Source organism: Lupinus angustifolius, chromosome LG02, assembly GCF_001865875.1.
Source record: "Lupinus angustifolius cultivar Tanjil chromosome LG02, LupAngTanjil_v1.0, whole genome shotgun sequence".
Lineage (NCBI taxonomy): Eukaryota > Viridiplantae > Streptophyta > Magnoliopsida > Fabales > Fabaceae > Lupinus > Lupinus angustifolius.
In genome coordinates, this window is record NC_032010.1 from 6,489,951 (window position 1) to 6,555,784 (window position 65,834).

At 34.1% G+C, this 65,834-nt stretch overlaps 4 protein-coding genes across 9 annotated transcripts in view; 2 read left to right on the plus strand and 2 right to left on the minus strand.

The window, feature by feature from the left end:
• The window catches only part of LOC109326458 (V-type proton ATPase catalytic subunit A-like), a 5,037-nt gene extending 4,433 nt beyond the window's left edge, over window positions 1-604 (minus strand). Inside the window, exons 1-3 of the mRNA XM_019559154.1 lie at window positions 402-604; window positions 183-309; window positions 30-85 (exon numbers count right to left, since the gene is read on the minus strand). Of these exons, the coding sequence (XP_019414699.1) occupies window positions 30-85; window positions 183-309; window positions 402-479 (261 nt within the window). The 5' untranslated portion in view covers window positions 480-604. The remainder of the gene's footprint in view (window positions 1-29; window positions 86-182; window positions 310-401) is intronic.
• Window positions 23,151-28,329, minus strand: LOC109334646 (V-type proton ATPase catalytic subunit A-like). The gene is made up of 20 exons (XM_019570529.1): window positions 28,130-28,329; window positions 27,911-28,037; window positions 27,758-27,813; window positions 27,618-27,674; window positions 27,235-27,346; window positions 27,116-27,153; window positions 26,922-27,023; window positions 26,724-26,780; window positions 26,549-26,620; window positions 26,365-26,466; window positions 26,202-26,264; window positions 25,984-26,116; window positions 25,478-25,584; window positions 25,074-25,268; window positions 24,865-24,951; window positions 24,662-24,766; window positions 24,228-24,325; window positions 24,047-24,125; window positions 23,726-23,814; window positions 23,151-23,632 (listed from the first exon to the last, which is right to left on the minus strand). Exons 1-20 carry the CDS (start codon window positions 28,205-28,207, stop codon window positions 23,518-23,520), a joined length of 1,872 nt encoding a protein of 623 aa, XP_019426074.1. The 5' UTR covers window positions 28,208-28,329; the 3' UTR covers window positions 23,151-23,517.
• Window positions 31,427-36,206, plus strand: LOC109334657 (probable plastid-lipid-associated protein 10, chloroplastic). 2 transcript variants are annotated; one of them, XM_019570539.1, is made up of 8 exons: window positions 31,427-31,722; window positions 31,807-31,925; window positions 32,692-32,826; window positions 33,499-33,594; window positions 35,065-35,145; window positions 35,582-35,668; window positions 35,755-35,810; window positions 35,886-36,206. In XM_019570539.1, exons 1-8 carry the CDS (start codon window positions 31,527-31,529, stop codon window positions 35,998-36,000), a joined length of 885 nt encoding a protein of 294 aa, XP_019426084.1. In that variant the 5' UTR covers window positions 31,427-31,526; the 3' UTR covers window positions 36,001-36,206. The 2 variants fall into 2 exon arrangements, with proteins under 2 accessions (XP_019426084.1, XP_019426092.1); XM_019570547.1 differs by having other exon boundaries at window positions 31,430-31,718; window positions 31,809-31,925.
• Window positions 50,308-54,199, plus strand: LOC109334669. Of its 5 annotated transcripts, none has more exons than XM_019570565.1 (5): window positions 50,308-50,493; window positions 51,473-51,910; window positions 52,583-52,987; window positions 53,161-53,360; window positions 53,879-54,199. In XM_019570565.1, the coding sequence occupies exons 2-5, from the start codon at window positions 51,475-51,477 to the stop codon at window positions 54,122-54,124; spliced, it is 1,287 nt and encodes a 428-aa protein (XP_019426110.1). In that variant the 5' UTR covers window positions 50,308-50,493; window positions 51,473-51,474; the 3' UTR covers window positions 54,125-54,199. The 5 variants fall into 5 exon arrangements, with proteins under 5 accessions (XP_019426110.1, XP_019426135.1, XP_019426119.1 ...); XM_019570590.1 differs by having other exon boundaries at window positions 50,308-50,441; XM_019570574.1 differs by having other exon boundaries at window positions 50,427-50,493; window positions 51,469-51,910.

The window sequence follows — 65,834 nt, forward strand, 5'->3', positions numbered from 1 at the left end:
TGAAAAAATGGATATAAAATGATTGTAACCTTGTGTGTCCGCAATACAGGATCATTAACCATCAAACCAGCGGTTTCCTCATACACTAATAAAATTCAACATAAACAACAAAAGTGTTTTCTTGTGATTAATATGAAAGAAAAGGGAAAATCAAATATATTATATATAGAAATTAGTTTAACCTTGAATAGTAGCAGAATCTCCTTCTAGACGAATGATTTCACCAATGAGGTTATCACGACCGACACGAACCAGTTCATACATAGCAGCCCCGGCCATGCCATCAGCCACCACCACTGGTCCTGAAACCTGTTCAATTTTTTGAATTCATGAGATCGAAAGAGAATTAAAAGACTACGTGATTGGATTTAGATTGAAATGGAAGCGATGATGAAGAGTACCTTGCGAACGTAACCATATTCACTCTCCTTCTCTGAGTCTTCGAAGGTTGTTAATCGCGCTCCGTAAACAGATGGCATTTTTTGATTAATTGGATCGGATGAGATCCGAAAGTGAAATCAATCAAAGAGAGAAGGAAGAAACAAGGTTTAGTTTGATTTTGATTTTCAGTTTTAGATCTGATCTCAATTCTCAACTCATTGCCTTTTGTACCATTCAATCATCTCATTCATTGTTCTAAGGTTTTCATCACATGCGGTTACATATGCGCGTGCTCTACTTTATCCACCAATTGCTATTGCACACGTGTATGATCAAAATACGTGGTGAGCACCTGTGAGAGACAGGGCCATATATTACATAGTGAAATCATGAAAACTATTATGGAGGGTCCTTGACTTTGGATATCACTTTATGATGTCCTCTATTGGTTAGAAAAGTAAAATGTGATTAATATATATTAGTTTATATTTTTTTGATAAATGAAAATAAAATGTTACATGAAGTGGTACATATCTTAAAATAAAAAAATATATTCTCGAATACAAACTATTGAATGTAGTAAGTATTGATCTTTCCTCTCAATGTCATTCTTTCCCTTAATTAGATCGATTGTTTGGGTTTTATCTACAATTGTACAAGCCAAATGTTTTTCACTGGGACATGATCAACAAATATGTAAATCGGATCCTGTATGTCTCATAATTGACATATGATCCGTTATACTACTATGGTAAAACAGTTGCCCCCAATCTGATGGCATGATCGTTATTGGGCGTGCCAACAGACTTGAAGCTATAACACTTATATAAAGATCAATAACCATGTAGATTGGATCTTGTATGTCTAATAGTTAGCCTCTGACATGTTCTCATACTCTGGTGGAAAAGTTACCACAGTCAAGTGACATGGTCGTTGTAGGGTGACATGGTCGTTGTTTTAGGCCAGAACTATTTTTTTTAATATCAAACCAATTTTGTTAAATTGAGTAGTGTCATTTTATCTTTCACGAGTTCGGCACGTGGTTTGTTAGAAAGTGCTTCACTTTTTTGTGCGGCCTATACACGCAGGGTTCTTTTCGTCAATCATTGAGTGTTGCCTTCATCTTTGTGCCCACCATTAAAATCAAAATAGATGGAGGTTAAGTAATTGAGGTGCATTAATGATCTGGTTTTTGGAGTTAGTAGGTTGTTTTGGACTCATCTTCTCTCTCATTTGACCTTATAAATAGAGGTTCACCCTTTCTTCCTCACTTCTTTATTGCATTGAGTTATTTGCTTCTGAATTTGTAACATTGCCTCTACTTTCGTTGCTCCTTTATTTTCGCCATTGCAAAAAATTTAGGTACACCTTATTCTCCTCTTCTTTCTTTGATGTGAGATGGTGAGGATAAAGCCTCTAGATGAGGGCTACGGTTGTGATATTCATGTGGAGGTCTTTCCTAATACATTGAGGTATTGTGGAATTAGTTTAATTATACTCATCACTCCTCATTTTTAAAATAATACATTTGCTTTCCATACAAATATATTTATGTGTATAAGTCATAAATCATTTGTATATATGTAACAAAGACATACATAATGTATAAAGTTTCACTAAATTTTAAGCGTTGTATTCTAATTTAGTATTAATTTAATTAATTTGTTTTTATGATATTAGGAGTACAAATGTAAGAAAATGGTGATTTTTAAAAATTAAGAGAAGGAGAAAAATAAAGCTTAATTATTATTGGGTCAACATGTGACACTAGTCTCATAAATAATAAGAATTATTTTTCTTAAAGATAATTATGAAAATCTTCTTTGTACTTTTGTATTTATTTATACCAATGTGTAGATAAACATATTGTATTTGTCAATTCACATTTTTATTTTATGCAACTAAATATTCCATTTTTATATATTTTATTTTTATAATTAGAATGTCACCTTTTTATATTTGGTGTATTTTATATTATAATTTTTTATTGGACATACTTTAAATTATATTTTTTAGTTTTTATTAGAAAGTCCAATTTAATGTGATAGTCTCAACTTGTAATTATTATTTTAGTGGTGATTGCATATGATATATGGTTTATTGTAGAAATTAAAAAATGTTAAAATGAAAAATAAGAAATTAGAAATTATATGAAGACGGTAATTAATCATGTTTTGGCTTTATATAGTACTAGCATGTTGACAGACACTTTCATATTTGTCAACCCACTTTTCTATTGTTTGGAATGTAATTCTTTATTTAAATTATTGAATCACTTGCAATTAGTTTTTATAGATGAGTATATAATTGGGGCGTAATTATTCAGTTAAACTTACCATTTAACGAAACAACCCGAGAAAATGTCAATCCCAAAATATATATTGAGAAAATATTCTAAGGGGAAAAATTAATTAAATCTCATAATGATGATCCTAGGCATGGATGAATTTTCGGGATTGATGTTTGTTTATTAATTAATTTTATAATAAGGATCTTATTAGTAATGATTGCACAAAGTAGTAAATACTATAAATTGATTAATGATTTTTCTTTGGTATTATGAAATTGAGAAAAAAAAATCATATGTATAGAATGTTGTTATTGACTATTGAAGTTTTAAGACCACACATAAGAAACAAATATTATTACAAAATATTTTTGTTCCATAAGTAAAGAATTTTTTTTTGCAATTACAAAAATAAGAAGGAAGACACAATTAAGAAAATAATATGAGACATGTAATGGGGATATGTGCATTAGATTATATGTTTTTTTTGTAGAAAATAAGCAAGAGCAAAATATAGAATTATAAATTACTTGGTGGTGGATGGTTACACCATGTTTTGATTTTATAACAAGTATAGAAGTATAGATGAAATATTATGATCCTTTAGATTTAAAAAGAATGAATAGATGTAATTGTTTAAGTTGTTTGATTTAATTTGGGTGCAAACTGATGCTAATTAGAATCAGGTTAGTAACCTAACTCTTTTTCTCAACTTCTATAGTTCCCACCTCTATTTTTCATCTACAGTCAACCATTTCAGATTTATAGATCTAGGGCGTGTTTCATCTCCCATCAACTCTAAGTGTCTCTAACACCTTCATAACCTCTATCAGCTCGGCCTACAACCAGAGCCTTGTTGTGATTAGAGTTTCTAGCATACCCATTTTCTCGAATCAAAAAGTTTCATGAAGTCCAAAATGGGGACAATTTTACATAAGGGTGTTAAAAAAACAAAAAGAGTGCTAGGTTGAAAACCCGCAAGGGCGACCTAAGAAAAGAGAGCGGTACTAAGTCGAAAACCTGAAAAATCAATTTAGTATCATTACAAAAAAAAATCCTGGCAGATACCTACATTAGGTATTCTGGGCAAAAATTAGAAAAAGTTAAAGGGACACCCTTATGCAAATGTCCATTATAGTTTAAGCAAACTGAGGCAATCAAATTATTTCCTCTAAAGGAAAATAAGCAATCACACTTCCATCTCTCGAGGAGGAATTTCCAAACAACTTATATTGGGGCAGCATTATTGAGATTAATTGTTCTTATCAATACAACATTGGGACATCAAGCCATCAACAGATCATCCCAGTCCGCAGTAGTTAAAAATGGGTTCACACTTCAGTCAAGCTCAATAAAATGACACAAATTTATACATCAAAGAAAATTCATGAGCGTACTAGAACATTGGTGCATGATTTCTACCTCTCATTACATTCACAACTCATGCATAACATCATGACAAACATAACATATAACATACTCTCAAACACTCACTCATTACTTTGCAATAATCAAATTCAAACTTTTCGAGTCACGTACCTCGACGTGAAATATATGTTTTTCGGGTCCTGTACCTCGACGAACAACTTAAGCTTTCCGGGTCCTGTACCTCGACGAGCAACTTAAACTTTCCGGGTCATGTACCTCGATGTGAAAATCTTAAGCTTTCCAGGTCCTGTACCTCGACGAGCAACTTAAACTTTCCAGGTCATGTACCTCGATGTGAAAATTTAAGACTTTCCGGGTCCTGTACCTCGATGTGAAATTCAAACTTTCCGGGTCCTATACCTCGACGTGAATTTTAAGCTTTCCGGGTCCTGCACCTCAACGTGAAATATATGTTTTCCGGGTCCCGTACCTCAATGAGTATTCAAACTTAAGCTTTCCGGGTCCCGTACATCGACGAACAACTTAAGCTTTCCGGGTCCTGTACCTCGACGAGCAACTTAAACTTTCTGGGTCCTGTACCTCGATGTGAAAATTTAAGACTTTCCGGTTCTATACCTCGATGTGAAATTCAAACTTTTCGGGTCTTGTACCTCGACGTGAATTTTAAGCTTTTTGGGTCTTGTACCTCGACGATCATTCCAACTTAAACTTTCCGGGTCCTGTACCTCGACGAGCAACTTAAACTTTTCGGGTCCTGTACCTCGATGAGAAAATTTAAGACTTCTCGGGTTCTATACCTCGACGTGAATTTCAAGCTTTCTGCGTCCTGGACCTCAACAGGAATTTTAAGCTTTCCAAGTCATGTACCTCGATGAGCATTCAAAATCAAGCTTTTCAGGTCCTGTACCTCGACGTGAATTTAAAGCTTTCCGGGCCCTGTACCTCGATGAGTATTCAAAACCAAGCTTTTCGGGTCCTATACCTCGAAGTCTACCTTTCCAAGGCACCAACCTGCGTTCTTGGCTTTTACCCTTGTGTCTCCAAATTCAGGCAGCACACCAACCTGCGTCTTTGGTTTCACCTTTTCAACCCAAATTCTGGCAGTACACCAACCTGCGCTCTTGGCTTTGACCCTTATGTCTCCAAATTCTGGCAGTACACCAACCTGCATCTTTGGTTTCACCTTTTCAACCCAAATTTAGCAGTACACCAACCTGTGTATTTGGTTTTAACTTGTCACTCCAGGTTCTGAAAGTACACCAACCTGCGTTCTTGGCTTTGATCTTTATGTCTCTAAATTCTGGTAGTACACTAACCTGCATCTTTGGTTTCACCTTTTCAACCCAAATTTTGGCAGTACACCAACCTGCGTCTTTAGTTTCACCTTTTCAATCCAAATTCTAGCATTACACCGACATATGTCTTTGGTCCACATTCAACTTTGTCACACCTTCCAAGGGCAAACTTATATCATGTTTAAAATAACTTCGCTTTCAAGACGGTAAGCACTTTCAAGCAATGAGATATTGTCAAGGAAATTTCTACGGACCATGACAAAATTAGTATTCATTTATTTACTGGTTACTTACCATGATTTTCGCGACCCGATTTTCGGTTGGAAGACCGGCTCTACGACTTGGAAGGAGGCGAACTTGATTTCTACCTCTCCCGATTGATTTGGAGTCGCCACTACATTTTTGCGGTTAAAACGTAGAAAACTCTAATATGCCCAATTAGGATAATATGGTCTTTAAACAAAGATTCTAAGCTCGGGAGTCGATTACGGATCGGGGAAGGTATTAGCACCCCGCCCGCCCGTATTAAAACAGTACCCTCGCTAATCAAATGAACTTTTATACCTTTAAAAATTATTTATTTAGAAATTAAATTAGTAAAACATAATATTTTTTATTTTTTATTATTGAGCCTGACAATATTGACTTTGGTCCTACGTACCCCTATTAAGGGGATCAAGGTTTACGTAGTTCTAGTTCGAAAATTATTTAGATAATTTGGTTGATTGTTAGTGATTTAGAAAATACCGATAGGTTTAAAAATATTAATTTATTGAATTGGTTAATATATAATTGTTTTGGTTTAATGAGACTAATAATTCAGGAACGGCGTTGGTCGTAGACCTTCTCCTCATTTCCAGGGAGTTAGAGACGACTCGAACCATAACCTCACTATAAAAATCCCAATTTATTCGGTAAAATAATATTGGGTTATTTTTAGAATTAGGTAGCAAAATAGGCTGGGGAATTATTTTCTATATACAGGATTAATAGCTTAGAGACAGCATTGGTTGTAGACCTTCTTCTCGTTTTCGGAGAAGTTAGAGACAACTCGAACCGTAACCTTATTAAAAAATCCATAAAATTTATTTAGTATAATGCTTTCTAATTATTTATAGATATAGGATTTTAGTAATATAATAGTTTATTAATTATAAACATATCAGGAATTAATAGTTTAGAGACAACATTGGTTATAGACCTTCTTCTCGTTTTCGGAGAAGTTAGAGACAACTTGAAACATAACCTTACTATAAAAATTTCATAATTGGATGATGTAGTATCACATTATCTTATAATTATAGAATTAATTAATAAAATAGGTTTGGGAACTATTTAATATATGTGAAATTAAATGATAAGAATGTTTTGAATTATTTGCACCAGTGAAATTGATAGTTTAGAGACGGTGTTGGTCGTAGACCTCCTTCCCATTTTTAGAGAATTTAGATATGGCTCGAACCGCGACCTTACTATACGAATTTCTATATTAAATTATTGAGATGGATTATTTCCATAAAAAAGGTTTTAATTAATCAACTTTTATACACTTACGTAGGAGATAATAATAACATGATGATTTAAACCTTCCATTTTTAATTTGATAGCTTTGCCAAAAAATGCACGTGTAAGGACAGCAAATAAATTACAAAGAAACACATGATTTAAAATAAATTACAAAGAAACACATGATTTAAACAAATAGGCAAAATACTAAAACACTTTAAGGGAATCGGAATTAGGCACAAAAGGGGAATATGTTACTCTCCTTCATCACGGGTACAAAGGGGCTAAATCCCTAAATCAAAAATTCCAATCTCCTCTCCATCTCTTCTCCATCTCCAGCGGTGGTTTGATTCACGGTTCAGGGTGTTAGGAGGAGGTCGCAATTATTACCATATACATCAAGATGTGAGAACCTTCATCCTCGTCCTCTCTCACGAAATCTTCAAAGAATGAGAAAGACGAAATCCCTGAATCCCCTTTTCACTCTTCCTCTTTATTCATCTCGGTTTGAAGCATTGCGGGTTGCCCTTTCTTTCTATTTTTTACCTTCTCTTATCGATTTCAGTGGTGGGCAGTTGTGGTTAATGTAGGCTATTGGTTGGTATGGGATCTGGTATGTGTTTTGCGGGCTCGGTTGGTATGGTGTCTGGTTGTGTTGAGGGCGGTGTGTATATGAACGGGGATTGTTGTTTATCTTGTTCGAGGTCTTTTGGGGTTCTCCGACTATGTAGTGGGCTTCAGTTTCTTTTTCCTTCATGTAGTTGGGCCTTTTGGGTTCTCCAGCTATCTTCCCAGTTTTCATGTTTTGCTCAATTCTGTCTTCGACTCTAATCAATGAATTGAAATCACATGTATTATTCCTAATCATCTTGTCGAAGAAAGGGTTAGGGAGAGTATTGATGAAGATAGTGATCTGCTCTTCTTCCTCCAGACGAGGTAAGACTTGTGAGGCGACTCCTCTCCATCTGTGTGCATATTCCCTGAATGATTCACTTGTCGGTTTCGACATGCTTTGAAGCTTGTTGCGGTCCATCGCAGAGTCCTCATTAAATTTATACTGCCTTATGAAGGCATTAGAAAGATCCAGGAAGGTTTTGATGTTCTTGCTCTCAAGGCGGATATACCAAGAGGTGGCGATTCCCACTAGGCTGTCTTGAAAGCAATGAATCAGCAACTTATTATCATTATGGTATGCAAACATTTTCCGTGCATACATGTGAAGATGGCTCTTCGGGCATGTAGTCCCATCATACTTCTCGAATTCTGGAACCTTGAATTTAGGAGGAAGAATGACATCCGGGACTAAGCACATTTCAAAAGCATTCTTTAGATCGGGACACTTAGACCCTTCCACAACTTTGAGCCTTTCATTAATGACGTCCCACATTTCATCTTCCTTCCTCTTCCCCTTACCATTGCGTTGAGTGTCTTTACCAGCTTGATGGCATGTAGAGCTTTTGTCATTATGGGGAGGGTGGTAGTTAGGATCGTCATCAGAATCATGTTGGTATGTGTGTTGTGAGCCTTCCTTGTTTGACGAGGTGTGTCCATGTGGCGCACCCTGATGTTTCGAGGCAGACTCTTGGTCGGGCCCTTTTTCATTGGCATTGTGCGTGGATTGGGCTCGCTTATCTGATGCAGAAGAATTCCTGGATTCCATTTCTTGTTGCATGGCTACCATCATCCTCATCATTACTGTTATTTGCTCCTTCAGCTCAATCACCTCGGGATTCCCTCCCATAGAAGCTTCCTGGTCGGCCACGGTCTTTGTTTTTGATCGGGTATTATAAGGATGTTGGGGTGCAATGATTAGAGAACCTGTTTTATATTTGAAAAATAAAAAGTTGAAAAATAAATGATAGAAATGAAAGCAAAAAGATTTCTTTGTCTTCGAGGGGCTTGGTATAGTAAGACATCTTGACTCGTAGGCTTCTCTTACGTTGATGACAATACTCAGAGGAAACTCTAGGCTTCGGACCTTACTTGCATCTAGGCTTATTCTCTCATTGTGGATCACTATCATTAAACATCTTGTCATGTATTTGGTAATCTTGGGAGCGTAGCCTGCAAGACCGTTTACATTTGATACCAATCGTTAGAAGAAACTCTAGGCTTCAGACCAAGATTGTGTCTAATTACAAGATGTTTTTACTCTGTCACGAATTTTTTACTTGCATATTAGATAAGATGATGAGCCCTTATGATACTTGTATAGATAACAACTTGGATAAACTCTGAGAAAAGGAGAAATTTTTTATTCATATTCATAAGTAGGACTACAATTTTCCTTTATTCATTATCTCTTTCTTTTTATTTTTAACAAAGAAGAAGAAAAACATAAAATGCTCAATATTCTTTACATGCAGTAGTTCTCCACCTTCTGAGTTTCCAAGCCAACTTATCACATGCTTCATAGAAGGTTCTCATGGAAGGGCGTAGGCTTGTTTCAGGGTACATTTCCACCTCTTGGTGGGCATCATCAAAGGTTCTCAACCAATTGTCCGCAAACTCCCCAAGACCCTCGATGATTTGCCTACATCTTCCTTCCCACTTCTCCTTGTCCCATTTGCACTCCTGAAGCATGTTCTCCCAGTTGTGTGACCATTCATGATGTTTGGCATTCAACCCATTGTAGGCTTCCTCGAGGTCCTTCATTCGTCCAGAAAGATGGGTCTTATCGCGGTTCGCCTCAGCCAATGCCTGGAAATGAGCATCCAACGCAACATTCAATTGATCTTCTCTTTTCCGGGCTCGCATTAAGGCTTCCTGATATTCTTTTAAGATAGCCCCTGTTTGGCCCTCATCCTTTTGGTTAGCTTGCAGATTCTCTATTTTTGCTTTCAGAGTGTGGACATCCCTTTGGGCAGTATGTAGGGCTCGCCCTCGGGCCTTTAGTTGATCAGCTATGTCGGCTATCTGCTCATCTTTTTCCCTCTCCGACCTGATCAGTTCATTTATTTTTTCGTCTTTTTCTTTACCAGCTCGTCTTCAAACTGACTTCCTCCTTTTTCTGTGCAGCTATGGTTTTGTTAAGCCTTTCCACCGTCAGTTTATATTTCTCAATCTCATCTCAAGCTTCCCCCAACTTGGCTTCTAGAAGCTTGTTCTAACTAATGAGTAGTAGTTCATTCTGGGATGGCCCAACTGGTTCTTTCGGTGCTTCGGATGGTGGTAGTATAACATATTTCATTATTTCATTCCTCCATCCTTTATACTCTTCAGTGTAATAGGCTTGGTGTTCTCCTAGTTCATTCTTCCCACAGAGATGGATATTTCACAGAGCATTCCTCACAGAAATGAGAACTTCTCTGGTAGTCCCCTCGTCCTTATACTATACTGTAATTCCTCGCAACTTTTCTTGAGGTTTGGGATTCATACCCCATTTCAGTTATCCAAGTACCAAGGCTGGCGTGAAAGAGATGCATCCCCGAGGGCCCATCAACATCATGTTAGGATAGTCTCCAAATGAGTACATTACTGCCTGGTGTTTGTCATATAAGGAACACTTTGTTTCAAAATTCCTAGGGGTTACCTCTTTGAACAACTTCTTCCAATCCACCAGCTGCATAGGTTTGATTGCAATATTTCTGAACCGACACAGAGGGTACCTGTTCCAATCCGGATATTGGTGGTGCACCAACCGAGTAGTCATCCATACATAGAGTAATTGTACGCAAAACCGGACTTTGTGGTAGCCTTTTTCATGACACCTTTGGAATGATAGGAGAGTTTCTGCAACTACTGCTGGTACTGGGTTAACTCTGAACCTCCTGACTTTGGCGAAGACACCCATTGCTGCTTGGTCTACCATATCATATACTAAAGGAAATAGGACCATATCATATACTGCTAGAGCAAAAGCGGGTTTGAATAGCTCCCAATTTCCTTGTTCGACCATTTTGGCAACATGTTTCTTCAAAAAAGTAGTCTTTAGCCCATACACTTCTCCCTGTTTGATTATCTGGTTTGGACCGGGATGCACCCCGATCAGCCTCTCGATATATTCTTCTGTGACACTCTGAGTACCGCTATACTGATACAACTTTAACCTATTTGATAGCTCGATATCTGTGATGGAGGAACCGATGTCGAGGAGGACCTCATACTCCTCCACAGTTGGGGATGCATCAATATTTGGGAATTCGAAGACGTGTAGAGTAGTGTTCCAGTATTGGATCATATCCTTCATGGCCTTTAATGTTTCTATATCAACCGTGATGAGAAGTAGGTCGGACAATCTTCCATACTCTCTTGTCAACTGATCCTGAACCTCTTGAGGGATCTTAGGGACCATATCTGCTAGAAAACTCACATCCATAACTTGTAGCTCTACCCTTACTCTTTTCTTTACCGACAGAGTGCTGATAGAACCCACAACTTGAGAATCGGTTTCCATGTCTTACTATACCAGTTTCTCTTTGACAAAGTAATCTGCAAAAGGCGTGACAATCGTAAAGGTGTTAAATAAATGAGATAAAGAATGCATGGATGAATGCATGAATGAATGATGTGCATGATGTATACCCCCTAGGATGCTGGTCCTTATATGGGGGCAGTAAAATATTGATTTTATTATATTATCTTTTCATAACATGGTGATATAAACTTGTCCCTAGGGCCTTGAGCCCATTAATGGGACTAATTGCAGCATGGGATTAAATGAAATAACCCCGATTAGTCTGATATAACATAAATTACGTCTTTAGGGTGTTTGCACCCATCGACGAGTGTGTATGAAATGCATCCCGTAGGGCATCGGGCCCTCTAGTAGGGATGTTGAAGGAACTGGCCATTTACGGCTTACGCCCCACTTTTATGATTGTAAATAGTAAAGGATAGAAATTGTTTGCTTCTTGTGTCCTAAATAAGGTACGTCTTACAAGGAATGTTTAGAGGTTACATCCTGGGGTGAGGATACTAGATTTTGTCTAGAGTGGACTTGGTAAAGCTCTAGACTTCTAGGTCACCAGATCGCATCCAAAGATGTGAGAACCTTCATCCTCGTCCTCTCTCACGAAATCTTCAAAGAATGAGAAAGACGAAATCCCTGAATCCCCTTTTTCACTCTTCCTCTCTATTCGTCTCGGTTTGAAGCATTGCGGGTCGCCCTCTTTCTATTTTTTACCTTCTCTTCTCGATTTCAGTGGTGGTAGCGATGATTGAGAATCATCGGTGGCTTATGAAAAAAAGGTAATCACCCTTCCCGATCCCTTTAGTTCTTTATCACTCATCTCCTTTTAATTCTCTATTTGATTCTCTATTCTGGATTTTATAATTTTCATAACTTCTTATCCTCGCAGAGGTTTATTAAGGCCAAGGAATGTGCGGTTTTCACTCGGTGATGATGACATTAAGGTGGAGGTACTCACGATTAGCCTCACCAAGATTGGGTAACTTTCTGAGTGTTGGTTCTATATAAGGATGTGTGTATGTTTCAGATTGTGGTGTTATGCGTTAGCATGTATGATGCGTTTTTAACTGTTATACATTCTGATTTCTTATGGTGTGATGTATATTGTGTACCTTAGTATATGCCCTGTGAAATATAACTCTATCTCTCTTCTGTGACTTCTTATTGGGTCTCCTTCTGGTTTTTATGGTGTTGTATCCGTGTCTACCTGTGCCTGGACTTACGTGATGTGATTTCTGCCCGCCTTAATGTGTAGCGTATTCTCTGATGTGTTATGTGTATGGATAGGAATTGCTATCTGTTTATATGATATGAATATGTGCCCTGATTATTTCTGCCTTTTTCTAACTGCTCTCTATCTCTGATTTCTGTCGCAAAGTATGCTCTCTTTCTCTCTGTTTTTACTGAGTGTCTGTGTGTAGCAATGTTAATATATATACTAAAGTGTTTTCTCCCCCTTTCTATTGATAGTTGTACGCCTTTTACAGCTGTGTGTTTATGTTGTATTGCCCTTTTGTTTTCTGGTTATCCATTCTGAAACTGCTCAATAATTGTTCCCATTCATGCTGATTATGATTATATGTAACTACTGAGATATTTCTGAATTCTCACCTAAGAGATAGGAACATATACCCTGACTCTTGCTCTTTTCTGATTATCCCTCTCAGTTTTGAATAATGCTCAATGATTACTAATAAGTATTTTACCACTAATTACTCCATTTAATACGACCATGATTGCTGCCTAACCCTGCTGTTTTGGAATCCTTTTCTGAATATTTGGCTTTTATGCCTACTGGAATACATAACTGAAAAAGGAATATGCCAACTGGTGATGTCTTCTGGTTTGCATTTTTGAAATTCTTATATTGTCCCAGTTACTGCTGATTTATGTGCATACATAACTGTTGGAGAAGATTTTTATTTGCCAATGATGACCATAATTGGAGTAGAATGGTAACTAGCCTTTATCATGTAACTCACGGCTGATTAGTGTGATTGCTTTGGAATAATTATTATTTACTTAAGTGTATGTGTATGATTTGCATGTGTTACTAAAACCATCTCTTCAAGTTTCTTTGTTGCGTTATCTGTTCTGTTATAATTTCGTCTCTCTTGCAAATGTATGTAAATCTGTGTTGTGTTGCATTCTGCTTGTTCCATAAATTTTATTGCCTTTTTCCTCAAATGTAACATGTATAATCCATTTGTGTTATTGGTGTTGGTCTTCTGCATTTTGTTGGTGCGTTGCTCCATGTGGTATCTATTATGCATATAATCGCTACATGCCCTTATCATCAATATCAAATCAACCTACTCCATCACAACAAGGAAATTAGATTTAGATGCTGCATTTTCTTGGAAATTCTAACTCATTCTCCAATTTTGGATCTTTTTGTTTCATATTTCTAGATTTGTTTGGTCTGTTAAAATATGGTGGGGTAGTGGTGGATGCCTTGTGGATTGTTGAGATTTTTTTGGGTGATTTTGAGTGATACGATGCTTGAAGTTTTGAATGGCCAATGTTATTAACAATGGTTGTTGCACACCATTTTGCTTTAAACCAGTTAAGGATGATTGAATTATTTGGTTTAATCATGTTTGGATTGTTTTAGCTTTCTGGGTGACACTAAAAGCAAATGTATGTTTCCTTTGATTTGCAGTGATCTTTGCATCGTGGCATCCCAGGTCCAGATGTATACCCACGAAGAGGTGAAGAATGCCACACTTGGGATGATAATTGATGATGCCAATAGCTGGTTAGATCAGGCACCGGTGATCACGGAGGCATCTAAGTCTTCCTTAGCAATATATTTTTGTTATAATCTCATTGTATCCTATTTCGTTCTTCCATTTTTTATTTCTTCTTGATGCTCATGTAATATTGTTTGTATTAAGGGCGAAACAAGTGCCCTGTTCATGTAACTTCCATGTTGCGAATGAATGGTTTGTATTGACAACAACAACAACAACAAAAAAATGTGATCAAGAATAACTTTGTTTTCACAAATAATTAGAAATAACCCGAAAGACGTCATGATGTCTACGGACCAATCCGTTAAATAATAGTTTAGTGATGTAGTGGGTTCTTTGATATCATATGCATGTGACTCATACCCAACAATATTAATCTGTAAATTCATGAAAAAGATGTTTATTATGCACAAGATAAAATCAAAAGGTCAGACAAAATTGAGTATTCACAGTCCACATTCAACTGTCTCACCTTCCAAGGGCAAACTTATATTGTTCGCTTTCAAGACGGTAAGCACTTTCAAGCAATGAGATATTGTCAAGGAAATTTCTACGGACCATGACAAAATTAGTATTCATTTCTTTACTGGTTACTTACCATGATATCTCATGAACCTCAGTTTTTTTGTTATTGTTATCAGGTAAGCAACAAGTAAAGAAGGGCAGTTGTGAATACTCATTTTTGTCCAGCCCATAAAAAACTCAAAAAACTAATTTTTTTAGCAATAGAAATTTCATTCATAAAATATATATTTAATTATTTCGAAAAGGTAGAGTAAATATAATAAGTCAATATCAAAAAAAATAATAAAATGTGTCAAATGAAATCATGAATTGGTTCCCGGTAGTGAGGGGTCAGTTTTGATAGTGTTGGTAGTGCTCCTAGTCTTTAGGAAGAGATAGTTTCTCCAATATCCTTTAAGTAGAAGACTAAGTTCCAAATATAGGGAGGAGAGAAAAAGGAGAAAGATGGGACGTAAAAAATAGTATTGTACATTGTCACATACAAACGGGTACATCGAGATTGGAGGAAAAGGAATTTGAATGCTAAAAGGGCACAACCAACAAAGCAAGCAGTAAACAAAGGCACCAGTACATCAATTAGGAGACATCCTAAACCGTACAGATTCTTAGTAGCTACCGCGAGACCACCATGAAGTGTCAGAAAACCTTGTCGGCGTAGTGACCGAAGAAGAAGAAGAAGAAGGAGTTATCTTCGGCGAGTTATTCGTCCCGCGACGGGACCACCTTCCTCATCATACGGCCAGCCAGAACCGCGACACCTTCATCTAAACCGCGTCCAAGCAGTGACGCATTCATCTTCACCGAGAAAGCCACGAGTGGCGGGGCTGTTATCGCTAAACAGTGGTGAGGTGATCGGGTTTTCCGAATCCGTGAACCTAGGGTCACCACCGTGAAAGGTGATGTGCCTTCCACCAGTTCCAGCCGCTAGACCATGCTCCGGTGACCCACAATACCTCTGGATGGCCACCATAGAAGAAGGAAGAGAGCCTCATAACCCTGCTATTTCGTTCCGTCGTGCCATCACCGTGAAAGTCGCTGGTCGTCGCTGAGATTGGTGTTGTATTTAGGGATTTCATTCCCTTTAGTAGTTGAAGCCATCGAGGGTAACACGGTTACCCCTTTCTTTTTAATGCTTATTTCATTCTCTATTTTTTAGTTTTCTTCATTTAGTTTATTTGTTGCAATTTCTTTTTAATTTATTTTCATGGCACTATGAGGTATTGGGCTGCTAATCTATTTAAATAAGAAGGAAGCCCGTAAATTGATTTTTATTTGTCATGCACTATTAAGGAGTGTTTTCATTAAGGAGTTATATTAATTTCTTTTTTAGCAAAGACCAAATGATACGGAATAAAATTTCTTCGATGAGAATATAATAGCGAGGTAATGATTTGTGTCGTATCTTGCTTCTTACATCGAGCCACACATCGGTCGCATGCACTTGTACTGCTTCTAATATTTATCGAAGTAAGAGGATGGTTAACAACCAATGTCGATTATTTACATATTAATTCTCTCTTTAAAAATATTAGATTATTTAAAAGTGAAAATGTTTTAATTATTTTAAAGATTTAATAGCGAGGTTATAACTCGTATTACATCGTTCTCCTTATTTCGAGCCGAGAACCAATCCGGTCACTTGTACTACTTTCGTTATCTATCAAAATGGGAAGAGGGTAAGCAATCAATTTTGATTCTTCGTCTATTAATCTTGCTCCTATTAAACTCAAACAAATTTCTAAACTCTATTTTAAAAAATAAGAATAATAATAATAAGCTTTAATTATTTTGGGATTTAATAGCGAGATTACAACTCGTATTGTAACTTTCTCCTCATTTCGAGTCGAGAACCGGTCGCGATCACTTGTATTGCGTCTGTTATCTATCAAAGTGGGAAGAGGGTAAACAATCAATGTTGACTCTTCCTCTATTAATTCCACTTCAATTAAATCCAAACAAATGCTAAGCTTTATGTAAAAAAATAATAATAACAAGTTTTAATTATTTTGGGATTCAATAACGAGGTTACAACTCGTATTGCATCTTTCTCCTCATTTCGAGTCGAGAATCGGTCGCGGTCACTTGTATTGCTTCTGCTATCTATCGAAGTGAGAAGAGGGAAAACAATCAATGTTGACTCTTTGTCTATTAGTTCAACTTCGAGTAAATTCAAACAATTCTTAACTTTCTTTTTAAATTCAATCAAATTACATTTTTTCTTAAAAAAGAACTATGTAGTCTTGATTTCCCTATTGCACCCGCGGATACGTAGGAGCAATATGAACTTGTCAGACACAAATAAAAAATATTTTGTTTAAACAATTTAATTTAAATAAATTAAGGGTATTCGATTTATACAATTAGTTAGGGTACCGTTTTATTACGGGCGAACGGGGGGCTAATATCTTCCCCAATTCGTAATCGACTCCCGAACCTGGATATCAAAAATCCAAAGGCCCAATATGATTGGGCTTTAAAGATTTTTCTACAGTTTTAACTATAAAATGTAGTCGTGACTCTAAGAGGTCGCGTAGCCAAAAATCGGGACGCGATAGCTAGCGACTTTCTGGGGACATTTTTTTAAACGGGTCAGGCCCAATACCACTTTTTGCATGTTTTTTTATACCCTTATTCCTTATTTGTTTACGCAAACATTTGTGTGCATCTTTACTTATTTATTTGTTTTCGATTCAGTTAATTATTTTGAATGTATTCACCTATTTTCTATGCAACTTTTGGGGTGGATTTACTTTAAAGTTTATGTGTTTCCTCACACACTCACTTGGTACACTTGAGTTGCACACACCCTATACTCGGGTGTTACAGATTAAGATTGAGATAGGGGAACATATGCTCTGCCGGTAAGTGACCTTGTGTCACGTCGGGTATTGGCGTGATGGACCATCCAGATTGTTCTCATGTATTATGAGTTAGTCACTTGGTGAGCTAGTCTCTTCTCGTAACTAGCCCATGATATGTGGTTTCCTTTATTTTTAAGATTGGATGCAATCTGGTGACCTTTAGAAGTCTAGAGCTTTATCGAGTCCACTTTAGACAAGACCTAGCATTCCACCATAGGGTTGTAGTTTTTAGAATTTCCAAAAAACTTATAGGTATACCTTATTTGTTACACAAGAAGCTTAACTTAATTATGTCTGTTATCATTATGAATTGTGACTTTTGGCCCAAAAATGTGTTCAAGCCTGAGTGTTATGAGGATATCATTGCACTTTTATGTCTTCGTGCCACAAGGACGGCTTAGCTTAATCTTCGACCCATTCGATGAGCTCAACGTCCTAGGGATAATTTTCATTCCCTTTGATAGGCTCAACGCCTTAGGGATATTTTTCACTTCCCTTCGATGTGTTCAACGCCCTAGGGATAATTCTCATTTCCCATAGATAGGCTCAACGCCTTAGGGATACTTCTCATTTCCCTTCGATGGGCTAACACCCTAGGGATAATTTTGATTCCATTCGATAGGCTCAATGCCTTAGGGATACTTCTCACTTCCCTTCGATGGGATCAACTTCATAGGGATAATTTTTCTAGCATTTTAATGAGTTTGGAGATTAAACGTTTAACTCATGTTCATGTACTCATGCATAAAATCATGCATTCATTTGGAAAAGCTAATCATTCAAACATCCATATGAAAGATATATTATCTAAATATTCATAAAAAAATTATCATTCAAACATTCATTAAACATCATAATTCAAGCATTTACAATACATTCATCATTCATTCATGTAAAAAAGAAAAAAAATACATCATTCATTCATGAATTCATACATTCATATACTTATACAAAAAATTATAATTCAAACATTACATTCCACACATCATTACACCATAAATTGCATACACCATGCATTATCAAAAATAAGTCCATTCATTCACACAAAACATACATTATTCATGCATCATCCTCTCATTTCTCCATACACTTCATACCCAAAATTGTAACATGTATTTCATTATTCATTGCCAAGGGCGCTCGTGAACTAAAATTGATTTTAAAGGTGATATAATTGGACATGACTGAAGCGATCCAGAAAAAGGAAAGAAATCAGTGGCCCAAATTGATACACCATCCTTAGAAGCTAGTTTGTGAACTTTTTTCCATATGGAGATCCCAGTTGATCGAGACAACCCCAATCACTCTACCACTCCCATGATCGAGAGCAAATAAATGACATAGAGAAAAGAATCAGAGCCATGGAAGAAGCCAATTCATATGGTTTTAAGGAGGTCAGCGACATATGTTTAGTCTCGGGTTTGGTTGTGCCACCAAAGTTCAAAGTGTCAGCGTTTGACAAATATCAAGGAACTTCTTGCCCTAAAGACCACCTGACTATGTATGCTAGGAATATGACTCTCTATATCATAGATGACAAGTTGTTGATTCATTTCTTTCAAGAAAGCCTAACTGGAGCTGCCACCACTTGGTACTTGCGACTTAAACGTTCACAAATTCAGTGTTTCAAGGATTTATGTGATGTATTTGTCAAGCAATATGATTACAACATTGATATAGCTCCTGATAGGACACAACTCAAAAATATGATAAAAAAAGATGATGAGACTTTCAGTGAGTATGTCCAAAGGTGGGCAGAAGTGGTGGCGCAGGTTAAGCCCAAGATATCTGATGAAGATAGTGTTTCAATGTCCATCGACACTCTCCAACCACCATTCTATAATATGATGTTGGGATGCGTATCTTTGGGATTCCTTCAACTGATGACCATAGGGGAAAAGATAGAAAGTCGTCTGAGAAGTGGCAGAGGCGTGAATGATCTAACTCAACACATAACTCGAGATCAAACTGCACGTGAAGGAATAAAATGTGATTCATTATTCATCGAAACCTCCAACCAACCTCAACGACGTCATCATCACCAACAAAATTATATTTCAACCCACAATCAAGTAGGACCATCTCGAAAACAAAAGAGAAAAAGTCTTTATGATGTGATCCCCATGTCTTACTCTGAGTTGTTACCACAACTTGTTCAGAGGGGTTTGTTAACTATCATTCCCTTTAAGGAGGTGGTGCCTCCATATCCAAAGGGTTTCAACCCGAATGCTCGTTGTATGTATCATGGAGGGACATCAGGACATCCGATAGAGGGTTACAATTAATTAAAGGACAAGATACGAGACCTGGTCAATGAAGGGCTGATCAAGTTTCAAGGAGATGCTTTGATTTAAGGAAGACATGAAACAAACTCCATTCGTGAGGAACCCATCCCAACCAAGTGCTATTTCCTTAGAACTTTATTGTAATACATCCTTTTGGCTCCACCCAGGGCTTTAGGGTTGCAAAACAAAGGGTCTCATGTTTCCTTCTTATGAATAAAAAAGTTATTTTCCAATGCACGTCTTTTTAACAAGTATATATTAGTGCATTGATTTTTCAAATTTACCATCCCATAATCCATCTCACAAATCATATTCACCAAAAAAACAAAAACAAAAAAAATAAATTCGTGCATTAAACTAAGATATAAGATTAAAAAAAAAATTGGAAGATGATGCAAATGTAAGACCAAGGTGGTGTGGATCCTTAGACATAATTTTTCAATGACACAAGGCTTATTTGGTAATTCCCAAACACTAAGAAGATATCCTTAGTCACCCATTTGAGTCATAGACATTATGAAAGGAGATCTCTTTTGATTAACCCATAAAACATGGATAACCTGGGGATGGTAGCTTTTCTTCAGTTTTCCATGACATTCAGTTATTAGGAAATAAATAAACTTTACATACATCATTCAAAATCCAAGTCATACAAAATTGTTCATTTGGTCCAAGTGCAAAATAAAGTACAAAAAATAAAAGCTCCATGAGAACCTTCAATATTTCAGGCAAAAGCTAGGGCAAATGGAATCACTATTAAAGACCTACAAAAGAAATATTCACATCCTATCGGTGAGGTTACGATGTTGACTTATCACATTACAAAAATCCTATATAATCCTAGTAATTGAATGTCATGTTAGAAAACTATTGAAAATAAGACAAAGGAGATAGGAGATATGAGAAATGGATATGGGAAACACATATTTGAGCCTTATATCTTTTCTTGGACACCCTTAGCCAAACCATGATACAAGCTTAAAAAGACCATGTTGAGGATCAATTTGTCTACGATTCACACCATGGCAAAGAAACGCTGACTCCATTAAACTGAAATTTTGATAAAAAAATAAATCATATTTAATGCATGAAATACATTTTCTTTTGAATATCACCATCATAATCACCACATCAATACTCAAATCCCAAATACAACTTCAATTCCCATCACCACTTCCGGCCGCTAGACCATGCTCCGGTGACCCACACTACCTCTGGATGGCCACCGTAGAAGAAGGAAGAGAGCCTCATAACCCTGCTATTTCATTCCGTCGTGCCATTATCGTGAAAGCCGCTGGCTGCCGCTGAGATTGGTGTTGTATTTAGGGATTTCATTTCCTTTAGTAGATGAAGCCATTGGGGGTAACACAGTTACCCCTTTCTTTTTAATGTTTATTTCATTCTTTATTTTTTAGTTTTCTTCATTTAGTTTTTTTTAGTTTATTTGTTGCAATTTCTTTTTAATTCATTTTCATGGCACTATGAGGTATTGGGCTGCTAATCTATTTAACTAAGAATGAAGCCCATAAATTGATTTTTATTTGTCATGCACTATTAAGGAGTGTTTTCATTAAGGTGTTATATTAATTTCTTTTTTAGCAAAAACCAAATGATACGAAATAAAATTGCTTCAATGAGAATATAATAGTAAGGTTATGATTCGTGTCGTATCTTCCTTCTTACTTTGAGCCAAACATCAGTCGTGAGCACTTGTACTGCTTCTAATATTTATCGAAGTAAGAGGATGGTTAACGACCAATGTTGATTCTTTACTTATTAATTCTCTCTTTAAAAATATTAGATTATTTAAAAGTGAAAATGTTTTAATTATTTTAAAGATTTAGTAGCGAGGTTATAACTCATATTGCATCGTTCTCCTTGTTTCGAGCCGAGAACCAATCGCGGTCACTTGTACTGCTTCCGTTATCTATCGAAATGGGAAGAGGATAAGCAATCAATGTTGATTCTTCGTCTATTAATCTTGCTCCTATTAAACTCAAACAAATTTCTAAACTCTATTTTAAAAAATAAGAATAATAATAATAAGCTTTAATTATTTTGGGATTTAACAGCGAGATTATAACTCGTATTGTATGTTTCTCCTCATTTCGAGTTGAGAACCGGTCGCGGTCACTTGTACTGCGTCTGCTATCTATCAAAGTGGGAAGAGGGTAAACAATCAATGTTGACTCTTCCTCTATTAATTTCACTTCAATTAAATCCAAACAAATGCTAAGCTTTATGTTAAAAAATAATAATAATAAGTTTTAATTATTTTGGGATTCAATAACGAGGTTACAACTCGTATGGCATCTTTCTCCTTATTTTGAGTCGAGAATCGGTCGCGGTCACTTGTATTGTTTCTGCTCTCTATCAAAGTGAGAAGAGGGTAAACAACCAATATTGACTCTTCGTCTATTAGTTCAACTTCGAGTAAATTCAAACAATTCTTAACTTTCTTTTTAAATCCAATCAAATTACATTTTTTCTTAAAAAAGAATTACGTAGTCTAGATTTCCCTATTGCACCCGCGGATACGTAGAAGCAATATGAACTTGTCAGACACAAATAAAAAATAAAAATATTTTGTTTAAACGATTTAATTTAAATAAATTAAGGGTATTCAATTTATGCAATTAGTTAGGGTACCGTTTTATTACGGGCGAACGAGATGCTAATACCTTCCACAATTCGTAATCGATTCTCGAACCTAGATATCAAAAATCCAAAGGCCCAATATAATTGGGCTTTAAAAAAATTTCTATATTTTTAACTATAAAATGTAGTGGCGACTCTAAGAGGTCGCGTAGCTGAAAATCGGGACGCAACACTCATCTTATCCTTTTCAATAACTTATGGATGTTTAGCATATGTTATAATTCCTAGTCATAAAAGAGTTAAATTAGTGACCAAAGCCTATGAATATGTTGTATTCTATGGGCATGGGTGAGCAAGATCCAACCATACTCACTCACCTGGTATGACCCAATAAATATTTAGGGTGGGATAGAAACCAAACATGATCCCTAACTCATCTCATGGTCACTTATTTATAATATTTATATGTGTCTATATGTACAAAGTAATACCACATTTTCTATTGAAAGCATCATTGATTCTCTAATTTTTTATCATATATAAATGACTAATAATATATAACTATACATCAATTTATTTGTCAAATTATATTCATAATAATAAAAAATATTAAAAGGACTTCATTTACAATGAGTATACATTATTTAATTGGATCAATGGTCAGGTTCGGGTTTAAGGGTTAACTCGGTTGATATTTAGGTTCGGATTAGCTTCGAGTGTAGGACAAACCTTAACTCGTCCCAATCCAGCTGATGCTCACCCTTAGTGCATATTGATTTTGTAACACATGGCTATAAATGTATTTAAATATCTATATATTATTTTGTTTCCTAAAAGTTGACATGTGAGATCTTTTAAATACTCATTGCTACAAGGTCGAATATATCAGTCCATAAAATAAAAGAGGCAATCCATGTCTTCCCCCACAAAGTACATTAATGAATCCAGAATCTGCAGTGCAGATCCTTCACTTTCTAAAACAAATTTATTCGACTAAATACATATTGAAAGAACAAGTCCATCTCTTATTTCTCAATAAATAACTGGGTATGACTGAAAAACATGACTCCACCACATATCAAAAGCCAAACCAGCACAAATGTGTGAAATTAAAGAATATATAACAGTCAAAAACAAAAACACTAAGCATGTTGCCACCACCGGATCCTTGTTTGCCTATCACAATTGTAATAACATTATGCTTCGAGCCATCTTGCAATCTTCAATTACCGGCTTTCATCCTCAAGGTTGCGGAAACCATTAGTCAGATCATCGTGCAACTGCTTAAATTTGGCAACCAAAGCAGATTCACCTTCTGCAGGATCCTCAAATTTCTGAGATCTGCAATTACAACATACAACTGAATAAGACCTTACTAGTTTACATTAGAAAAAAGTCATCTACAATAGTAGTTATAGCACTGAAGTTGCTTACACTAAACGATAGAAGAGATCTCCCATTCGATGCTTGATAAGGCTGTAAGTTATCTTGTGACCATCAGCGCCAGCTCCTTTCTCCACCGCCTAAAGACATAAAGCCAGTAGTCCCCATGTTAAATTTCAATGCAATTTAGTGATCCTAACTTAAATCTCATTTTCAAGCCAAAAATTGGCTGAGCTATGAACAAGGATATAGAAATAAAGAAATGAACAATATCTTCTTGCATTATAAATTGTGAGTGAAGGGTAGCAGAAGAGATGAGATGAACCATTGAGTTGTTGCAGTTAAATGGCTACATTCTTAATTCTAACGTACCTGATTTGCCAAATTGTAGAAATGGATAATGTTGCGCATCATCCAAACAGACTTGTAGAAGGGACAGAATTTGTCATATCTACCACAGCCACACAAAAGGTACCAACATAAGACTGACAGCAGATAAAAACAATGACAATAATATATGTGAAAGACGTTAACCAATTACAGAGGCACTTACGGTGTAAAAGCGTTTTGAGCAAGATAATCCTCTCTCAAAAGCTTTGCAGTTTCTAAGGTGACCTTATCTCCTTCAGCTAAAGCATCCTTACCAACAAGCTGGAGTAATTTACATGTCAAGAAATGATCCAGTTTAGTTTTTAGTAGTTAAAAAACATAAAAATAGACCTCCTGTCAAATTTTGACGAAACTACAAACCAGTGCATAATTTAGCAGTGTAAGCACCATTTATCAGACTATGGATTGCATTGACTATACCTTGCAACCCACATTTAAAAGGATATGCAACTTAACAGTCTGTTCTCAGGTTACTTATGATAACTCTGCTAGCCCATGAAGTGGAAGCTGGGCAATTATTAATCCCATGTTAGGAGAGGATGTGGGGACATTCCTTCAACCTACAACGGAGATGATAGAGCGAATAAAAGAACAAACCTGGACAATCTCATTCAGATCATCTTCTCTTTGCAGAATTTCACGAGCCTTTGTCCTAATGTTTATAAAATCTGGATCAAATTGCTCATAAAAGGATTCGAGCGCCTACAGGTATAAAAAAAAGTTAAAAAAACTATAAAAAAAAAATATATAGAATCATAGCAGAAACTAAATGCCTACAAATGAAGAATTTTAGAGCATACCGTTGAGTATTTTGAATAAGAAATAAGCCAGTTCACAGAAGGAAAGTGCTTCCTCTGAGCAAGCTTTTTGTCCAATCCCCAGAAAACCTGCAGAGTAGCAAAAAATCGACTCACAAAAAATCAGTCTAGGACTCTAAGCAACTTAATACAGACTTTCTTTGCTGGCTGTTACCCCATTTTGACAACCATATTTGAAAATATAGATTTACCTGAACAATACTGAGGGTTGCAGAAGTCACGGGATCTGAAAAATCTCCTCCAGGTGGAGAAACAGCACCAACGATTGTGACACTACCTGTACGCTCAGGACCTCCAAGACATTTTACTTTCCCAGCACGTTCATAGAAAGAGGCTAAACGTGCAGCAAGGTAAGCAGGATATCCACTATCTGCAGGCATTTCAGCCTGTGGAAGTCAACAATACCAACAAGTTTTTTGATCAATGTAAGTTTTCCATGTGTTCATGCCTAATGATACATAAAATGTCTGCTTTCGCAAATCAAGAAAGCTAATCGAACATCATAAAGTATGTATGTATATTTAGCACAGACAAAGAGAACCGTTTGAGATAAACTGGTGAACAACAACCAATGCATAATTAATAAAATGCCCACCAGTCGTCCAGAGATTTCACGCAATGCTTCTGCCCATCTAGATGTTGAATCTGCCATCATGCTGACATTATAACCCATATCTCTGAAATACTCAGCCAAAGTGATTCCTGAGATTACATAACACAGAAAAATTAAGGTTAAACATACATGATCAAAGTAAGTATTCAAAATCCCATTCAATGCTTGTCAAAACTAGTTCAATATAAATGCAAATATAATAGTTTCAGTTAAGGTGCAAAATATAGGAATGAGAAACATAGAGGGTAGCATATCAATGTGCAGAGTATGGGCCATTCCTACTTTTGACACTGTAAGCCCAGATTAACTACAAAGTTTATGTAGTACAAGTACAGGTTCTGAGAAATACTACTGATTGCAATAAAAAATGACTTTCACATGCCAAATATAATTAGAATGACAATAGAAAGGACCGAAGGAATTACTAAAGTTTAACTCTCAACAGTAAAAAGATGCTCTAGAACTTAAGAGTCAAGAAGTCAAGTCACCTGTATAAATTGAAGCTTCACGAGCAGCCACTGGCATGTTTGAAGTGTTAGCAACTAGTGTTGTACGCTTCATGACAGATTCTTCGCGGCCATCAGGCAAGGTCATTGTAAGTTGTGGAAAGTCCATCAGAACCTGAACATTCATTAAGTTGGATTGACTAACTGCTCAATAATAAAAAAACAAATATTTCATATAAGTAACCAGAAAGAAAGCATACCTCTGCCATTTCATTTCCACGTTCCCCGCAACCAACGTAAACAACAGTATCAGAGTTGGAATACTGTCAAAAAAGATAAAAAGATGAATTAATGGTCTTGAGAATTACATAAAAAATTTATAACTTCGAAATCATTATGCCTTGATTGGTGCATTATGTTCACCTTAGAAAGAGCCTGACTAATGACTGTTTTACCACAACCAAAAGCTCCCGGTATAGCACAAGTCCCACCAAGAACTGAAGGGAAAAGAGCATCAAGAACACGCTACACAAAAAAAGATGTCATTAGGCATGAAAGCTAACAGAACTGGATCATGGATGACATAAACAATAACCATTAAGTTTACCTGGCCAGTAAGAAGAGGAGTATCAGCAGCAAGTTTTGATGCAACAGGTCTTGGTGTACGCACAGGCCAAGTCTGTAAATGGGTAAAAAGTACACGCCAGGAAATTTTAATGTATGATAAAGGTAAGGAAAACGAAGACCTCAATAGATACAACAAACACGCATAAGGTAGAAACCTGAAGCATGGTGAACTTCTTTTTGACACCTTGAAACTCAAGCTCCAACACAGTATCCTGAACATTTATATAAAGACCACTAAAAGATCAAATACAGAATAAAATATAGAGAACCTACTGAACACATCAAAATTGAAGATCTAAAAACAAATAAATAATAGAGTTAAGAATGATGTTGTAAAAGATGAAAATGCAAACCTTCAAGGAATATTGACCAGGTGGTGCAATGTAGGTAATCTTTCCCATAGCATCAGGAGGAAGTGCAATATGGTGTTGCATTAGAGTGTTCTCGAAAACAGACTGCAATGTTCAACAATCCACACAAAGGTTTAGAGGAAAAAAAACCGATGAACCGAAATTACAAGTAAACCTGATTTGCTATAGAACATTACAGCGTATAGATCTCCTCCAGTTAATAGATCTCCTTCACCTGGATTAAATAGAATAATATCAGGACAAAGTAATCACTTTTTGTACTAAAAACATATAGTAATTATATTTTCTCCCATACCAATTTTTTTAGGCTGAAATTCCCATAGTGTATCTTTGTCAAGTGCTGGAACTGAGACACCACGGGGAATATAGACATCACCAGATCTTTTAGCAATAGTTTTCAAAGGCCTCTGCTCGGTTAAATCAAAAAATGTTTTAGAAAGAAGAAAATAACAAGGGGAACTTAAATGGAGTGTAATATATATGCAGTTCTACACAGTCAATATATCATCTATCATGCATTACTTTTTTCGAAGAGTCAATAATGATTAAATATGAATGATGGATAATACAGTAACATCATATAACACCCATTTACTATCAGTTCATACATTTTCTTTTTTTCCATTCAAATGATCTGAATGAGATATAAGTAAATTATACATGGTAGAGGAAAGGTACCTGAATCCCATCAAAAATATTTCCTAATATTCCAGGCCCTAACTCCACAGACAAAGGCTGTCATAAAAACAAACAAGTATTTAGGAAGAAAGAGGAATTTAAAATAAAATATGAAAAAATGGATATAAAATGATTGTAACCTTGTGTGTCCGCAATACAGGATCATTAACCATCAAACCAGCGGTTTCCTCATACACTAATAAAATTCAACATAAACAACAAAAGTGTTTTCTTGTGATTAATATGAAAGAAAAGGGAAAATCAAATATATTATATATAGAAATTAGTTTAACCTTGAATAGTAGCAGAATCTCCTTCTAGACGAATGATTTCACCAATGAGGTTATCACGACCGACACGAACCAGTTCATACATAGCAGCCCCGGCCATGCCATCAGCCACCACCACTGGTCCTGAAACCTGTTCAATTTTTTGAATTCATGAGATCGAAAGAGAATTAAAAGACTACGTGATTGGATTTAGATTGAAATGGAAGCGATGATGAAGAGTACCTTGCGAACGTAACCATATTCACTCTCCTTCTCTGAGTCTTCGAAGGTTGTTAATCGCGCTCCGTAAACAGATGGCATTTTTTGATTAATTGGATCGGATGAGATCCGAAAGTGAAATCAATCAAAGAGAGAAGGAAGAAACAAGGTTTAGTTTGATTTTGATTTTCAGTTTTAGATCTGATCTCAATTCTCAACTCATTGCCTTTTGTACCATTCAATCATCTCATTCATTGTTCTAAGGTTTTCATCACATGCGGTTACATATGCGCGTGCTCTACTTTATCCACCAATTGCTATTGCACACGTGTATGATCAAAATACGTGGTGAGCACCTGTGAGAGACAGGGCCATATATTACATAGTGAAATCATGAAAACTATTATGGAGGGTCCTTGTCTTTGGACTTAATGCACACAAGAGTCATATCTATTATATCTATTAAGTATACTTTATTTATTTCTTACTTTTTATTGGTTAGAAAAGTAAAATTTAATATATATTAATTTTATATTTTCTTGACAAATAAAAATGGAATAGTATATAAAGTGGTACATACCTCACTATAGAAAATATCTTCTCGAATACAAAATCTTGAATGTAGTAGATATTGATCTTTTCACTCAATATCATTCTTTCTCTACATAACCAACAGAACGTGTAAATCGGATTTTGTATTCTCATGATTGACATATAATTGGTCATGGTACTATGGTAGAACATATGTCCCCATTCTGGTTGCATGACCGTTATTAGACGTGTCAATAGGCTTCAAGCTACAACACCTATATAAGATCCACAACCATATAGATTGGATCTTGTGTGTCTAATAGTTGGCATCTAACCTGTCTTCATACTCTAGTGGAAAAGTTATCACAGTCGAGTGACATGGTCGTTGTCCGGTGACATGGTCATTGTTTTAGGCAAGAACTATTTTTTAATATCAAACCAATTTTGTTAAATTGAGTAGTGCCCTTTTATCTTTCACGAGTTCGACTGATATGGGTCATCTGGGTGACCTTCATTATTATTGTTGCGGGTTTGACACGTGGTTGGTTGGGAAATGCTTCATTTTTTGTGCAGCCTATACACGCAAGGATCTTTTCGTCAATCATTGAATGTTGCCTTGATGTTTATGCCCAACATTAAATTCAAAATAGATGGTGATTAAGTAATTGAGGTGCATTAATGATCTGTTTTAGGGAGTTAGTGGGTTGTTTTAGACTCATATTCTCTCTCCTCCGACCTTATAAATAGGGGTTCACCCTTTCTTCCTCACTTCTTTATTGCATTGAGTTATTTGCTTTTGAATTTGTAACCTTGTCTTTGCTTTCATTGCTCCTTTGCAAAAACTTAAGTACACCATATTCTCCTCTTCTTTCTTTGATTTGAGATAGTGAGGATAAAGCCTCTGGATGAGGGCTACGATAGTGATAGCTTTGTGGAGGTCTTTTCCTAATACACCGAGGTCTTATAAAATTTAATTTAATTATATTCATCATTTTTCATATTTAGAAGAATACATTTTCCCGATACAAATATACTCAATAAAATGTATGTATATAAATCTTAAGTCACGTGTATAGATGTTACAAAGACATAGAAAATATATATAATTTCACTAAATCTTAATGGTGGTATTGTAATTTGCTATTAATTTAATTAATTTGTTTTTATGATATTAGGAGTATAAATGTAGGGAAATGGTGTTTTTTTAAAATTAAGAGGAGGAGAAAGAAAGAGCTTAATTATTATTGGGCAGATAAATCAAGTGAATTATTTTTCTTAAAGATAATTATGAAAATCTCTTTTGAACTTTAGTATTTACTTACACTATGTGTCCACAAATATAACATGGGTATGTCAATCCACATTTTTATTTTATGCAACTAAATATTTCATTTATATATTTTATTTTGTATAATTAGAGTTCCTTTTTTTGGTATTGAGTGTATTTTATATTATAATTTTATATTGAATATACTTTAAATTAATTTTTTTTGTTTTTATTAGAATGACTAATTTCAGACGAGAGTGGTAATTTCAACTTGTAATTAATGTTTCGGTAGGTTACCTATGATTATAGGATTTATTGTATAAATTAAAAAAATGATAAAGACAAAATAAGAAAGTAGAAATTACAGGGACCATATATGTTGTCTCACTTTTTGTACCACTTCATATACCATCAACTCTGATTGGTTGAATTTTTTTTATTTAAGTTAAAATTATAAATAATTTATATTTTTCTGGCCAATAACATTTTCTGATATATGGAGTGATACAAAGCTATGAGACAATAGATATGCTCCCGAAATTACAACCATGATGATATTACACAATGTTTTGTCTTATGTACTATAAACTATAGATTAATATATAAATACAAAATTTACTCAAGTGACATATAAATAATTGAATTGATATAATTTTTATATGAGAAAAAGATGTATACACGGTGTATGAGTTTTATATACTGTTATTGTATTATCATCATTGATTTTTAATTATTGTTGACTTTTCAGAAAAAGTAATCAGAATGAATAATGAATAATGAAATGCATATGTATAAATCTTTACACTATCAGTATATACATTTTACATTCTTTTTATATTCCAATTTTACCTTTGTTAACCATGGATAATCAATGGATGTTAATTACTAGAATAAAATGAATTAGATAGTGAATGATTTGAATAATTTGCTAAAATAAAGTGATATTTTTGCTCTTGATGTGTCTTGGTTATCAATGCAATCAAATTAAAAATGAATGAGGTAGTCTTTGTGTGGAGATAATAATAGTTATGTAAGAATTTAGAGAGTGATACTAAAAAAACAATATGAATGTGGTACTACATCCAACTTGGTAACCAAAATTTATTTATATATTTTCATTAAAAAAATACAATTTATGAGTTTTATATATTATCATTTTATCATTAATTATTTATGCTTAATTATCATTGACTCTTTAAAAAATAATACAAATAAATGATATATAATATCATTATTATATATAAATCTTTACGAACGAACGATAATAGAATAACAAAAAGTCGAACGAACATAAATAATATTTTCCGATCTTTAAATCTGCATTATTTGTTGGTTCGTAAAAGTAACCAACAAACTTTTTATTTTAATTATATATTTTATAATAATCAGTATATAAAAACAATTATCACATAGATAATAAGATATACATGAGAAACCAAAAAAATCAATTTATTTTAAAATAATAATAAAGTAAATAAATAGTCTGTCAAAATCTACTATACACTCCATCTCAAGTTCTCAACCATCTAATCTGAAGGTGTGGAACTTTCAGTCACCACTCACTCACTCGTGAATCAACATTTGATCAAACATTGTCTTCTTCTTCCCTTTGCAATTGCAGGAATGGATTTGGCTTTCCCTTCTTCACCCTTATGCCTTAAGACGCTCAATTCCCATGTAACCAGGTCATCATCTTTCATATCACTCTTTAGTACCACCACCACCGCCACCACCACCACCACCAGGCTCAGGAAATTCTCTAATATATCATTCACCATCTCATCCTTAGCTACCACCCTATCTTCCCAGCCCCATGTCAGTTTCTTACCTTTCTTTCTTTCTTTTTTACTCACTATCACCCAATTCCTATTGATATGCTAACTAATATTGGATTTGATTTTTCAGGCATATGATTCTACTCAGTTAGAGAACAAAAAACATCAACTTTTGACCTCTATCCAAGACACACAAAGGGGCCTCTTCACAACTCCTCTTCAACGCTCTTCTATTGAGGAAGCTCTCGTTAGTTACTACTGCTCTTTTCCTTACTAATATAGTTAATAGGTTCCTAAGTAACCTAGCTTTATTTGACCAAAAGTAAGCCATTCGTTGGTGTTTGGTTAATGGGAGTATGGGCTTATTTCAATAAGCTACGAGCTCATATTCAAGTAGCTTATGTGCTTATAAGCTAGAGGTTTATGTCATTTTACACTTATTATTTAGCCCATAGTCATCTGATACGTGGTTCTCTTTTGTAAGAGTGCGGTTACGTAGTACGCGGTAGGTTACCTGTCAAATACCGTTACACTAGGGCCATATTCAGTAGAGTTTCTATAACTGTCTATACAATCATTTCTAGTGATGCTTCTCGTAGGTTTGAATCAATGTTTGTTTCATTAAAGGAGAAATACTCAAGGATAAAATTCTTTCTTGTTTGTTGTAACTCATTCATGTAAGTGAGTATACATTACCAATTACTCTTCTTTTCTTTTACTTAAGGTAAAAATCTTGTTCCTTAAAGGGAACCAGTTCGTAAAAGAACCACGAATTGGTATGAGAGAACCAATTCGCAGTTCTCTACAAAATGAGAGAATTGTGTTTCAAGGATTTAGCCTATTTGCTATTCTTGCGAAATAGTTCACTAGCTTACCAACTTTAAGTTTCCGGCTAGCATGTAAGCTTTCGGCAGCTTATCAGCTAGTCATTTCAAATAGAGTTGATTTTTCTTTGAGCACATTTTTTTTCCTTTACACTAATAATATATAGGGAATGTGGTTGGCAATGGCAGGTGAATGTAGAAGGGTACAACAGGGGTGAACCGATCAATTTGGCCAAATTGGATGGAACATGGCGCTTACAGTATACTTCTGCTCCTGATGTTCTAGTTCTTCTGGAAGCTGCTGCTAGACTTCCTTTCTTTCAAGTACTAACAATCAAATTTACTATCCTACATACATTCACTTAACACTTTATCCTTTTTTTATTTACTTTCTCTCAAATTTGTAATCATTTTATGTCTTCTAATTGAGGGTCTGTTTTTTTAGGCTGAAAAGGTCAAAAGGTGATTCTAAGATACTCAGAAAAGTGATTTTACAAATATAGTTCCTCACAAATGCTCAATTTCAGCATCTCGTTTCTAATAAAAGTCTAACCAAACAAGCATATAAATGAAAGAGGTGATAAAAAAAATCACATTTTGTGTGTGAAAAGAAGCCTATAATAACTGGCCTAAAACTTCCCCAATTTAATTTCTTCCGACTCTTTATTTGCTTTGTTCTGCTTTTCTGATTATGAAAAACTGTTGACATTAACCATTTTATAGACAGGGCTTCTTGGTTTGAATTAAATTCTTACACCATGCTTTCTCATATAATTTCTAGATCTTTTTTATGAGTGCCTTACTTCCTCAGGGTATGGATCTGTCTTCTCATTAACATGATTGCTACAAGTTAGGTGCTACACTTGTTTACTGTTATTATATCTGTGAAATCCATTTATGTAGGTCATTGTGGTAATGTTTTTCCTTTGTTCTCTATTATTTTTTCTTTTGTTCACTTACCTTTTTATTAATTCATTTGATTCCCTGTTGAGATAGGTAGGACAGATCTTTCAGAAATTTGAATGCAGTGGTCAATCTAATGGAGGTGTTATCCGCAATGTTGTTCAATGGAGTATTCCAAATTTGTTAGAGGTAAAACAACACCTTCTTTTACTTTCTCCTTTCTTAGTTAGGACTTATGAGGAGGCAATTAGGTTCTTAATTATGAAAGTCCTGTGTTTTAGACTCTGAATTGTGATTACCGCTCTCCCGTACTTGCTGTGATTGCACTTCACTTGCCAATTGCTTTATTCTCTTTTTGTTTCTACAATATCATGGAGAGATTAACTAGACTGTACTCCTCAGTTGATTCTTATATATTCTCTTAGAGTTGAAGATGGCAAAACAACTTTTCATTTGTATTTATTTCTTTTTTATGATTGAAAATTTTAGTTACTAGTGTAAGAAAATAAGTTGGATGAGTGGAAACATTAGACAAGGTAAGGTTAAAAACGAAAGCATTAGGGAGTGATAGGTACCAGATAACTATGTGTAATAGTCCAACAATAACACACAGAATGCAGAAATTTATATATTAACCAGCCAGCAAATTGCAAGATTGTAAGAGTACAATTATAAAAGCATAATAGTAAACTGCAGAAAAATATCAGAGTACTATGGGACAATTCCCTTCATTCCTGTGACAGTAGTCACTTCCCACCCTTCACCAAATGATTGCCTGCCTCGTTACTCCCACTGTAGTTCCTCATATTCACCTCCCTTCTGATTCCAGGATCTGCTCCTCCATTCACCTCTTGCCACGTGTCTTATTGGTTAGAGTCATATGCAACAACCTCATTATCTCTTACTCCCAATTTACCCTGAACCTCTTTCCTTTTTCTCTGGTATACCATCTTAATTGGGGGCCCATCAGGGAGAAAGTTGGGATATCTCCTATTGTTGAAAATATGGTAGACTTACGCTTTAGGTGGTTTGGACATGTGCGGAGGAGACTGTTAAAAGTCTTAATAAGAAGAGTATATCAATGTAGGTTAGTCCAATTTCTGGAGGAAGAGGGGTCTAAGAAAAACCATAGGCGAAACTATTCAAAAGATTTAGATATCAATGCTTTATCAATGAATATGAATACATGATTTATGATAGGCACTATTGCGTCGTTTGATTCATGTAGCAAACATTGCCTAGTAGATTAAGGCTTGGTTATTGTTGCTATTGTAACAAAATGCATTGCAAAAAGCGACATTGTTATACTTCTTTCCAGGGGGATCAAAATTTATAAAAGAGATTAAGAACATTTGAACTTTCCCTTTATTTTTGTTGTCAATCTCCTTGAACATGGTTTGTGCTTTAACTTATACAAATTTGCAGGAGACACAATGGGAAAGTTCATGATATATGATTTCCATGCTAACTCTTGACATTACTTTTTAAAGGGTGTATTCAGATGTGTTGGAAACTGACATAAACTTAAGAGTCGAAAACTTAAGAGTCGAAACCTAAGTTCCTTTAAATTTCTAGAATGGCATATGTTTTTCTCCTTTTAGCTTTGGTGCTCTTTCATTAGATCCAAAAAATAAAAATTTCTTAGCATGTTTTGTACAGGAACAAGAAGGTGCTACATTGCTTGTTTCTGCCAACTTTACAGTTGTCTCTATGCGTAATATCTATCTTAAGTTTCAAGAGGTAATCATTTTGAATCTCATGAAAATGCATTTTACAATAGTCGAGAAACATCTACTAGAACAGATGTATGTTTTTTCAGTACATGGTACATATAATTCCATTTTTTCCTGTTAATATAAGTTTTATGCCAGTTGTAATGAACACCCTTGTTTAATTTAGTTTTGGCTTGCCATCATAGCATTTATTCCAAGCCCAGTTTATCTATTCTATGTAGAGTTTATTTCCTGAACAAGTGTTAGAGCTTAATGATAAATACTATGTTTAAATATAATCTGAATTGTTACTTATGGTGGATATACCCTCAAATTTCACTTCTGAACTCTACTCTAGTATTGATATTTGAGTAATAATATGATGTTTCCTTCTTTAGTTGGTATTTAGTAAGCACGTGATGGTGTTGTAAAATTAAATGAAACATGCGAATTACACCTGGCAGATCACGGTTCAAGATATAAAAATTAGCGAAGAGGTGCAGGCTCTAATAGCTCCAGCATTACTACCGCGATCTTTTATAACTCTGCAGGTAATTAATTTACCCTTAAAATCTATGGCTATGTGATATACATGGACACACTGTTTACACAGACACAATTGTATTTTTTGATGCAGATCTTGCAATTTCTGCGCGCTTTCAAAGTTGAAATCCCTGTGACGAATCCAGGAAGGTATATTATGTTGAAATAGTTGTGTTGATATGATAAAAAGGTATGTGAATGTGATTTGTTGTTAATGAGATGTAGGGAATCAGTAGGAGGACTATATTACCTTAGTTATTTGGATGATAACATACTTTTGGGTCGTGCCGTTGGTGGTGGAGGTATCTTTGTGTTTACCAGATCCCAATCTCTCTACTGAAGAGCAACAAATTGATGAGAGGCTCATAGCATCTAAGGAATTCACCTTCATGAAGATGGCTATAATATCTAACTGTTAACAGCTTCTTTTGTTTGTGATGTAGACTTGTATTGTGTCTATATATTTCATTATACATTGGCAAAGTAAGGAGATAGTTTTGTGTCCAATACTGATGTTAATATGAGATCCCTATATCTCTTTACATTGCTTGTTTGAACAAAGCTTCATACCAAATAATAAAAATGCCTTTTATAGCATTTAGAGCTTGTTTTTGTTATTTTTTTACAAAACCCATTGCATGATTTGAAATTGTATTGGTTTGAGAATTTCTATCCTTTTGTTCAGGTTATAAATTCAAATTTTGTTTGGATATATATTTTGGAAGGCGGATTAGGACATGTGGAAGAAGAAGGGAACACTATTTTAGCTCTCTTTCAATCTTGATTTTACAACAGCCAAAATATGTTTTGAGAAGTGAATGGACATCTTCTCACATATAAGAGTGGTGTTGCACGTTCTCAAATTAATTAATTTCTTATAATGAAATTAGATAAAATGTTTTGTTTAGACTGAAAAGTCCTACAAAAGAGAATGATCAAAATTATACCTTTTATAAAAGAATTTGGAAATTAGAGGTGAATGAAACTTTGAAAATAATTGGGCATGATAAAACAATTGAACTAAATCATATATCTATCGAGGTGTGGAAGGTTTTAGGAGTGGAACATTAGTTGGTTCATAAAGTTTTTTATTGAGATCATATGGTGTAAGATGTCAAATGAGTATCATAGACGACATACAAAATTGTGCAATCTATAGAGGGGTTAAGCTCATAGGAGAGGATAATCGAGCGGAAGTTGACACAAGGGATATGCATCAGTGAAAACCAATTTGGTTTTATGCTAGGGAGGTCGATCATGGGGGTTTGCTATAACGATTGATGGAGAGATACAAAAAAGTCAAAGGGATTTGCACATGATTTACATTGATTTATAAAAGACGCACGATAAAGTGTCTAAAGATGTATTATGGGAAGTTTTATAGAAAAAATGTATTTAGATTGCTTACATTTGAGCAATCAAGGATATATGGTCTCAGAAGATTTTACATAGAAAAAGTCAACATTGAGCTCATACTTGTTCACATAGGTATTGGATATGCTTACTGAACATATCCAAAAATCGATTCCACAATATATGTTTTAGGAATGATATTGTCCTAGTTGGAGACTCGAGATAGATGAATTCAATAAGAAGCCAGAAATGTGTGGATAAGCTGATTTAGAAGCACATGACTTTCGTAAAAGTGGAAGCAAGACAAAGTATATGGAGTGTAAGTTTAGCAAAAGACAGACAAACTATATTGCACAAGTCAAATTTGGAGGTCATACAATACCATAAAGTCATTAGATTTAAGTATCTTATTTCAATCATACAACAAAATAGAGAAATTGATGATTATGTAAGCGACGAGTTTCAAGTAGAGTCGATGAAATGGTGGAGTGTTTCAAGTGACATATGTGATAGAAAGGTGCTACTCAAGCTTAAGAGGATGTTTTACCGCACAACTATAAGATCCACAATATTTTATGAGACTAAATGTTGGGAGGTAAAATATCAACAATAGAATAAACTACATGTAGCATATATGAAAATATTGCGTTAGAAAATGAACACACTTGACAAAATATAATTAGAAATAAATGCAATAAGGAGAAAGTTGGAATAGCTTGTATTGTAGAAAATATGGTAAAAAGGTACCTTATGTGGTTAAGAGATGTGTGAAAGAAAATGTTAGATGTCATTATAAAGAGAATAGATCAAATAGAGGTTGGTCCAATTTAGAGAGGAAAAAGGAGACCAATTAAAACCATAGGTGAAATGATTAGAGAAGATTTTATATATTTTTTACATACTTCAATATATTTCATGTATGTAAGTAAGGATTATTGATGAGTTATTTTGTTTTATAAACTTTTACATCCTTTCTTGCAATTAAGTTTGCTTGAGATCACTTTCAAGTTTACTTTTACATTTGAGGATTCTTCATTGATGGTAACTTTTTCCAATGGTGAAACTTATCTTTTTATGAAGTTGTTTTCTCTCTTAACATATGTTGAATGGTTACGAATTTGCATTTCATTAGAAATGATGAGAATTGCCTCTAAATAATCGCCCTCCAAGATTAAGTTGCAATGACCAATATTCTAAGTCAATCTTAGGTCATATTCCACAGCCATGAGTTTCGCAAGTATGAAAGATCCAATTGTAGAATTTGTTGAAAACATGGAGATCCGTTCCTTCTTGAGGACTATACCACTAAAAAATTGATTGTGGAACTTAATAACTATCATTATTATACCAATATCTAAAGTCATGATGAACATTTCGTATGATATATCTTGTATCTTAGGTTATAGAACAAAAGATCGAACTATTCCACTACTTCCAAGCTCATTAGGCACCAACCATAAATAGTCATCCATGAACATGCATAACATTCTCTACCATCCAAGACTTGAAAATTTGGTTAACCCATAAAGAAGGATCATTAAAGCCTAAGCACCGCCATAGAAGGACCAAATACCCACAACATCTGAAGGTATGAGGGAGATCTTCTATATCATTATTACATCAGATGCAGATTGGTGTCGTTGACAAAATTTTTTTAGAGTGAATCAAATTATTTGGAAAAAAATCGTTAACATTAAGCTAGCAAATAAACTTAGATTTTTTGGGGGCATATAATCTCCACATCCAACTCTAAGATGTCTATGAAATGCCAACACTATCATCAGACTTACCCCAAGAGCCCTCTATCCAAAGATCCTTCATATGCACCAGGGTATCAAGAATGTTAACAAAGTCAACTATTATGCATAATTTTCAAATCTTAATTCAATTGTCATACCAAAAGGATTATCACCACCTCCCAAGTGCCGTGAAGAAGATCTTGCTCATGAACTTGACACAGTTTTGATAAAGACACCAAGATCACCAAAAAGAAGAAGATTTTGAAGACACAGAAGACCAAACTTCAAGAACAAGAGTTTTTAAGTCTTCTATCTATGTACTCCTATCCTTAACCTTTTATATATTTAGTAGCAATGCTCAAAAGTGAAAAAAAAAATTAAAATCAATTGGAAACTTAAAGTCAAAAGAAATCAATTTTAAAAATGTTAAGTAACATGTTACTTGACCTGAGCAGCGTGTTACAAGACTTGAGTAATAAGTTATTTGAATTGTATGACAATAAGTAACAAGTTAGTAGGACTGAGTAACATGTTACCAAATTGAGTAATGAGTTATCCAACAAAAATAACTCAGACTAACCGATTACTTTGGGGAGTAACCAATTACGCAGTTGGACATAATGTTCAGGTAATCGGTTATTGAGCACTGTAATCGGTTATAGAGAGCTGTTATACCAAAATTTCAAATCCAAACTGAGCAGCTTTCATCTAAAACGAATGAGTTTCATTCGAGTTCTACCTTCACATAGGGGTATGATGGCTGGTTGGAAGCCTATTTAAAGGTCTTGGAATACCCTAATTCATGCAACGCATTAACACATATAATTGCACAACTTTCACATACAATTTTCTGCACTTTGTTCATACAACTTGACTTTTAACTTTCAGATTTTTATGAAGTTGCACATAAGTGTTTTGTCTAAAGTTTTCCAAAGTTAAACACTAAAGAGCATTGTGTATTGGGTATAGAAAGAATCTAAGGATTGCAAGTTATAGAATTGATATATCTTGTAAGGCAATCCTCGCCTTAGCAAATTCTTCGTTAATCTTGTAAACTTTTTACCATAGGTGTCGTGGAAAGGGAAATAATGTTTGCTTAGAAGTGGTTTTCTTATAAGTGGTGAGATATATGTTAGTGTGTGATGTGCATGTATCTTGGGTTGAGATTTATAATTACAACTCAATATATCACTATAAAAATCTCTTGTGCTGCAAGAGTACTGGATGTAATCTTCGACGGACAAGAAGATAAACCAATATAAAAATTCAGAGTGTACTTTCTCTCTTCTCCATACTCTCTTTAATTTTATATTATGTACTTGGTTATTCTTCTGCAACATTTCTGCTGCAACATACTCCGACCTTTTATAGCAGAAAAGTTTAACCTTAACTAGAAAAATAATTCACCCCATCGATATTTGTCCTTCGAAATCTCAAACCACATTTTGTTTCTATCCACGATCACGCTCTAACCCAACAAAAGAGGGAAATTAGTTGAAAATGAATCACGAATCTCAAGCCCACCATTTCCTATGGTTGGTAATTACATGATACTTAATTATATCGAGACTTTACTTATTAACTTTACCACCCCAAAAAAATTTCTTTGTCATCTTGTCTATTTCATTATAAATATTATGAGGTAGCCACATACCCTACATGGCTTAAGCAAAGATGGAAGTGATTACTGACATTATAAGGCACAATCTTCTCACTTTGTTCAGAAGGCTCAACTTTCATGTCGCCATACACCTTTGAATCTTCTCCATTATATGACTAAAGACGAATCTACGAACCCTCCTTTGGACAAGTGGTATATCCAAGTATTTTACAAGGCTGGTAGCAACACACATAGTACAAATATTCATGAGATTGGTTTTCCTCCTATTAGTTACATTCTTGAAACATGTAAACTTACACTTCCCTACATCCACTTCATACCTGAAGCTTTGAAAAAATCATTCGGAGTATAAGTGAGCATTATTACACGCGAATTTGTAGCTTTGAATAACTAGAACACATCATCTACAAATGGTAAATGAGAAATAAGCGATCCACATGTAGATAGCTTCAGGGGATACAAGACATAAGATCCACTTTCTAGTGAATAAGGAGAGCTAATTTTTAGATACAAAGAAGAAACAGAAACGAAGACATTGGATAACCTTGGTGAAGACCTCTAAGTAGCCTAAAACTGTCCAAATGTGAGTCATTCCAAAGTATGGACACAACACCTGATCTCACACACCATATAATAAGACTACTATTATAGCAGGAAAACCATAATCACTTAGAGTATGTTCTAAGAACTCCTAGTTAATCCTATCATACACTTTTTCTATCTCTACCTTGAAAGCCAAGACACCCATCTCAAACTTAGTTTTGTGAATGAAATGCTTAACTTCTTTATCTATGATGACATTATCAACAATGTATCTTTATGGGATAAAGTTACTCTTCTATGAGACAATTAGATCATATAAAAATGACAATAATCTAGTCACTCGCACCTTGGTTATAACATACATGTAATATTGCACTAGCTAACCGGTCTCATCTCCTTCAAAGAAGTAGGCTGATTAAATTTTGGAATGAGGACAACTATAGTCTCCACGAGGCGAGCATTAGTAAAACCATGTCTTGAGGCATCATGGACTAGCTTTCATATATCCTTCCCCACAATCATCCAATACTTCTTAAAGAAAAAACATTTGTTAACCATCCAGACCAAGAGCTTTGAAAGAATTCATACTCATAACCATCTTTAAAAGTTCCTCGATGGTTATCAACACAATCATCCCCATAACACCATCCTAAGATAATATGAGAGGTCACAATACATGTGAAGAGCCTGTGAATTTTATTCAAACTTCTTCTCACATTAGTCTGAGTATGAAATTTCTTTTGTATTGTATTCATGCCTCAATTGAACCTCAAGTCTAACATGTGAAGAAGATCTTGCTCTTAACCTTGACACGGTTTTGATGAAGACACCAATATCACTAAAAAGAATAAAAAAGAAGCCCTTGAAGACTTAAAAGAAAAGTTAGTAAAGATCATGACATAATAGAATCTTATAAGATAGGTACTTCTATCCCTAAGTCTCGTTATTAAGTTTAACTAAATACTCATAGTTAAAACATTTTTGAAAAGTATTTTAACTTGGAATTAAAATGGACTAAATTTTCGAATAGCTAAGTAACATGTTACTTAACATGAGTAATAGGTTAATGAACCTAAGTAATAGGTTACTAGAACCAAGTAATGAGTTACTAGAACCAAGTAATGAGTTACTTGGATTGAGTAACAGGTTACCAAGCAATTTCTAGACAGAGGAACCAATTACTCATGAGAGTGATCGATTACTCATGTATGAATATGATGATTGGTTGGAAGCCTATTTAAAGGCACTTAGACATTCAGATTCATTCAGAACTTGTACAACACTTTCACATAACTTTCATAACACTTTTGCAAGCAACTTGTTAAAAACTTTCAGAAATTCTTTAAGTTATTGTCAAGTATTTTTCTTCCAATATACTAAAAATACTTGAGCATACGTGTTATTCTTAGTGATATACTTTAAGGATTACAAGTTAACAACAGTTAAATACTTTCTGCAATCTAAGCCCTAGAATCATTCTTCACTTGTATAAATTTGTTGTATACACTTTTCACCATAGTGTATGGTGAAAAAGGGAAAGATAGAATTAGAAGATGTTCTTCTAAGAGAGTGAGATTGTGGTGAGTGTAGTCTAGAGACAAAGTCTTGGGGGTGAGATTTGTAATAGATTAACTCATCAAATCAATAACATATCATGTGCTTACAAGGGGCTTGATATAGCCTTCAAGTGAACAAGAAGATAAACAATATAAAAACTAATGTATCTCTTTCTTCCATATTCTTTAGTATACATTTATGCATTTCGATTTCTACAACCTACATTTTCCGCTACAATATACTCTAATCATTTTTAAACTTGCAAAAATCTATCTTAGTGGAGAAAACTAATTCACTCATTCTTAATTTTCCATCTTATCCTTGCATAGCAAGATCATGATCATCAATTGTTTCCAACCTTTGTTGGACACCTCTAATCCTTGGTTTTGAAAACACTTATTAAAGATCATGGCTTCCTCTTTCACCTTGGAAAGCCTATCTACCACATCCATGTCTGAATTAGACCAAGCATAAAGGACTACATAATGAACATTAACATGTGAAGTCCAAGTTACCTGAAATCTGAATGACATATTCATGACATCCTCTCCACTACTACTACAACTAACTAAAAGAGGGCAATGATATGAGTGAAGTTTTGGAAGGTTCTCGACATAAGATGTTGGACAATTTGTTTTCCAGCTACAGCGTGATAAACCTTTGTTTGATTGCTTCAAAACATTGGGACAACCTTGACCCCTTCCAAACCATGTATACCTACTCCTGATAGCCCTCAAAATCGTCAAGCCAAAACAACGCAAAACCTAAGAGAACTTGGCTTCATAGACAAAATTAAGTGACCACCTCTAACTTCAAATAGAAGAAGATTTTTATTAAAATCACCCAATAACATCCAATAGATGTACACAATATTTTGTAGATTCAGAAGTGTAAGAATGAGATTACAACTAAGAGATGGTGAATTAGTTGACTAGAAATTATGACCACTTTTTATGCAAAATGAAGAGTTAAAGTGCAGTTTATAATATTGCAGAAAATAAACAAGAATAAATCAAAGAGGTAAGGGAGAAGAGAGTACACAGATGTTTTATTCTGGTTCACCTTCTTGTCCACCGAAAGATGCGTCCATTACTCTTGCAGCACAAGAGATTTTCCACTAAATATTATGAGTTGTAATTACAATATCTCACCCTGAGATCTCTATGTACCTTACACACTCACTAATACTTATACCCTTGGAAAACACCTTTCTAATTAACTCTATCCCCTTTCACCACGTGAAAGAAAGTAATTACAATGAATGAAGAATTTGAATGATAGCTTGGATTGCCTTTACAAATATGAAATATAATAACACTTGCAACTCAATCAACTCTTTTGTATACTTAGTAAATAATGCTCTTTAAGTTTACAAAACTTTAAAACACTTTACTTCAAGCATCTCAAAAAAATAGTTTTGAAAGTTTAAGTTCAAGTTGCTAGAAGTGCAGAAAATTATTTCAGAAAAGCGTAGGAAAGTTGTGAGAAAAGTGTGAAAGAGTTGTTAAATGATTGTGAGTTCTAAGACCTTTAAATATGCTTTCCAATCAGTCATTGTGCCTTTATGAAAGAGTAGGAGTTGTTTGGAATGAAAACATTTCGTTTGGGATGAAAACCCTTGAGTTTCAAATCTGAAAAACTCATCTCTCAGTAACCGATTACATCAAGTGGGTAATCGATTACCCAAACGTGACGTTTTGAAAAATTACATTGAGTAACCGGTTACTCACTTGAGTAATCAGTTACTCACTTGAGTAATCAGTTACTCAAACTTCCTGTCTAATAGTGAATTTAAAATTCACTTAGAGTAATCGGTTACTCCAATTCAAATTTTATAACTGATTTTCATTCATGTAACATGTTATTCAAATTTCAGTAACCTATTACACAGTATTTTGAAAAATGTTTTCATTTAAAACTTGAAGTGTTTAAATTTATTTTAAAATATTTTGAGCATTACTACTTTGCTATATTAAAGAGTATATGATATAAGTATCTATTTAGACTTAGACTAATTGTCTTGAAGCTTTAATCTTCTTGGTCTTCATAAGTAATCTTCATTTTGGTGATGTTGGTGTCTTCATCAAAACCTTGTCAGGGTCGGGAGCAAAGATCTTCTTCACAAGAAGGTGCTCCTAAAATAATTTGACGAGTGTGAAATTATGCTACATTTACATTACATTTAACTTGCATTTTAGGACATAATTAGGATTTTAAGATTGTTTTTAGCTTTTATTTCTCTTTGTTCGGGTTAAGCAGGTGTTTTTGATTATGTTGTGTAGGTTGGATAGATTGAAGCCAAAAAGAGTAGATATTGGATACAAAAATATGGAATTAAGTGTTGAGGCTATGTGAAGACCAATTAAAGGGTCAAAAGAAGTCGCGTTAGAGACTGGATCGAAGAGAAGTAGCTTGAAGTGAAGACCCCACGATCCACGGGTAGGCCGTGTCCCACACACATGGTCGTGGATGGCAGATTCTATTCCTAATTTTCAGATTTTTAGATTTGTTTTGTTGGACATAACCCAACCTTTTGTAATTAGGATAAATAAGGTTTCTCCCTCAAGGATGAAACACATTTTATATTACAATTCTCTAATTTAGAATTTGTTATTCTCTTCTTCATCATGAGTGAGTAATTCATTTTGTTTCTAGGATTGGGGCTATGCCCTTTTACATTCAATAAACATTTGTTCTTACTTCTATTTCATTGAGTGTTATGATTTGAATCATTAAACTGAGTTTTATTCGTGTGAGTTGTTTGGCCTATAAATTACACATCTTAGATACATTGGTGAAAGACCTAGAGGTGAATCCCACTATCCGATCATTCAGTTATTCAAACTAGAATCCTAATTCACGAGAGCAATCTTAGGATTCTTGAGGGTTTCTGGAATTCATCATTGGTCGCTACAAAGCGATTGGATAGAAAGATCCAAGTAAAATATTTGATTGATAACCATACCACAAGAGTATGTGCAACTTCAATTGAGTACACGTGTTGAAGCTTGAAAGAGAATAACACATATCAAAGAACAATTCGCCTTATCAACTTAAAGTTCATGAAAATGAGTAAAACAAGAATTTGCAAGTATAAATGCAGTAACCCTTATCCCGAGAACTTTTCCTAAATAAGTTTTTAATCATTTTTTACTGTTTTGATAATTATTCTTGTCAATTGTTCAATTATTCTAAGTTCACTTTTAATTCCTATTTGAGTTAAATATAAATTAATTGCTACAATTAAATAAAATTTTTAGCCCTCGTAGAATCAATATTTTATTACTTGATGACATAATCATGCACTTGCGATTTGCCCTATTATAATTCACAAACAAGAAAGAGGGATTGTATAAACAATCATATAGATCCATTCCCTGAGCCCCATGCTAAATCTAGACCGAGATGGCTTGAGAACAACAATTTACAATAAACATATTAAAATAACTCCCTATTGCACAAGGTACCCAAATACCACATGCCTCACCATAGGTTTCAACAATGCCTGAAAGCCTAGAGCTAGACTACTCTCCATTACTAAAGAGAGTAGTTATGAGAAATAACATTGAAAAATTAAAGGATAAAAACATTTATATCCTTTAATTTTTATATTAAATTTACATTTTTACCCTTCAAAATAAATTATAAAATTGAAATGCTCTTTCTAGTAATGGAGAAGAATCTAACTCAAAAGCCTAAGATATTTCAAATATATTCCACATTTTTATACTAGCAATGAGTTTCCAGCAAAATGATGATCGAAGGATTATAATTTCTAATTATATATTTGACATGACCACGACCATGTATGTTAATAGCTCAACGAACATTCCAATTGACAACAAACATAGATTTGGAGAGACCAATATACCAACAAGTTATTGTATTTCCGTTGTAGCATCAATAATTCCCTTTTGATTCCAAAGGATTCTAACACATCAACAATTTTAGCCAACCTTGCTTGACAATCAGAAACAGACTAGTCCACACCATGAATTTTTGTTGTTGAAACATCCACATAACCATCCTCACAAATGGATTCCTAATATGTTGACTCAAAACCTCATATTGCAACATCGCCTTTGCTAGTGAGTCGTTGCCTTCCGTGATTAGCTTGGTAGATCCCAGAGTTACTATATCAGCACTAGTTTTTTTTTTGTGCAAGAACAACCTCCCACATCACTTGTAGTACACATGCTTTTCTTATGCAAATTCAAATTTTGGTCGTGATAACTCAGCCATGTATGTCCCCTTCAAAGTTGTAGCCGAAAATTGAGGCCTATTTACTGCAGCATCTTCACAAGTCACACGTTGAGAGAATGTGTCATTTAACTGGATTGAATGATTTTGAACTCCATGAATTTGATTGTGTTTTATAAAACAACTCTTTTAATTATGTTTGATAGAGTTGACATAATGGACAACACGTCAATGCAATGCCTCTTCTTCTCATAATTTTTTGGTATAACCAATAATATCTTCTTACTTGATAGGTAAAAAATTAATTTTTGTTGAAGTGTGTGGATGATCCTCTCAAGAAATGTCGCTTCCGGTTGATCTCATGATATGCTATAACATAATGCTTGAATCTGGATGGGCCTTCCACTCGTCACAAAGTCAATTCCATTCAAAACCTCTTCATCCTTATTAATGCCCAAAACATCAAAACAATTTCCATGTTTATCATTCTGATTATTACTTTTAAATGTGTATGTCTTTGCAATCTTAATGTTCCACTTTTTACTAGTCACCACCAAACTAGTCCCCGTGCAGATTTGAAAGTTCTAATTCATTTAGTCAAGTTGCCATCGAATGACTAGTAATGACAATATTAATGTGTATAACCAGTCTATGTTCACCCGCCTCTGGCCGTTTGAGTTTTTCAAACGGTTCTACTCCAATGGAGACATGTGCTTTGCAACCCGAGGCCTCTTCGATGATTTTCGTAATCTATAATTATGAGCAATGTTATTAATATTGTATCAGTCATTAAATTGGTCAGGATATTGGTATAGTGGTATAACGGTTCAATCGGTAGTTCACTAATTAAAGGTGAAATTAGATATACATATATAATATATTAATATTAATGTTAAAAAACAATAAGAAAACCAATAAACTTTTTATTTTTATTAAAAAATTAATTTTAAATAAAAACCGGTCGGTATGACCAGTACGGTTCAATTGAAAACCGATTGGTATGACCGGTACGATTCAATTGAAAACCAGCCGGTATGACTGGTACGGTTAAATTGAAAACCAATTGGTATGACCAGTACGGTTCAATTGAAAACCGACCGGTATAACCAATTTCGATCGGTATGATTGCATGATCAGTATAATTAATATACCGTACTAATATTAGGACTAATACACCAATTTACTAGTTGAACCAGCCGGCACGAACCAATTTTTACAGTGTTATGAGTAATATACCCATATCAACCACAAGAGCTTTATGTCGATGCCTTTGAGCACCAACCATTATGTAGTCATCTCTAATTGGATTAGAGTTTGATTAAACAATAACTTCAATGACTAAAACACTGGTATGGATAAGACTAACAATTTTAAAAATGTTGTCCTATGTTAAGTGTTTCCTTCTACCCATTTCCATTTATTTCATCTGAATAAAATTGATACTAAGAAGTTGAAGTTTGCAAGAGAAAGATTCACATACATTTGTATGGAGATAGACCTTAGCCAAACCAATGATGTGAAAGGTTTCTGTTCAACATGATAAAGTATGTTAGCGGTCTGAGTTTAAATTTAAAGTTAGCTTCATTTTTTTTGTTTCTAATGCAAATATTTTGATTAAGTGTCCCAATGTATAAAGTGTTTTTCTACTTTCTACCCATTTTCACTCATGTTTTTTTACTTAACATTTTACTCTTCAAAAATTGAAAAAATCTAAAATGGTCATAATAATTTCAAATTAGGTCAAATGAATCATTTTTAGCATGTTTTATGATACTTGATAGAGATTACTTTGACCTAAAAAGATTAATTTGACCCACATTTGAAATTTTTGTGGACCATTTTGTGTTTTTCATTTTTGAAGGAACAAACTGGTAAGGTCGAAAAACATTAGAGACTAAAATAAATATTTACTCTAATTTTTTAAATATAATTAAGAGTATTGCCCACCCTATCTACAATCTAGGGCAATACTTGCATCAATAATTGAGATTGTTGATCAAATCAATGAATATGTTAAAAGTACAATTTTAGGTGAATTTGTTTTAGTTGTTTTTAAGTTTTCATTAGGTTAGATATAATAGATTTATTAAAGTTATACTAATAATTTTTTTGGTAAGCCAAGATGTATTAGAAGAGATTACTAGGGGTAGTCAACCCAAATACAAGAGTTAACATACACATATAATACAAGCATATGGACTAATACACTAGTCTCCAAAGGAAATATCAAACTCACATATACTATTGAACTAATGTCAAGTACAGATTTTAATTAAATCTAATACATGCAATACATCTAAATTTTCATTCCTAAAAATAGAAAGCATTTCGAGCCAACTATAATGAAAATAAATGTTCTAATGTATAACTATATGTGAGGAAAAAATGAATACTTGAGTTCAGATTCAGTCGATATGTCTCATGCTAATAAAAGTGAAGCATTCAATATACTAATTCCTGAATTTCTAAACTCACTAATAACCTCTGGTCTTCCCAATCATAAAATCAAGTTGAAAGTTGGAACTCCAATAATGTTATTGAGGAAATTGGACCAATCTAAATGATTATATAATAGTACAAGATTGGTTGTCTCTAAAATGATAAATCATGACTAAAAGCAAAGATCACATCATAAAAAATATATTGGAAATATCACACATATATATATATATATATATATATATATATCAGAGCCAATCTCCATGACCTTTCAAGCTTTCAGAAGACAATTCCATATAATTGTTACATATGCTATGATAATCAATAAATCTCAAAGACAATCATTAGAAAATGTAGGGTTATATTTACTTAGACTAGTGTTCAGTCATGATCAATTGTACACATCTATTTCAAGAGTTCAAAGAGAAAATGGATCGAATATATTGATATATGATAAGAATGGTCAACCATTAAAGACAACAACAAATATGATTTATCAAAAAGTTTTCCAAAATCTTTAACATATATTATACAACTTATTTTACATTGTCTTCAAAACTTTTCTTCATAACAACTATTTATTTATTTAATATAACACATTAAAACTTTTCTTCATAACAACAATTCTACAATAATCAAATACATAAACATTATCTTTTATGAGGTAACCCCAATAATATTTTCATTAACAAATTATGTTTTTGTTCTTTAAATAAATTTATGTAAAATACATTGCTATTTGTAAGAAGGGAGTAAAATATGTTCTGATATGAGGAGAAAAGTTATCTCTACACATCCACTTATTAATAAACACTTGTGTTATTTTAGTTTTTGTTTTCTTATTTATTTTAAAAATAAGTAAAAAGTAATATGTCACACCAGAAGATACTTTATCCTTTTGTCCCGATACACGAGTATCCTATTAGTGCTAACGTAAGAAGTTCATGTCAAGTTTCCCTTTGCATCTTAAGTCTATGAAGAAAGCATACCTGCCAGTAGGGTAGTTTAGTTTGCGCGGCATTCTGACAATATTCTGCAAACCACGACACTGTTTTCTTTTACTGTTTCTCTAATCTGATAATCTCTCCCTCTCCCTCTCCCTCTCCCTCTCCCTCTCTCTACCCTTTCCTCCTCCCATCCCATCACCCCATTACACACATTAATATAAAAAATACGACACTTTATATTTTATTATATTTGGTTATTGGAAAATGAGTATGAGAGGGTATCAAACAAAATAAAACAATGTGATCATATTTATTGCATTTCTAAATTCTCTCTTCTCTGTGTTTCTGTCTCCTCACTCTCTCCCTCCACTAAGTAACTAGGGTTTGTGTTTCTCTTTTCTCTCTCTCTCTCTTCAACTTTCCTTATTCCATAGGTTAGTCACAGATAAACATTGCCTTTTTCACTCCAACTTTTTTAAAATATTTTATGCTCATTTTCCATCTCTACATTGCATTGCATGTATCTTAATCATCCTAATTTACTTCTTTTCTGCTCAATCTATCTGCATTTTCTCATTCACAGTCATAATTGCTACTTACTGATTTAAATGCTTTTTTTTTTTTAAAAAGAAATAAAATTGTAAAATGTGTTCTTTGGAGTGTATCTCTGAGTATGATCCTCTCACTCTGTTTATTTTTTTGTTACTACTTCCCTCATCTTTTGGGTGAGGAACTAATGTCTTTCCGAATCTATGTCTGTCCCTCCCAACATAATTACCAGGAATGAAACCCTTGATCTTTTTGGTCTTTCTGGGATCTAGCAGACCTTACTCTACTACACCAACCCTTATTGGTCTCTCACTCTGTTTAAAAAAAACTATTTTTAGTGGTTTGATGCTTAATAATGTTGCTCAAGTTAATGGGTTCTGATCTTTGTGATCGTTGAATGCCAAAGGTAAACAAACAGAATCCAACATTAGATGAAAGTACTTTCCTTTATGCGATTTAGTACTTGTGAAGATTTTTATTTTCACACCGCTTCTCTTTCACCATCTTTCTATGAAAGTAAATTTTCCCCCTTCTTTTTTACCCATTTTCCTTTCCCTTGTTTCCTCATGGACCATAAGACTAATTGTTTTGGAATCCTTTCCTTTTGTATGTGCTTACTTGGCCATTAGATAAGTAATGTTCTTATCTTTGAATCTCAACATTCCTTTCCTATGTCATTATCATGTTTTTGGCTTTAGATTTCCTAGGTGTGATTGCACCTCTCAACAAGTGTTGCTCACAGGAATCGAACATTTGACTTTTTTGTCTTTCTGGGGTCTATTTGTTTTGATGTGATTGTAGGTTTTGATCTGAAACATTTAGAAAATCTGTTTGACCTTAGAATAGTTTGTATTTGAAAGGTAGGCATGGATTTTCTGCAAATCAAGAAGTTCATCAAATCTCACAAAGCAGGTGGAGAAAATAATTTGGCTGACAAGGCAGTGCCAGAGTCTGAGGAACCAAAGCCTAACAGCGGTGGTCTTGATCGGCGTAAATCAGCAAACGATGATTCTGTCACTGAAGCTGAGGATGATGATGATTTTATTACAAATGAGGTGAAGAGGAGGCTGAAAGAATTGAGAAGAAACAGTTTTATGGTGTTGATTCCTGAAGAGGAATCATGTGTGGAGGAAGGGGAGGATGAAGACGAAGCAGGAGAGACAATCTCTAATGAATGGAGAGATGTGGAAGCTGAAGGTCAGCAATGGTGGCGTGGCTTTGATGCTGTATATGAAAATTACTGTGAAAGAATGCTTTTCTTTGATCGGATGAGCACACTCCAGCTTGATGAAGTTGGCAAAGGTAGATTTTTTATTGTTGGTTGTTGCTGATGATAATTAATGTTTAATCTTCGCATATCATTGTATGCTTCATCTTCAGATACTAGTAATGGTTGGGGAATCAGGAATATTTACTTGGATTTGACATTGTGCTGATTTAGGTGTTTTTATGTGGGCCATTGCATTGTGTGATTAGGGCAATAATGAATGCCAGACAAACTAACTATTTCTCTTATTAGTTCTACTTGGAGAAAGGAAACATTAATCCAAAGGAAAGATCTTGTAAGCTTCAATTGTCTTGTCGATTGGAGTTTGATTTGCATTATTATTTTAATTATTATACCTTCTACAAGTGTTCCTTTCCATGGTGCTTAAAATTGTGCTGGTATTTTGCAAGCTTGAATTAGGAATCTGTCTGGATTCGGTTTAGTTACTTCGTCAAAGTTAGGGGAATTGTTTTTCTCACTTCAAATCAAACATATACCTCAAATAGAATCAAAGTTAAGGGAATTATGTTCCACACTTTAGCAAGCCTGATCCAATCTTACATAATAGGAGTTTTGCTTTGTTAAAAACTAAAAAGGGAATGCTCGGTTATATTGAATTTATCAGTGGTATTATTAATCGGAGATATATTGGGATATTATCTTCTTTTACCACCTGCATTTTATTTGTTACATTCTCGCTATGTCAGGTTCACAGTCTCCTTTAACTCCATCTCCAAGGTCTGCATCAAAGAAGCTGGCATCTCCCCTTCGTTGTCTTTCCTTGAAAAATTTTGAAGAACCTGATGATGAGATTGACCATCTTCAACAGCCCGAAAATGACCCCTACCAAGATATTGAAACAGCATATGTTGGTCAAATATGCTTGACTTGGGAGGCACTTCATTGCCAATATTGTCATATGAGTCAGAAGATATCTTGGCAACCTGAAAATCCTACGTGTTACAACCACAGTGCCCAGCAGTTTCAACAGTTCCAGGTTCTATTGCAAAGGTTTATTGAGAATGAACCTTTTGAGCAGGGCACCCTCGCTGAAATTTATGCTCGCACAAGGAAAACTTTGCCTAAACTGCTTCAGGTTCCTAATATACAAGGTGAGTTTTCTGTGCACCATTTACATTTACTTCATGGATATTGCTGATGTTATTAGTAATTAAAGAATTACTTGTCTTGGTTGTTTGCCACTTAGTGTTATTTTGTTTTGTGATTTTGATTTTAATTTTCGTACTTGATATTGCTAAATTCTCAACTTTATGAATCTATTCAGGTTCAGATCCTGAATCAACTGATGATTCAGATATGAGAGTTCTTGCTCCTGATCTTATCAAGATAATTGAAATCTCCATCCTTACATTTCACCTTTTCCTGAAAAGGGACAAGAAAAAGTCAAGTGTACACGTCAACCTGTTTGGAAATCAGAGTCAGCTTGCAACTTCTTTGCACCAGGTTCAGTCTACCCTCGAAAAGGTAAATTCAGTTAATCTACTTGTAATCCAAGTTAGCAATTTTATATGATATACTAATGGATCTTTGAAGCGCATAGACAACAATTTTATCTTCAGTCCTCTGAATTATGAACTTTTAGGGTCGGTTAATTACATCAAGTTAGCAGTGTGTTCTTAGAGTGTTAACCATCAAGTCTAGTTGTCTACTTAAAATTCTACATGTTTGACTCCAAAGTTTGGTTTAAATAGCTCTTTAATATTGTTGTTCAAATTCTAATACAGTGTATTATCAGCAAATACATTAATCCATGGGTTATTTGAGAGCTTTTTCTGGTGTTTTCTAGACACCTTATTCTCATGGGTTTCTAGGACAATACAAGTTACAATTTCTTGATATGATCAGTGTCCAGTGATGCAAGTAAAGAAAATGTTGTATGTTCCTCTTACTATAATATATAAATATATATATATATATAGAATTATTCTCACTTGAGTCACTCCATATATATATATATAAATATTTTGTTGTTGTAAATGCAGAAAGTGGCGAAAATGAAGGAACTACGTAGAAAAAAGAAAGGGTGGAAAAAGAATTGTTGGCCGGAAAAGCATGAGGAGATTCAGCTGTTGCTTGGGCTTATTGACATTAAAATCCTTTTAAGGGTTATGAGAATGAGAAAGATGAGTAGAGAACAACTGATTTGGTGTGAAGAAAAGTTGAAAAAATTGGAAGTATCAAATAATAAGTTAGAGAGAGATCCATGTCCCTGCCTCTTCCCTTGCTAGTAAGTATTATAAGTGGTAACAAACAATGGATTGGTGTATTATATCTGACAAATAGTTAGTATTTTGTGCTTGAAGGAATCATAATTGTTGCTGCTGATACAAACATCATCATTCATGCTTAGGATGGAATTCTGTAAATTGTATGTATGAAAAGGAGAGAGTAGGAAGAAGGGTTTTATAATATATCCCAAATGTATTCAGTGTTGTTCTGACAAAATTGTGTTGCATAACTTCCATACTTGTTAAGCTTTATTCTTGTTGGTTCCTAGAGATTCAATGTCTAATCTTATGCTTCTTTTTGTTGTTGTCTAAAATGATAATTAAGATACAAGTATAATCAGGTTTTTGCATCTATAGTTGGGACATTGGTAAATTGTTAGAGGAGCTTTAAAATCAGAGTGGACATAAGTTCAAATGTTTGAATTAGGTTCAACAATTAGATGATTTACAATTTGTAGCTGTTTCATGTTTGTATGTTTCTCTTAATAAATAATAATAATCAATATATTAGCAATATGTGGGTAACTCACGTAAGAATAGTGCGCGCTATTGTAAGAAAAGAAAATAGAACCATAGATCTTATTTGAATATACAAGATTAAAATATACATGTATATGACTTTTCTAAGTAATATGTGACCAATAACTTTTAATCATAATTATTTATGATTGATTGCATGGTCCGGATTTATTGTTCATACTGTTTTTATGAGTTGTTTTTACTTGAGTTGTTCCCTTAGCAGTATTATAGTTGCGCCCTGTTTTTCAACTAGGCAACCTCTTTTTGAGTCGCTACTATGTTTTATTGATGTTTAAAATATAGAAAACCAAATTTAAGCCCAACTTAAGATAAAATGGTATTTTCAATTAGAGTTAAAGATTTAAGAGTCGATTACAGATTAGGGAATGTATTAACACCTAGTACGTCCGTAATAAAATGATATCCTAGCTAATTGCATGGATTAAATTCACCCTTAATTTATTTTATTCAAGAAATGTTATTCATAAATATTTATTTTTTATAATTAGGTCTGAAAATATTTAATCTTATTCATACATATGCTTGTTTATAAAGAAATCAAAATCAAGTAGTTCTAATTTTAAGCTTTTTTTTAAGGTTGATTGATAGGTTTATTTGATTATATAAAAATCTATTTAGTGATTGTTTTCATCCATCTTATTGTGGTAGAAGCGATCATGTCCACATTACCACTTGACTTAATAAGATACACTTTTTACTAATTACCGGTTCATCTTTTTAATGGATGAAGCAACAATACTCTTGTCCGCACCACATCTATATTAAAAAGATTGATTTTTGATTAATTAATTTTTCACCTATCAAATTTAAGGAATAAGGCAGCAACACTCATGTCCACACCTTACTCATCTTAAAGAAATAAGTTTTTTTATTGATAATCAGTAGTACTTGTATCTGCACCACATTCATCTTAAAAAGGTGAATATTTATTAATTTAGCTTTCATTATCTATTTTTAAGGGAATGAGACAACAATGTTCGTGCCCGCACCACAATCGACTTAAAATAATAAGTTTTTAATTAAAAATGCAAAATTTCACTTACCTACTTTTAAATAAATGGACAATAACACTCGTATCCAGACCACACTCATCTTAAAATTATGGTAAATGTATTTTAATTATTTACATGATTAATTGTTATTTTATTACTTTGTTGATAGGATCAACAATGATACAATCCTTAATTTATTATATGTTTTTATTATTAAAAATAGAATATAAGAATTAATTATTACAAAGAAAAATTAGTTTTTGTTAATGAAATGATGCATATTTATTATTACATATTTGTTACACAATAAAGCTTATTATTTTCTTTTTGTTATAATAGCTATAATTTTAGAATTATTAATATCAGCATTATTTAAATGGTCGTTAATATAAACATTGTTAAAACATAATTAAAATATTATTAAAGTCTGAAATATTATTTTAATAGAAATAAAAAAGTAAATATATTAAAGAAGTTTATCATCTAATGACAATTATATATGTATAAAGAAGCTAGAAAAAGAAGAAATATACATATTTTGGGTGAAAAAGAGAAAAAAATGATTATGAAGAGATGGGATATCCTAGGCGAAGATGCACTCCAGTAGCATGGACCATGTCAAACTATAGCCTCTAGATTGTCTAGAAGGATGATGACGAGACAAACTATTGGTGATGGATCCATGTTGGGGCTAATGATTTGCAGGATAAAGAGTGTACAACGTCTTGTTGAGTACTCGACCACATGGGAGTACAAGCCATTGGGGAGACAAGGTTCCGATGTGTAGAGACACACCCAGACGAGTTGACGTATCCATGGACAATGAGGACAAACATTGGGCTTCCACGCGGGTGGACAAGATTGGTCAGAAATGGAGGGTGCAACGTTCAATCGTGTACCCGACTGTAGGGGATGATTCCCCTATCCTTCCCTAGGTTTTTCGTAGAGCTTTTTTCACAGTTTATTTTGGTTTTTCTCTCTAGATTTTTCAGGATCTTGACACTATTTTCTTAATACTCTATTTATAGAAGAATCTAAATAATTTACTTCCTAAAAAAATGATTTTGGTTCTATCTATACAAGATTTTATTGCAAATTTTTAAGGGATATGATCCCACTTATTTGTCTCACATTGACTCAGTAGTTATTTATTATTTACTTTTTTAAATTCAAAAGTGGATACTAAGAATATTCTGTTGTTTATTTTTTATTTATTTTATAAAACGAAATTAAATATGTAAAATTAATTTTGTTATTGGCCAATAAATATTTTTATAAATAAAAAATGTCACGTTATTCTATTTATTTGTTTTTTAGGAGAGAAAGTGAGTTTCTAGAAGTTTGCTTTTTTATTTTATTCTTATTATAATTTTAACACTTAAATAAAATAAAGAATGAGTTTCTAGAACCCTTTTTATTATTTTTTATATTATTTCGAAAACGTATTTATTTATTAATTTTTTTTTATACTCAAAAATGGGTTTTGAGTTTTTATGGGTTGAACAAAATTTGGTGTTCTCATTTGTCCATCTTTACTAGTTGCTGACTTGATTGTAAGAAAATTGAGGTTTTAGAGATATCATGGTATATAGTCACTAAAGAAATGAACTTTAATTTTGTCAAGGCCCATAAAAACTTACCTTACAACTTCTCATTGGCTGAAAGGTCTGATAAAAGTGAAAGAGAACCAAGAAGCAGTCAATGTACTACTTGAACCTGATGATATAATAATAAAACCAATGATGCAAGTCGGTGTACTACCAGAACTTGGGGAGAAGATAGAACCAATGACACAAGTCGGTGTACTTCGGAAACTTGGGGAGAAAAGGTGAAACCAAAGACGCATGTTGATATACTGCTAGAACTTGGAGGCACAAAGATAAAACCAAGGATGCAGGTCGATGTACTACTGTAATGGCGAGAAAAGGTGAAACCAAGGAAGCAGGTCGACGTACTTTGAGAACTTAGAGAGACAATGAAAAAACCAAGGATGCATGTCGGTGTATTATTGAAACTTGGGGAGGAAAAGGTGAAATTGAGAATGCAGGTCGTTGTACCACCAAAACTTGGAGACACAAAAATAAAACCAAGGACGCATGTCGATATAATATCATAACAGAGAGAAAAGGTGAAACCAAGGAGACAGGTCGGTGTTCTGCCAGAACTTGAAGACACAAAGAAAAAACCAAGGATGTAGGTCATTGTACTGCTTGAACTTGAGGAGAAAAATGTGAAACCAAGGACAAAGGTCGATGTACTTTCGCAACTTGGAGACCCAAAAATAAGGCCAAGAACACAAGTCAGTATACTTCCGGAACTTGGAGTGAAAAATGTGAAACCAAGGACGCAGGTCGAAGTACTACTGGAACTTGGAGATATGAGGATAAAACCTTGGATGCAGGTCAGAATGATGCCAGAACTTGGGGAGAAAAAGGTGAAACGAAAGACGCAGGTTGGTGTACTACCAGAACTTGGAGACACAAAGAGTAAACCGAAAATGCAGGTTGGTGTGCTACCAGAACTCAAAGGAGAAAAAGGCGAAACCAAAAACGCAAGTCGGTGTACTGATAGAACAGGGAGACCCAAATATAAAACCAAGGATACAGGTCGGTATGTTGCTAGAACACAAGGATAAAAGGTGAAATCAATGATACAGGTCGGTGTACTTTTGGAACTTGGACACACAAAGAAAAAGTCAAGGACATAGGTTGGTGTAATGCTAGAACTTGGGGAGAAAATTTTCACACCAGGCTTGGGAGCCTTGAAAGATTGTTTTGGAATGCGTCAAGAATGGGGTCCTAGAAAGTACCATTTTGAAACACGTGAAGCATAAGGTCTTGAAAAGTATATTTTTAAATGCTCATTGATGTACATGACCCGAAAAGCTTGAATTATAAATGCTCATCGAGGTAGAGGACCCAAAAAACTTGAATTGAATGCTCATCGAGGTACAAGATCTGAAAAGCTTGATGGTAAATATAATTGTAATGATATGATTGTTTGGGCATATGTGATTCATGAAATTTGTGTTGATGTTTGGGATTATATTGATTAATGTATGAATGTGATTACACATTGATTGGTAAGGTAGTGATTGTTTAAAGAGTTTTTCGCAAACAATCGAAGTTGTGGTTTTTATCTGAATGTGCGATTCCAAATTTAGACTAATTTTATTAACTTTATTTTAGCTCCCATTTCGGATTCCATTAACCATAACATTTTTTATGAAAGGTCGGTATAAAGTTAACCATACCATTTCTTACTAAAGGTTGGTATTGATAAGTGCTAAAAATGCCTAAAATTCATATACTTTTTATGGCACTTATTCTTGGCAAAATTGAGAAAACCAACTTAAGTCAACACTTTTTGGATAAAATATGACAATCTTGTATATTGCATTGTGTATTTCTTATTTACTTTATTTTGTAGGATTTAGGTAGAAAAGAGATGAAATAATCAAGTGCAAGCAAAGTGCACAAAATATGCCAAAATGATCCACACATGACATGCTTAAGCTTGACATGACAAGTTATGTGTTTAGCTTTAAGGGTGACTCAACACGACGTGGCCTATGTGGAAAGCATGAAGTCAACATGAAGCTGCTCACTAAGCAGCTTAGCTTGGACCAGACCCACGCCTAGCTGACCTGGACACCTACCTGACACGGTCAGACTCAACCTGGCACGGTCAGAACACAAGCTTGGCATAGGCCACCACACATTAAGTGCTCATTAAGTAGCTTAGCGTGACACCTGGACCGCCCAGCTCGGAACCACACACCTGACCAGATCAACAAGCACCAAGCCACATCACCATCAGCATGGTCGAAGCTGCTCATGTATGCAGCTTAGCGGTGCCACATAGAAGCTTGGCAGTATGCACTCAGCAAGTTGGTCAAGTTGACTTAGCCACCAAACAACCATAACGTCATGTATGACCTCACTCCAAGTAGCCTCCACAGGCTTTTCAGAGGTAGCTCACAATAGCTGAGCAAGTAGCTCACCATAGTTTGGGTAACTCAGTCCCAAGTAGGTAACTAAGCTGCTTGGCCAAGTGACCAAACCCATGCTGAAGGGTTTCGTCACCAGCTTGGCGGTGGTAGAAAACTCCTATAAATAGGAGGCACTTCAACATACTTAAAGCATTCCATTATTTCATATACATTCACACATTCATACCTCCATCCGAATTTCTCTCTTCTTCTACTTCGTCTTTGTAATTTCTTGGAGAATTTCTACTCCAAAGTAGCTTAGGTAATTTTATTTGTAATTTCCTCTTAATTCAAGAGGAGAAAGAGTAATCAAATAAAATGTAAAAATCCATTTTGCAATCTCAATTGTGCATGGTAAAGTGTCTTAAATCCTTGGATTAAGATAGCTAATGGTCCTAAACCTTAGTTGAATTTTGGCTCACTAATATTTCTTGTAATTTCTTGTTTCATTATAATGAATTATGTTTAAGTTACTACTTTGGCAATTTTAATTCTTTAGAAAGTGTTTAATGCGGTTTTAACTTGATCACCCAAAGCTTGATTTTAAGATCCAAAATGCTTCTTTTTAAAGTGTTGACAAATGAACTAAAAAGTAGGAATACACCTTAGTACATTTGCCAAATCAAAGCATCCATTTTAAGCAACTCGTAATCAAGGCTAATCAATGTTTGGAGAGCCTGAAATAAGGCGTGGTAACTTATTTCGTCTAGTGACAACTTTCTATTGATTAGTATATTTTGCAAGGTTTGAAAATCTTTTTTTCTCGCCGGAGGACTGGGGGAAATTTTAGGAACTAATGTTTGGAATAACCAAAATATAACACATAACTTTTATAAACATTTTTCATAAGAAACATGTTAAGAACTATTTCCATCATTCAAACTAATTTTCTCCTCAAGAATTTGTGCATATTAGTTGTTTATGTTTATGTTTACTTGTTCCAATTCCATAAACAAAAATCAAACCAAAAATATGTTCAAACTTTATTAGTAATATAACTTGTTTATAATAATGTTCTATTAGGCAATTCCTTCTGGTTCGTTATAAACCTATACTATACAACAATTGAATATTGAAAGAAATGTAAGTGTAAAATAGTAAAGTGTAAACTTATAGCATTTATTTGTTGACAAAGAAAGAAACCTTAAATAAAAGTGCAATTTAATTCATAAATTGTATCTTTGTGAAAAGGAAAAATACACAGTCATAATGAGTGATCTAACTACTAACTTTTATTTTGAGTCATGTACATTTCCACAATTAACATTTATTTTCTGTCATTTAAATTCTACAACTAACTATTTATTTATTTATTTATTTATTTATTCTTTACCAACCTTCCATAATGAAGTAGTTTGGTTAATAAAGGAAAACGGAAATAAATATCACTTAGTATCACTTGTGTTAAATTGCTAAATTCATACCATTATACCGGCGTTGGAATTTATTCCAACAAAACCGAGATGATGTGAAATTGTTAATAATTCAATAAAGCTAAGTTTTTGATCAAATGGAATAATCTTGAAACCATTATACCGGCGTTGAAATTTATTCTAACAAAATCGAGATGACGAGCAAAGAATAAACCAATAACTAAATAAATCAGAAACTTGCCTAATCATCAAGCAAGAAAAATATTTCAACAGGTATTAGGAATGAAGTTAGAGTGATAAAAGAATAAATAAATAGATTGTTAGTATGTGCATAAATTAAATAAAAGAAAGAGTTAGTAGCAGAATTTAAATGACAGAAATATAAATGTTATTAGTTAGTAGTTAGATTTTTCTGTCAATTATATCACATTGTTACAAAGTTATAATTCATTGATTAAATTGCACGTCTGTATGTAGTTCCTATTTACAAAGTTACAACCCATTAATTAGATTGCACTTTTGTTTTAGTAATATTAACTTTTCAACAAACAAATTTATAAGTTAACACTTTACTATATATACTTTTGGACTTCTTTCAACATTCAATTGTTAAGTGAATTTAACTACATGAAACCAGAAATAAACATGTACAAATTTCAAGAGGAAATTGTGATTGGTTAGAAATATGAATATAATGTTTCTTGCAAAATGGTTTTAGTGTATACATGTTATTTTTGTGTGCTTTTAATTCATTATACATCATTTCTTAACTTACCCTTCCTCTCAGATCAGGTAAGATGATTTTCAAATCATGCTTAATACATTATTAACCATTAAGTGTCTTTTGAAAGAAATAAGGTTGTGACTACTTATTATTGATTCTAAGATGTTAATAATCATGAAAACAAATGCTTAAAACAGATACTTGAAAATGGTAAATATTCAAGTCTATCATTGTAGCATGAGAATATTTGTTATTCCATCCAAAAAAAAGACTTTTGGATATTTGAAAACATATGTTAGGTGATCAAACTAAAATGAGCACATTTTTAGGCCACTAGGCGCCTCCATCTGGTCAATTTAGGTGCTCAACCTATTGTGGGCTAGGTTGAACTGCCGTCAGCCTAGGCTGCATGCATAGTGACACCTCCTGCTTGGTGCTCAGCTCCTATGTATCGTGCATGACATCACACCTGACTCCTTGCTTGGGCTCCAAGTCATGTTGAGCTCCTTTTTGGGACCGCCTAGAAGTTTGGTTCCTCCATGGTTGGGTTTGCCATTTTCTTCAAGCTGAAGCAATCTTGTCTCATGCAAAACACGCCCAACGCCTATTGAGCACACATAGCGGGTTTGTGAGCAGTCTTGGAATTTTTGTGGATGTTATTGCTTGTTTGCTTGAGTGATGGCTTGATCTATCTTCATGATGAGATTTAGGTAAGTTGTTCCTGGAATTTACATGGCTATAGACAAGAGGTGAGATCAAAACACTTTCTTTGAAAAAAAAGTAATAAGTTTTATTTTGGGTCATGGATAATCAAGATATCCAAGATAAGTGCCATGAAAGTTGATGCAAAATTGGTACATTTTGGCACTTATTAGTGATGCATGTTAATAAGATATGATTGATGTTTATTTGAATGTAAGATAATGAGTGGTGAGACCCATGTACAAATGTTCATGATTTCTATTTCTTTTCTTTTGGGATGATAATTTATCATTGAAATTGACTGAAGCGATTCTTGTTGACAACCATTGACAATATTCATTTTCAGATTCTGAGATGAATGAGATATAAAGTTACCCTATTTTTCTTGAAAACACATTTTCTTTTTAAGATGATCCATACAACATGTCCTAGTGTCGCCTAAACCCAACTATTTTTCCCAACGTAGACTATCAGAGAATTATTTTCAAAGTGTTGATGTTTTTGTGACCAAAAAATGCCTCAATGTGCCTTATTCTTGAAAGTGCAATGTGTCAAGAGAGCACTTAAGCTTGCCTATGTTTTGATGAAGACAAAGGACTTAGTGAAAGCTTAAAGACAACTCAACAAATCAACATGCCAAAGATTCAAGAGCTTCATGTCTAGACTAGAGTCTTAGATGTGTCTTAGTTATTGAGTCTAGGTTAGGTAAACCTAGATGCAAATCTCACAAAGTCTAAAAACTATCATACCATTTACATGAGACATGTCATCTAATTTATTATATGTTCATACATTAAACATACATGTTATTTGTGCATTTTAGGCATAACGTAAAGGTAAAACATGTATAGTTGATAAACATAACATATAGGTAGTTTACCAATTAACATCTTAACTGAAAATATGTCAGTTAATCGATTAAGTAAAGCTTTAATCGATTAACGTGAAAACGGTTTTTAAAAACAGATAACTGAAAAACATATTTCAGTTACTCTCTAACAGCCCGTTAATCGATTAACAAGCAACATAATCGATTAACTGGGTGAAAACCAGCTTTTCTATATATATTGTATTTTCAACAGATTTCACATACGATTTAATACATTCATACATTCATATTAGAATTGCTAAGTTGCGTATTTTCATGTTCAATGTATGTCATATAGGCAGAGAGAATTGCATGTGAGATTAAAGTGAGATAGTGTTATGCTTAGGGATTAACATGTCATCTATTGCATATTATCAAATGTGTTCATCATCCTATCTTGTTCTTGCATGATTCGTTCATTACTGTTTAGAGATTTCTTAAGGGAAGAAATTACATGTCATAACATGATTCTGATCTTATACATGTTCATAATAATTGTGATATTTGTATAGGGTTTATAGCTTGTTCTTAATTGTAATATTTGAGCTATTTTAGTGCTTCACATTACTCTATTTTGCGTATTTTTGTAACGAGGGAAATCGTCTTTTGGTGTCGTACCACCAATGAGATCAGAGCGTTTTCACCAAGACTAGGAGGTCTTGAGTTTGGAACATACTCTTGGTTGGGTCCAGATCAAGGTATGAAAGGTTTTCTTGGGAGGCGATTGGGATTGGTCAAACCAAGGTAAGGGCATCGAGGAAGTCAAGAAGGTAACGTCCGAGGCCTTGTAATTGGAAGTGTGTATGTAAGACACATTGGTTTCAATTTTAGTGAATAAAATCTCCTGGACCAGATGGGAGGACTGGATGTAGTTTTGCAGTGGACCGCAAAACGAACCAGTATAAAAACCTTGTTGCGGGCTGTTTCTTTCCCTTATCTCTTTACTGTTTTAGTAGCTTTTAATTGCCTATTGTAGCTTATTTTTTGAATATAGTATTACTGCCAAATAAAGATCATTTATGTTCAAATATATCTGCTATATCATTTCGGTATAATCTATAATTGGCTGTGTAATTGAGCTATTCAGCAACTGCTAATTTTGTGCGACTTAATCGATTAAGTCATAACTTCAATCGATTAACTGAGTAATTTTTCAGAACAGGGCTTTGGTGCAAATAGAGGTAAGTGGGAACTGATACACCTATTCAACCCCCTATGTGTATTCTGTCACTGATACCTAACAATTCTGAAATCTGAACTTCTATTGGAAGGCTATAACTTATATCCTCCAAAACACTGTCCCAATTTTTAGGTAATTTGAGGATGAGTAGTAGTCGGTCTTCACTTTGAGGGTGTTCATTATATTTTCCCTCATTTTCCCCATAATACCTTATGTATGTACCTTTCGAGAATTCTCTCATTTTAATATGATCCTTAGTCACCTATATAGGTTTTCGACTTGGAACCATTCTCCTTTTCCTAGGTTGCCCATGTGGGTTTTCAACCTAGAATTCTCTTTTCATTTTTTTTGTTTTTTTGTTTTTTATGTGAACACCCTCGACATGGTGGCCTCATTTGATAGGAAGCAAAAGAGTTGTAAGGGACATTGTTGGAGTTGTTCTTGAAAGTGATAACCTAAAATCTTGTCTCTTCTTTTTTGAGGGATTTTGGCTTCGTGTGATTGAATCAACTTATAGAGCCATGTGAATCAATTTCACCACTACACTAGCTTTGGGTTTCTTGTAACTTTCCACTAGAAAATAGCATCAACCCAAAACTGCCTCAGTTTTGGGCTTGTTGTAACATTCCCCTAAAAAATGGGATCAACCGAAAACACAATTCCATTTTTGGGTTTCTTGTAACTTTATATTAGAAGATATGATCAACTCAAAAAATGTTCCAAGTGTGAGATATCGACACCCATTCTTTTGTAAAATTTGCTCTAGTAGGCTGGGACTAAATGACCTTAGACCATGAATTACCTCAAAATTTGCAAGAGTGTGAGATAGTGAGACCCATTCTTCTGTACAATTTGCTCTTGTAGGATTGGGCTAGAAGACCTTAGACCATGAATCATCTCAAATTTTGCCCCAATTTGAGAGATTTCTACTTTTCTTTCTTTTCACACTCCTGATTTCATGCATAACTCTTTAAAAATATATACTAAAGCAATGATCATGCAAGCTTGAGAAGATTTCTTGCTATGAGTGGTGATTGGGTAATGATGATAAAATTTAATTTGCGTTTGGGCTAGTGTTGATATGTTATTTTATTTGTGTTTGGGTTGTGAGTGATAATATAGCGATGATGATAATATTGAGAGAGAATGAATTTGTAATCCTATACATTAAAGATGAGATACTTTTATAAAATAAAAACTATGAGATTAGTGGAGTCAACAATTTTTTTGTCATGATGCACATTTTAAGGAAATAAGTCCACAACATGGTTTTTTAGGATTGTATCGTGGCTTAACTAAGGATTTTCCAGAAAAAGATATAAAGCTCAAAATATGTGTTT

Excerpts from the sequence above, each read along its gene's own strand:
- LOC109334646 (XM_019570529.1), bottom strand. The coding sequence starts at position 28,207 with ATGCCATCTGTTTACGGAGCGCGATTAACAACCTTCGAAGACTCAGAG. Across the intron at positions 27,347-27,617 it reads ATATTTTTGATGGGATTCAG|AGGCCTTTGAAAACTATTGC; the intron begins GTACCTTTCCTC and ends TTAACCGAGCAG. Across the intron at positions 26,265-26,364 it reads TTAGTCAGGCTCTTTCTAAG|TATTCCAACTCTGATACTGT; the intron begins GTGAACATAATG and ends CTTTTTTGACAG.
- LOC109334657 (XM_019570539.1), top strand. The coding sequence starts at position 31,527 with ATGGATTTGGCTTTCCCTTCTTCACCCTTATGCCTTAAGACGCTCAAT. Across the intron at positions 33,595-35,064 it reads GTATTCCAAATTTGTTAGAG|GAACAAGAAGGTGCTACATT; the intron begins GTAAAACAACAC and ends TGTTTTGTACAG. Across the intron at positions 35,146-35,581 it reads TCTATCTTAAGTTTCAAGAG|ATCACGGTTCAAGATATAAA; the intron begins GTAATCATTTTG and ends TACACCTGGCAG.
- LOC109334669 (XM_019570558.1), top strand. Across the intron at positions 51,911-52,582 it reads GCTTGATGAAGTTGGCAAAG|GTTCACAGTCTCCTTTAACT; the intron begins GTAGATTTTTTA and ends TCGCTATGTCAG. Across the intron at positions 52,988-53,160 it reads TCAGGTTCCTAATATACAAG|GTTCAGATCCTGAATCAACT; the intron begins GTGAGTTTTCTG and ends GAATCTATTCAG.